Source organism: Sturnira hondurensis, unplaced genomic scaffold (assembly GCF_014824575.4).
Source record: "Sturnira hondurensis isolate 20B ecotype Veracruz unplaced genomic scaffold, ASM1482457v3 Scaffold0000648, whole genome shotgun sequence".
Lineage (NCBI taxonomy): Eukaryota > Metazoa > Chordata > Mammalia > Chiroptera > Phyllostomidae > Sturnira > Sturnira hondurensis.
Window position 1 is genome coordinate 5,857,857 of NW_028073279.1, and position 72,089 is coordinate 5,929,945.

A 72,089-nucleotide genomic window follows, 5' to 3' on the forward strand; every position below is an offset into this window, starting at 1 on the left:
ATGTGAGCACACGGGACAGATGCTTTCACTCCTTATTAGCTGTACAACCTTGGGAAATGAATCTCACTACACCTCAGTTTTCTCATCCATGAAGTTGCATAGTCTTGTGGTATTGCTGTGAAGACAAAATGAGATTTTACATGTAAAGTACTTAGGATAATTCCTTGAATATAGTAAGCAACCAATAAATATTGTTATCAATAGCATGTTTAAGTTTCACAGTGCTATTTATTACTCTATTTGTGCCATGGTACAAAGGAGGAAATGTATCTCAAAGAGAAGTTAACTAACTCGTCAGTGGCACAAACTCAGCTTATTGATTCCTGATCTTATGCAGCAGAAAAAGGGTGCCTTGCTTCCACTCAGCACAACTTCAATCTCATCATGATATGTAAGGAACTGTGGATAAGGCGAATGCCATCATTTAAGGTGTAGCCATTAATAGCTTCAATGGAAGGGCTTCCTGAGCCAAACAAGAATCTTTCTCCTTATCTAATTCATTGCACTGTTTCTTAGAATCCTTTTACAGCATTGCTATCTTCCCTGACATTTAATTTGCAGTCCCAAGAAACCAGAAACTTTCACATATGCAGTTGCCTAGGCTTCCAAAGAAGAAACACTCCCTTAACTAGGCAACCGATATTCCTGGCAGAAACCTCCGTCAGTTAATGCGGCAACGTGCAGTGTAGTGGGTGTTCAGCTATGCTTGCCATGTGTCAGCCAGATTTCTCTGCCCAGAGCTTCTGGGGGTTGAGAGTGCCATGAAAACAGGAAAATTAAGATTGACCCTAATTATGATAAACACGAGGTCTTATGCCCCATTAAGACTATTGCTAGTCCAGTAGTATTGTCTATATGATAACAATCATAACAATGAAGTTGCTCTTTACCGGTTGACTACTTCCTGTGTCATACAAGTAAATCTCAGAGAGGTTTGGTAATCTTCCCAAAGTAACAGAGCTAGTGTATTATTTTTCTATGGCTGCTACAACACATGAACACATACTCAGTAGCAGCTACTAATTATGTGTTCATGTTTTATAGCAATGTGGTAAAAGCAACAGTAATGATTTTAAAGATTCTATTTATTTATTTTTTAGAGAGAAGGGAAGAGAGTGAGAGAAACATCAATGTGCAGTTGTCTCTCATGCGCCCCCTGTGGGGGGGGGGCTTGGCCCACAACCCAGGCATGTGCCCTTACTGCGAATGGAACCAGAGACCCTTTGGTTCACAGGCCATCACTCAATCCACTGAGCCACATCAGCCAGGGCAGAAACATTAATTTATTCTCTTAAAGTGCTGGAGATAAGAATTCCAAAAGTCGCATAATTAAAATCAAGAAGTCAGCCCTGGCAGGTGTAGCTCAGTGGATTGAGCACAGGACTGTGAACCACACAATCATGGTTCAATTCCCAGGCAGGGAACATGCCTGTTCCCAGTTCCCAGCAGGGGACCCACGAGAGGCAACCATACATTGATATTTCTCTCCCTCTCTCCTTCCCTTCCCCTCTAAAGATAAATAAATAAAATCTTTTTAAAAAGAACTCAACAGGGTTGATGCATATCTTTCTAGGAGCTCTAGGATCCCATTTCCTCATCTTTTCTACCTTTCTGAGGCTGCCCATGTAACTTGGTCTCCTTCCTCAGTCTCCAAAGGCAACGGCTTCACCATTCTGACCTCTGCTTTCATCACATCTTTTTCTTCGACTCTGGCTCTCTACCTCCTTCTCCTACTTATAAGGACACTTATGATTACATTGGTCCTAAAAAGAAAATCCAGGATAATCTCCCCATTGTAAAGTCAGTGGACGGGCAACCAAAATTTCATCGGCAACCTTAAATCCTTTTGCCAGGTAACCTAACCTGTTCCAGGTTCTGGGGGTTAGTGTATGACTCTTCTTAAAAGGCCTCTATTTTGCCTATCACAGCAAGGATTGTAACCCAAATATATCTGATTCTGAAAGCTGTATTCTTAACCAGCACTCTATACCAAACTACTTCAAAAACATTAGGTCTTTATTTCCAAAAGGCAAAGATTGAGAATGCTTCTCGTGATTCTCACAAGGTCTGTTCTCCCCCCAAACTAAATGATTAATATTTACACTGTTAATCTAACACTATATGATCTTATTTAAGCACAACAAGAGCAAAACAAACAGCAAGAAAGTTGTTATTATTAAATGTCCTATGAGGTGAATCTACAAATCTATGTGTTAAAGGTGATATCAAAAGTCAAATGCTGTCCTGGCTGGTGTGGCTCAGTGCACTGAGTGCTGGCCTGTGAACCAAAGGGTTGCCGGTTCCATTCCCAGTCAGGGCCCATGCCTGGGTTGTGGGCCAGGCCACCAGCAGTGGGAGTGTGCTAGAGGGAACCACACATTGTTGTTTCCCCTTTTTCTCCCTCCCTTCCTCTCTTTAAAAATCAGTAAATAAAATCTTTTTTTAAAAAACCCTCAAATGCTGTCTGCTAGGAGCATGATTTCCATTCAATGTTCAATCAAGGAGTACCCACTGAGCACTAACTCAGCACCTACCTGGTCCTGTGACAGATGAGAGAGCATTCTCTGTACTCAGAGAACATGAACTGCGAAGGAGGAGACAATGAGTTAAGGACACAGAGGGCCAGGAGAGCACACGGGAGAGGTACACACTGGACTGAGAGATCTCTTAGGGGAAACTTGTTTTGGTACCTGACCTATTAAATGAAGGGGTTGGAATAAATCCAAGGATGCTAACTACCTGGACATGAACATATCTAGCCCACAGATGTGAGATCCACCTAGTGTATTGGCATGCATGGTGTTTTTTTTCCAAGTGTTGGCAAAACAGGCCCCATGTTCCCCTTTGGCAGTGATTGGCTGAGCTGACATGTGGATGTCGCCTGCATCTGCATGTGCTTGCCAGGCAGTCACGGTTCCTTCACTTGCCATGATCACTATTGAATGGAAACCAAATATCAAGAGCCCTTTTTCATTAGCAGTAGGTCATGCCCCTCATTGAACTTTAAGATTAGCTGATATCTACCGTACCTCCTAATTTGAATAATCTGGCTCTCTGCTTACTTAAATTCATAAAAAGTTATTATACCAATATCAATATTAGTAACTAAAAATATGGAGTTAAATAAGAAATACTTCTTGGCCTCTGAGGACAGAACTAAGGAGAGACCAATTGTAATAAACCATTGGAAGAATGTGATATGTGCTAACAAGAAGGGGCATAAAATAACAGAGAAAGTACAAAGTCTTCTGAGGAGCAGAGCAAACAACAAAAGAAGAAGTTTTGCCAGTATACTGCATATATTCAGGTGCACTGTAGGTTTGAAGTAGGTGGTTACTGAATAGGCTGGAATTAGCTGAATTCTGCAATGAGGAAGCTGCACATACAAAGACAAAGAGGTAAGTGATGAAGACTTTCTATTCTAGGAGTCAAAATTATTTCAGTGGGGTTGTGCATAGAATCCACTCTGGGAAGAAATGAGATATGAGACTGGGACAGCAGGGAAAAAATCCAATAACATGGGACTTTCTGTGTCATGCCGATGGGGTTTATTTTATCCTGTAGATACTAGGCTACCATGGTAGGGGATTAAGTAGGAAGCACGTGAATAGATCTGTGAGACGTTTTGAAAGACCATCCTGCCAGCACAGTGGGTGGGCAACTGGAGGGGGATATACCAGAGACAGAGAGATGAGCTGCCAGACTATTATCATAAAGCTGGCAAGAGAAGGCATACCAGTTAGGACATTGGTGTCGTGTAAATGCTAGACAGTCCTATTATTACATGAGCCAGTAAGTTTACATACTGATTTTGTTAATCAATATGTAAACTTCCTCGTTCATGTAAAGAAAGTAATGAAGAAAGGTGAGCTCCAAGTATGACTTAATGGGCTTTCTCTGTATCTATTTTTTCCCCTTGGCTGTGTTTCACTCTCTGTCTGGCTTCCCTTATGGCGGTAAATGGATCCAGATTTTATATCATCACTACAATATTCCAGAAATCATCCCCATGCATCTCATTAGCAAAATGGATCATGTGCTCTTGATCCAAACTTTTGTCTACGGAATATGGAAACCAAGGTTCTTGAACCCATTACTGGGGTAAGGAATATAGAATTACCATCGGATTTATCAGACCTACCCCAGAAACTGGGAAGTGGATCAGCTTTCCCTGAATCAGCCAGGCCCTACAGAGGTGGGGTATACACATGAATCAGATTCACATTAGTACCAGGAAGGGGAGAGGGGCATTCAGAGGCAGTCCTAAAGACCCACATTGGAAGATGATGGCCTGAATAGAAGTGGCATCAATGAAGTAAAGAGGAGGACAGAGAAACGTTAAAGAGAAGAAAGGTCACAGCTTAGCCATTGATTGACCGTGGAAGGTGAAGAAAGGAATTGAGAAAAGATTGTCAACTTTCTGACAAGGATACCCGAGATCCCTGGAGAACAAGCATACTTTGAAGTAGAAATAATGAGATGGCTTTTGAACATGTTAAGTGGCCCTGACTCTTAATTATCCAAGTGATGCACAGCATAATTGCATGGATGGTTGAGTCTGGATTACAAGAGGTGGGACTGGAAATAAGGATTAGGAACATGATGGAATCATAGGTGGCATTCACTAGGAACAGGGCTATGTGAGAAAAGCAACTTCTGGGTGTGTTATAAAAACATTGTCCTTGAGACACAAAATACCTACAAAAGGGCAGCTCTCAGCTCAGAGATAAAAGAGGTCTTACTAACCTCTGAGAATAGCCTCTTCACCCTCAGAACCACAGGAGTTCCAGCTGAGTGACTGAGAGAGCTGATGAGCAGCTTTATCACCTCCCCTTAGCATTCCCTCAAGTGAGCTAAAATGCATTGTAGCTGCCACTGTTATCTGCCCTCTGGGAGTTTACAATGTTAGACAAGTGTTCGGTCTATTTAGGACATGAACTGTGTCTGAAAATATGCCCTCATCATACAAGAAAAGCAACAGATGCCTGGTGTCCAGAAATATCAGAGGGCTGAATGAAATTTGACTCCTTCTCGACGATATGGGGCTTGTCTTGTCAGAATATTAAATATTAGAGAGGTAGCTCATCACAGAAGATTAATGAAGTCACCAGAATAATTTAGAAAGCAATTGAGTGACTAATTTTAATTAAAAGTTTGATTGCAACTATTGAAATGAAACCACAGAAACCATACTCCTCACCCCTTGAATGGTTTTCCCATTGGAACAACAATTACTATGTCAATCTTTCGTTCATTACTGGGCCTTTTCTAAGATTAAACATTAGATAGTTTCCCAGGAATAGAGATTTTTAAACAGATAATACAGGGAAACAGGGCTCCAATTAGGAAAACTCCTAGAATCAAGAGAAAGGATAGAATAATGTCATTTTCTGAATATAATGTGAGAATAAGTAGATATCATTAATCCTCAGAAATAATATAAGAAATAAGATATGATTATCCTATTTGACAGGTTAACATGTTTTCTTCAGTTGACAACAAGACAAGTGAATGCCCCTGAAAAGAGAGAAATCCATTTTAAAAGGAACAAATGTAAAAACCAGAAAATGCCTATCATAAAGAAATTCTGTGACCAGATAGAAGATGTTGATTGGCATGTGTTTTCAGAAATAAGAAACCAGAGACTAGAAAGCAACATTTGTCAGAACTTATATTCACATGGAGAGTGGAAGGGGAAGGGAGGGAGGGAGAGAGAGAGGGGATAAGAGAGAGACGTGACATTATATGAAAAATTTGCATTTTGCCCATCGAACTGTGTGCTCTGGAATAATGACCATTCTCTGGGCACCACATGGCCTATACCATCCATATCCAACTGTTTTATTTTGTTCTGATATTCCACTTGTAAAAAATCTTATTTTTAACTTGACTTCCCAGACATAATAGGACTTGGTAAGCAGAAGGTATACTCTTCTAACCAGTCTCTTTTCTCTTGCCCATGCCCTATTTGGGGGTGGGGGGGCAGTCTGCCCACAGAGCAACACCCTCCCTCATCTGCTATGGACAAGAACAAGTCTACCAAGACCTGACCTGCCTGGGGAGGAAAGGTTGCCAATCTCTCAAAGGAGAAGGGCCTTGAAGTTGTTCCTCAATGACTGGGCTTTTATTGGGTTTAGTCTGCATGAGAATATAGGGCATATACTTAAAGCTCATTAGTTACTGTTAGGCAGTAATGATCAAACAATAGATAACATTCAATGAACTCTGGGGGCTTATTCTGAGTCAGGGTCAGATAGTCAAAGGGCCATAAAACTTTGGGAAACAAACTCATTTTATGTTTGTACCCTTATCATTTAGATTGAGTGCATTCTTAGCAAAGCAGGTTTCACAGGATTTTATGAATTCTTTCTTAGGCCTGATCTCCCAGATGCATCCCTCCCCCTCTCCTCCCCCCACCCCCCTGGAATCTGCCCTTTCCAGCACAGGGTCACACCTACCTCCAGCATTGTTTCAAGCTTAAATAAGGTGGGGTATTTGGGCAACCAAGAGAGTAGGAGACTTTTTACAGAAAGAGGAGGACTCAGGTTATGTCAAGGCCAAGGGGTGAGGTTTCATCAACCCCTTTTTCTATAGTCTCCCAAGTCCTTCTCTGATGGCCCCATCTCGACTGTGCACAGCTCTCTTAGGTCTTCCCTTCCTTGAGGTATCTTACCCATCATTGGCTAACCAGTCATCCACCCAGGGACAAGCAGGGCAAAATAAACGGGATAAAGGCTGCAGCCCTGCCAAGAAGATAAGCTTTGTGTCCTTAGTGGCCTATGGTCCTGAGGTCTTTCACTCAGCCTTAGCCATGGGTCGGGGGGGGGGGGGAGGGGGGTGCCGGGGCAGTTACAGTTTCTGAAACCAGACCGGGCAGTTCCCAACACCCTATTTCATTCTATTATCAAATAGCAACTAAGGTGCCATATTAAAATATAAATTAAATTACATAATTTCTCCTCTCAAAACATTTGAAGGATTTTGCATTTCATTCCTACTAAAAGCCAAAATCCTGAAAGTGGCCTCCAAGGTCCTGTAGATCTGGTGCTACCCCTTGGTCTGCACCACCCATTCTTCTCAATTACCTCTCTGAATCATCTCCTTTTCTATCCTTCTCATGCTCACGATGGCTTTCTTGTCATTCCATAAAATCCCCAGGTATAGTCCTGTACTAGGATATTTGCTCTTTCTGCTTCCTCTGTTGGGATGATCTGTCTCCAAGAATCTAAGTGCTTGCTTCCTCATTTTCTTAGGGTCTTTACCTATATTTCATGTTCTCATTGAGGTCTTCCATTATCATCTGATTAAAAACCTGACACCGCATGCTACCTATTTTTCTATAACACTTATCATCATCTAATGTACTATCCATTCTACTCATATGTTTGCTTTCTATTGTTTGACTCTTCACAATATAATCTCCTTGCTGCATCCCCAGAGGTACAACACTGTCTGACACAAAAAAAGTCACCTGCCCTGGCTGGTGTGATTGAGCACAGGCCTGAGAACCAAAGGATTGCTGGTTTGATTCTCAATCAGGGCACAAGTCTAGGTTGTAGGCCGGGTCCCTAGTTGGGGGTGTGTGGGAGACAATCACATTTGATGTTTCTCTCCCTCTCTTTCTCCTTCCCTTCTCTCTAAAAATAAATAAGGAAAATCTTTTTTAAAAAACGGTCAACAAATATTTGTTGAATTGAATTTCACGTTACCAGAGGCCAGCCCTGTGGATCAGAGAGTATATGCAATTGGAGGAATAGAATATCATCAAAGAAACTAATAAGTGTTGGGACATTGAAACAGTCCATTTTTGGTCCATGGATTATTTGGTCCATGCTATTATTATTATCATTGTCATTCTCTTCCCACGGTTCTGACAATTTTCATAAAATTCAGCAAGATCACAGTACTTGGGGTATCCAAGCCATGATCTTTTTCAATTCAATATATAGACAGATTTCCAAAACACCCCCACCCTTGCAATATACCATTTGTTTTCTTTGACACCCTTGGTTCAAATTTTCTACATTGGCCACACCAAGCATGTTCAGTTGACCCAGCTTTGCCACTCCCCAAGTGCTAGGAAGAATCTTGTGAAAGGACTAATCTGGAGTCAAATCTGCCAGTATTGCTCTGCTTCCAATCCTGGGAATGATCCCTATCACTGGTCAAGTCTCTCAGTTAGGATTTAAAAATGGTTCCCTCTGTTGGCCTCTTTCTTATCTCTAGTCACGAGGAAGATTACCTGACAATAAACACTGATGGTCTAAAAATTAAAATCAGAACATTTTGCCACACTTATATTCTAGTTTTTATCCTAAAGCCATAAGATTACATTAGCCTACACTTCACTTTCCTCCCCCCTCATTACCAACTCCATCGCAGACCTCACCTCTTTGCTCATATGCATCTTTACAGAAAGCTCTAACTAATACTCTATGAAGAACCCTGCCACCACCATTATCCTGTATAAATACCTTCCTTCTATACATGCACACACATATACACATATATTTACTTGTTTATTTGCTTTACAAGTGATGGAATGGAATTTCATTCCACAACACATGGACTGTATCTTCCATGATGACCAAAGCACTTATAATGTTGTGTGATATAGTTCTTCTCTCCCTCCATTTGCATCCAGCTTTATGGACAATAATTATTCTTATTGATCTTTGGGTCCTTCCCACCTTACTCTTATCCCTGGAATCTGTGGAAGGAGATAAGGCTTTAATAAATTTTTAGTATGTATCATATACTAAATATTGCAGTAGGCAACTTCATATCCAAACTCATATTATATTCCAAGGTACCCTATAATTTACCATTATCCTTTTCATCATAAATTTAAAAATGGACATTTATACTTCATAGATGCAAAACTATAAATTACAAAGAAAATTATTATCTAAGATAGTGATGAGCCCACATTTTATATTCATATCTTAATTTTCACATAATGGTTATATCTATGATAATGATGAAAATGGTATAATACATTTATTACATTTCTTGAGTAATGTGTCAGACTCTGTGCTAAACTCATTGTAAACATAATCTTATTTAATACTAATAATAATACTTTCCAGTTCCATCCATGATGTCACAAAGTGTAGGAGCTCCTTCTTTCTCTCTGCTGCATAGAATTCCATTTTGTAAATGTACCATAGCTTTTTGACCCATTCATTTACTGATGGGCACCTAGGCTGCTTCCAACTTGTGGCTATTGTAAATTGTGTTGTTATGAACATTGGGGTGCATAGGTTCTTTTGGATTGGTGTTTCAGGGTTCTTAGGATATAATCCTAGCAGTGGAATTGCCAGGTCAAAAGGCAGATCCCTCTTTAGTTTTCTGAGAAAATTCCATACTGTTTTCCATAATGGTTGTACCAGTCTGCATTCCCACCAACAGTGAACTAGGGTTCCCTTTTCTCCACACCCTCTCCAACACTTGTTGTCTGTTGCTTTGTATAAGCAATGTGGTGAAAGACAAATACTATATTATCTCACTCTTAACAGGAACCTAATCAACAAAACAAATAAACAAGCAAAATATAACCAAAGACACTAAAATTGAGAACAGACTGACAGTGACCAGAGGGGCGAGGGGAAGGAATTTCAGGGGAAAAGAATGAAGGGTTTGCAGGAACAATTATAAAGGACAAATGGACAATAATGGTGGGGTGGAAACAAGAGGGAAGTAGGGAAGGCTGGGGGCCTAGGCTGGGGTTGGGGGAAAAGGCAGAAAACTGTACTTGAACAAATAAAAAAAATTAAACTAAAGAAATACTAACAGTAACAGTAATACTTATACTACCATAATGCTAGTTATGTGCTAGGCACTATTCTAAATAGGCTAGATTATTAACTAATTTAATCCTCATGATCCTTATGAAGCTGGGACAGAAATTGTTAACTGAGCACCAAAATCATTCTCTTTTCCTTTTTAACACTTACCAAGACTATGTAGCCCACTCTTCCTAGCTACTAGTTGAGGAAGTGTAATTGAGTTAGTCAGTGAGTTGTGAGTGGATGTGATATAAACCACTTCCAGGCTCAGCCCATGAGAACCATCCATATGATTCTTTCATTTTCTGGCTAGTCTAATGGACATAATCTCCAAGGCAACCTTGGAAGCCACGTGTTGAAGACACCAAAGCTGTCATCAGTGCTGGGGTCTGAATGGCAGTGAACTAAACCTGACCCCACCTACACATCTTAATCCTATGTTCCTAGATCTATTTTGGACTGCTCATTTGCTAGCATACACGGCTGAATTTTGATATTTTATTTCTTAGAACACTCGGGTTACTTATTCCCCTGGGTAAGTAGTGTTCTTATCCACATTCCCACTTGATGAAACAGAGGCACCGAGTGTTTAATAACTTGCAAGTAGTTATTTTCATCCTTATTTTATAAATAAGAAAATTGAGTCTCAGCAAAGTTAAGTGTTTGGTCATACTATGTCAGTTGGGTTCATTTAGCACAACAGAACCCCACATTAAGTTGTTCAATAGAGATATTTAACATGCAGAACTATTCATCGAGGGTTTGGAGGAGCTGAAAGTGCAAATAGAAAACAATGAAGAAACCCAAGCTCAGGAGTAGCACGATGCTACCATCAGTCCTAGGATTAGCAGGACAAGGAGTAGATGGAGTTACCAGAACCCAATACTGGGGTGATCCAGTGTAAGCTAAAACCACTATCCTACAGGAACTGGGAACTATGAAGGAGATGAAACCACCAGTAGGGTGCGGCTTACAGTAGAGAGAGTGGTAGGGAAAGAACCTGGCTTCCTCTCAGTTCCAGTCTTCTCCCAAGGCCCTCCATTAGCTGAACCTAGCTAGAGTCCAAATGCCAAAAGAGCATGTGAAATGCATCCAGTTTGCTGGAGTCAGTGTGCTGAAATACAGAACACAGCAAGGGAAGGGCAAAGAATAAATCTGAGGTCAAATCAATGAGTGACCAAACTGTCAAAGGTTCTCAGCCAGGAAGTGGCAAACTCACGATTGGAACTCAGGTCTGTGTACCTTCAGGATACACCTAGATTTGCTATTTCTAATGCACTGGGCGTCTCTCAAGTGAACACAGATCTTCCTTGGTATGTGTTATATCTTACATAAATATTGGCTTTCATTGTTCCTACCTTTTTACAAAACGATTTACCTTAGAGGATATGGAGACTTTGTTAAAAAAGAAATAGGGCAGTAAGCAGGTACCTTTCTAACACCTTTTCGGACCGTTCCAGGTAAACATTGAATAATGGTATCAATGTCAGAAAATGTCACCTCTCGAACAACAAGCAGCCAGCACAGTGACAGTAAGCATGGGCTTTATTGTTAGGCAAGTCTGCTTTGGATTATTTGCTAATCACACTTACTGACTGTATAACGTTTGGAATAAAATTCTTTAAATTCACTGAGCCTTAGTTCCCTCACCTGTATCATGGAAATACTGATACCCACTGTTCATAGTTGCATCTACAGAATTTACAAGGAATATGTCAATTTATATATAAACATATATATGTGTGTGTATACCCTTCATATGATATATATATATATCACCTCATTATGATATATATATATATATTTATATATCACCTCATTATGTTCCTCGCTCTTACTAGCCATCAATCTAGGGGCAGCGATTGCTGTAGCCCTTGCTATTGGTGTTGGGCCATTCAGTGAACAAAGACAGCTAGAACTGCGATGGAAGGGAACATTCAGCTAAAATTCAAAAGATGCAGAAGTCAGGGTTTTTCTGCCAGATAGACTTCCTCAGGAGTCATGCTACAAACCTGTGGCATTTTGACATATTTGAAAAAAAATATTCTAGACACTGAAGCTTAAAAAATCCATTTTATAATTTAGTCTAGTCTAGTGATAGAATTTAAGCATAATTTCATCATTTGTAATGTAACCCTCAACAGAAAATAAATTTCAAGTGATTTTATTCTCATGGAATAGTACAGAGGTTTATATAAGCACATTGAAGAGGTTATCAAGAACTTGGGTCAATTTAAATTATTTTGTAATTTTTTTCACTTGAGACTGCAATGCAAATTTGGCTAAAAACTCTCACTTCAGTTCTCACTATTGTGCCATGGCAAGGGTTCTCTCATTCTTTATGTGACTTGCCATATGTCACATAGGAGTTTCAGGTGATAAATTCTATAAGACAGAGAGTAGACATGTGATAATTTGTAGGAATAAGTTGGCAGATACACTTTTCTATGCTGATATGAATTCAATTTGAATGTTGATGTGAAGTAGCTCCTAGAATCCCCAGTAAACGCTGAATTCAAGTCTGATTTTAAGAGTAGAGATGCATCATTATTAACTCCCTTTTCTCTGAGACATTTATAGTATCACCATCACAATAAATCATTTTGTCTTTAGGCATGCTGTCGGACATAAAAATAATTTCCTTTTTCCCGTTCTGCATTGTATCTGCTGCTGAGCTGAGTTAAATCCACACGGCATCTTTGGCATGCTCATATGCTGACCAAACTATAAATTCCTATTTATCCACCCTAAACCTTGACCCACTGTATCTATCACTCTGTGAGCAAGGCTATTCTAATTCAAAGAAGATAAAAACACAAGAAAAGAAGAAACAAAAGAATTTCACAACACCCAGAGTGCAGCAAGTCTGAGCTGTCCAGCCAAGGCTTTCAAAGGGGTGAGCCCACAGCAATAGTAGGTATATCCTCTGCACCTACATTCCTTCACCAATTGAAATACTTTGGAATATCCTTAGAAACAAGCATTTTCTTACTTTTTAGTTTTTCTTTTATTTAGACAAATGGTTTAAAGCTAGGTACATAGTTAATCAGGAATTGCTGATACCCACTCTCAAGGGAGGATATAAAGGAATAGTCAGGACATGGCCAACACCCTCATAAAGGGGCTTCCCCACAGTGTCATTCTAGTGTTTATGAAAGCTCTGAGATTTAACCAAGCCAGTCTCATGGTGTGTGCAGTTATTTTAAATATTAAGTCTGAGCCCTGGCTGGTGTGGCTCAGTTGTTTGGGCATTGTCCCACAGAATGAAAGGTCGCTGGTTCGATTCCTGGTCAAGGCACATCTCTGAGTTGTGGGTTTTGTTGCCAGTCTGGCCTTGTGAAGGAGGCAACTGATCAATGTTTCTTTCTCACATCAATGATTCACTTTTCTTTCTCCCTCTCTTCCCCTCTCTCTAGAACCAATAAAAGAAAAAAATGAAATAAAAATAAAATATTAAGTCTCAAAATACTCGCAGAAAAATAACCTTATCCATTTGAATATTAGAAGATTAACAGTAATTTATGAATATTGCCAGGACAGTATACTAGCTCATTTTATGATAGAACTCTCATTTCATAATAAACCTTCTCTTAGAACATGACTAGAAAATGTTCGTGGTCAGTGCCCTGGCCAGCTCTGGCCAGTTTTTCTTAGTACTCTATTCCAACATGACTCCTGGACTCTTGCACGACACTCTTCAGAATGACCCTATTCCTGGTTGGACCTGTCCAATTATATAATTTGAACAGAACCCAGCTTCTAATGATAGTGCTGTTAGAGTTGCTTAATGACTCGTGGTTAGGAGCTCTGCCTTTATCAGTGCCCAGTAGATTGGCTTAAGCAGTTTATTAAATGGCATGCAATTCACTGCTACAGAGGGCTTGATCTTGCTTCAGAAAACTAGAGGTCTATGCTCTGAATTTTTTTTCTGCATTTTGCCATAAACTCCACATAGCATCATTTTTTTCCATCACAGATATCTGTCACACTATAGAAATTATCCCATAAACAGCCCAGATGCCAGGGCTGCCTACATTGTAACCTGTATTGGACACAGAGGGCTTTACTGCTTTGGGCTCATTTATAGCTAGTACATCTTTCTAATCACTTGGCAAATAGGTTAGAGCTGTATGTGTGGAATGCATTCTTCCAGAATGGAGAGTTATCTACCAAGTGTTATGCTTCCTTCTTAATTGAGGCAAGTCCAAAATGAAATAATTTGTCCTTCATGGAGAGGTGATAGTCTGGTATGCCCCACAATAATAAACCTCTAAAAACTTCATTGATTTGGCAGGACATTAAACCTTCATTATCTTCATTATCTTCATAATCTTCATTATCTTCCACCCTTTTCTTACATAGAGGAATGCTTCTAAAGTACTTGTCATGGCTTTCTTATCTGGCTCTATAAATATGATGCCACTGGTTCAGCTGAAATTGATACTCTGTGAAATGTTCAGATGATCTAGGTCTCATTGGATTATATTATGGTAGGCCTGATGAGTTAGCATAGTCTTGGGACAAAATCATAAACGTAAAGTGTTGTGCAGTGCATGTGAATGCCAACTGCTTCCATTTCTTCTTTTGGATAGAAGTGGAAAAGAATGGGTTTTCAAGGTGGACATGTACTGTCTTGATGCAGTATTAATTTGTTCTTACAAAGGTACCATGTCGGGTACAGCCAACTGCAACTGGTACTTAAATTTTTCACAGTATACTAGCATCCTCCAGAATCTGTCCACTTTCTTATAGTGAGAATGGTGACCATAATGAGATCACCATACCTGAAAACAGTAAAGACTTTATTTAAGGTAAGCACTACTTCCACCATTCCTCCAAAGGACAAGGTTTTTGTTTTATTATGTTTCCTTGGAGTAAGGGAGTTCCAGAGCCTTCTATTTGGATTTCACTTGAAGAAGAGCTCTTAGTCCATAGACCAAGGAACTAATGTGGGAGTTTTGCCAACATTCAAGCATATTCATTCCAGTTATGCTTTGGTGGTGGCAGAGAATTAACCACTATGTGGATATGTGGAACCAGTGCATCCACTGCAAAGAGGTCTCCGTATTTTATCTGGACACATATGCAAGGGGAGCATGATGACAAGGGTCCCTAGGCATCAGTACCAGCTTGGACTCTATATTCAGCAATTCTTGAAATGGCTAGATATTACCCTTTGCTTGCACACACGGATGCCTAAGTAAATGATGGTAGGTCCCTTTGGAGAAGGACAGAGGAATCATTACTGTGTTTACTTACTGTGGCATTGCAAGTCTTCCTCTTGGAGATACAGTATCTCCTTTGGTCATTGATTTACTAGTTTAAAAGTTCACATCCAGGAACCATACAAAATATTGTGACTCCTCCTGAGGAAGTTGATTTCGCCTGCCTGATTACTCATCTTTGATTTCTTTTTCTTGAATAAATTGAGCAACTCCCTCATTGTCTGTCCATCGATTTGCCCTGAGGAATGCCATGTTCTGTTGATCATGACTAGCTCTGTGTAGGTTGGGCCCCCTTCTATCTTATTCTGACCATCCAAGCATTATGACAATTGCTGACTTATCTGATGATTATGTGCCACTACCTAGTCTCTACTATTTTCAGGTCTTATCATCTCCATTGCTATACAGAAGTCAATTCTGCGATAGCTTCTCCCAGTGTCAGTCTCAGCCTACAAAGAACAGCCACCATTGATTTTTTCATTGATCTTGTTCATCCTCTCACCTGCATAATTCTTTTTGTTTTGGTAATAGACTATGGACTCTCCCATCAACCATGCTTGGTTTATAGTCACTCCAGCATGTGCTCTTCTGAAACATTGGATATCCCTTCCCACCACGGAGCCTTTCTCATCTACTTACCACAGGCCATTGGCTTCTCCAGACTTTAAAAAGCCATCCTAGCAACATGTTAGCAACATGACCCAGGATGATTGAACAGATATTAAATCATATATCATGTGAAAGTGCTCCCGAATTGCTATATACTCTTTATGCAACCTAGAGTCTATAGCACCATTAACTCATGAATCACAATGTCTCCGTGAGTGATGTGTCCATTCCCAACAACTAGAAGTAGAAAATTCATGGAAAAGTCCGAATTGGAGGCTATTAGAACATGGCCTCTGAGTGACACTAATCGCTTCCACTCACATTGCTTTAGCTGGAACTCAGGCATATGACCACAGCTCAGTATAAAAGAAGCTAGGAAGTATAATCTAACTTTGTGCCCAAGAGTAAAAGAGTGCTGGCCTTTGCAAGCAGCTAACACTCTTTACTACAACAGTACAGCCCAATTCTCCCAAGATTCCTATGAACTGTACTGCTCAAAAGACAAGGCTAGATAAATCAATGCTCAATAGAGCTTGGAAGCTTTTGCTTATAATACAAATGTAGTCTCCTTGTCAACCAACATAGATCTCAGAAAGAAATGACTCTTATCAAGTGTAAACTAAATAAGGCTAAGTAGCCTTCCTAGCTCCTTTCTATGTGTGCCTAACTTCAAACTTGACGCTCTGTATGTTCCAACAGCAACTATGAGGAATAGTCACTATGAGGAATGTCAAGGTAGTCATAGAGAAGAAACACGTACCAGAGAAGATATGAGGAGAAAGGTGGAGAGAGGGGGGGATAAAAGAGAAAGGAAAGGGAGAAAGAGAGAGGGAGGAAAGGAAAGATTTGTCCCAGTGGCTAGAGTTGATAGGCAATCCATATAAATCTTTTCAAGATAGAATTCACATCTTCCACCAGCTGTATAAGAGTGATTTAAAGATGAAAGAATAATCAAAACAGACAATGGCTGTCAGGGTCCAGAATCTTAAATTCCTTTAGTCAGTACAGTGAAAACACCACCTCCTAGAAATAGGATTCAGTAAAATATCTTTTACCTTAATATTGACTCATTCTTTGTAATGAAGAGGAAAAGGCATAAGATCCTGCAAAGGGGGGAGCTCAACTGGAAAAGCAGACAGTAACAAAATGACAAACTGATATCAGTGTGTTTGCCTATCACTATGTCCTCTTAGAAAAGAAAGGAAGGACGGAAGGACGGAAGGAAGGAAGGAAGGAAGGAAGGAAGGAAGGAAGGAAGGAAGGAAGGAAGGAAGGAAGGAGTAATAGTAGTTCTGTAGCAATTTTGTGGCCTGTGAAAAACCAGTTTGACTTCATGATTATCTGAAGATCCACTTCCTGCAATATAAGCTCTGTTGTTATAGTTTTTATAATATACCCTTGAAAAAGAAATCGCCAAGAGCGAAAATTTAACTGATTAACAAATATTTAAAATTTTAAAATCTGCTTTTACCAGTACTTTACCAATAATAATAAAAGTGTGGTGAAAATTATACTTCTATGTTAATACCCATGGGAGTGATATGGAGCTATGGGGCAATTTGCAAGATATGCCAAGAGTTGCAAAAATATTCACCTCTTTTGAAATAACCTTCTCACTTTTAGTCATTTATCCTAAGGGAAAAAAATAATAAATGCAAGTAAGGACATACAGGTTTAAGTTTTTAACAAAATTGTATTATTCATATTTTATTGTTTAAAAAGTACAGACTAAGAAGTACATGATTCTAATAGGGAAAAAGTAGGTAGTACAGATTTGGGGAGGCAAGACCCACATAATCACTATTACAACTTTTTTGACTATTCTTCAAGATTTTCTTCCAAGTAATCAGAAACATAAATATAAGCAAAAATACAATACCATACATTTTCTTCAGTATTACTTTTTCCATTTAATAAATAGTAATTGTACTCAACTCTGTAACACTATACATCAATTTATATCCTATTTAGGACTTATAAGGCTTTCTATTGTATGGTCATGCCAAAAAGTTTTAACAACCCTGACATTTGGGTTGTTTTCAATTGTTCATGATTATATAGAATGCTGAGATGAATATCCATGCACACATATATCTAAGTGTGGGGACGGCTTTCCTCGCAAGTCCCCCCAGCCACCATGGATGAGAGTAAACATGACTGGGACATGATGTGATTTGCTTAGGGAGGAGAGGTGTTTTTCAGAGGAAAAAGGCATTGACCCCACTCCTCTAGGGGCTTTTATCGAGTTGTAATACACAGGAATACAGGGTGGCAAGGGTCAAACAGTAGATAACATTTCAAAGAAATCTGAGGGCTTACTATGAGTCGGAGTCTATCAGGAACAGAGTTTTAGGGTTTCCTGCTCAAACCCTTAACATATGAATGAAAGCACTCTTAGCAGAGCAGATTTCACAGGTTTATCAGGAAATCTTTGTGATGCCAGATTTTTCCCCAGGACATGCTCTAGCAAGGCAAAGAGTTGCACCTCTCCCCATCAGGTATTCAGGCTTAAGGGGATTAGAGCCAGGAAGCGCTTCTCCCAGAGAACATGGGGAATCAGGCTTTGTCAAAGCTGAGGGGGCCATAGTCCATTGCTCCCTCTTTGTTGCAGCCCCCCGCCCAGTCCCTCCATGAAGGCCTCCCAAGTGATCGAGTCTGGCTTAGGTTGCCCCCTGCTATGAGGGGTCTTACCATCATTGACTTCTGACCAAGCTTTGGGGACAGGGAGAGGAAACTGAGGCAGCATTTGCTACCAGAGACAAGCTTTGTCTCCTGCAGCTCGCATTCCAAAGGTTGTCCCTTGCCCTTAGCCACAGGGGGTCAAGACACAATTCCTAGAACCAGGCAGAGCAGTCCACAACATCTAAGGACACTTATTTAATTATACCCTTACAAATAAATTCTAAGAATTTCTTCAAAGCATTAAATATTCACAGTCTTTGATATATATTGTCAAAATAACTTCCAGCAGTGTTGTACCAATTCACAATTTCTCTCTGTGTTTGAAAGTATTTTCCCACACTTACGACAACATGGCATGTTCTAATTATTTTAAATTTAATGAGAAAAATGGTACATCATTTATTTTAACTTATATGAATTTTGACTACTATAAATATTTTAAATAAATTTGTCTTTTTTTCTGTTGTGAATAATCTATATATCAAATTTGGACCTTTTGCCTTATTGTCAATTTCCAAGATATTTTTAGGTAATTTTGTTTGCTATTTTTCCTTTAAATCTACCAATTATTTTCCTGTGGTTCCTACTTTATTTTCTTTTTTTAGAAAGACCCTTCTACACCATGATTACTTACATATTCACCCTCATGTTTTCTTACCCTTTTTATGATACCATTTTAAACATGAAATCATTAATACACCTGAAATTTATTTAGAAATAAAGTAAGAAGTGGACTCTAACTTATGGAAGCATGATATTGAGAATAGTCTTTTTATTCCCCACTATAATGAAAAGCTACCTTTATTATATTCTAAATTTGAAATAACTGAAAATGACTTGAATATCCCACAGTAAAATATAATTAAATAATCTACTCAACAGCACATTAAAATGTGATTAAATGTGATATTTATATTTAATTTTCAATATCATTAAAATGTATTTATCTTATGATAAATGTGCAGGGTAAACACAAAATTATATTTCAGAAGCAATATAATTATGACTGTGTTTTTTTCAAATATTCAAAAATTTGTATTTGGAAAGAAAAAGACCCTAAAAATACACACACATAATGATTGTTTCTGTGGGTTAAGAGTGTGAGAGGATGATGATTTCCCAGTTTCTCTGGGCCTCTGCAGTTTTTCTATGAGTATGTTCTCTTCTGGTAATGGAAAAAGACCTTACATTTTCTTTAAAAATATGATCTGCATAACAGGATCTACCTAACAGGATTTTCTACCTTGAGGAGAAAATACCAAGCAAATGTGAGATAAAGGTTCTGGAATTTTCATCGGAAGAAGGAATCCAGGCATTGCGATTACCACTTCCACCTGCATGAGCTTTCCCATACCAACATACTGGAGGGGAAGATGGATTAGTNGTTTCTCTGGGCCTCTGCAGTTTTTCTATGAGTATGTTCTCTTCTGGTAATGGAAAAAGACCTTACATTTTCTTTAAAAATATGATCTGCATAACAGGATCTACCTAACAGGATTTTCTACCTTGAGGAGAAAATACCAAGCAAATGTGAGATAAAGGTTCTGGAATCTTCATCGGAAGAAGGAATCCAGGCATTGTGGTTACCACTTCCACCTGCATGAGCTTTCCCATACCAACATACTGGAGGGGAAGATGGATTAGTCAGCATTTTTTAACTCAGGCCAGCACCACTCTCTGACCCACAACCACTTACCCTAAGGACTCCCATTTCACTTTATAATGGCAAGCTCCGATGCTTCCCCAAGGTTAGAGGGAGTCAGTTTGCTGTAGAAAACGGAGTAGACACCATCCCTACAGAGTACTTAAGTTTCCAAGGAGACTTAAATAAGTTTGTAAAGGGACAAGCATTTTGAGAAATTATCAGATCCAAACCTGGTATTGACCTGTGTCACACTACAGTTCACTGAAATTGCATAAGGTACTTGTACAACTGTGAGTATCATAAAGACAAACAAAAGAGAACTAGAACAGAAAATATCTCTTAAAAGGAATAGAGTGTTCTGCTCTACTCAAAAAAGACTGGGAGGCAAAGCCCAAATCTGTAATGTAGGACATCACATTAACTGATACCTTTTTCTTGGTATTGCTCATTAAAGCCCTTTCAAAGTCTGCATTTTAATGAAAGGACAGAAACATTTGACCATGTTTCTTCCAGGTCAAATTCACCTATTTCTTTACTCCATTTGGAGAAAGAGTGATCACCTTTTGCCCCAACCAAAGGAGATTCTCACTCTCAAGTCTCTGGCTAGGGAGGAAAAGACTCAGTGATCCCTAAATGTTTCCTTTGATATCTACCCACATCAGTCACCCCATCCTAATGAGATAGCAGTGCAGAAGTCTGGCATTTAAAAAAAATCACAACCATGATGGTAGAGGCCAAATGGAATAAGAATAATTTTTTTAAAGTATAAATCTAGCCCTGGCTGGTGTGGCTCATTGAATTGAGCACGAGCTGCAAACCAAAGGGTCACCAGTTCAATTCCCAGCCAGGGAACATGCCTGGGTTACAGGCCAGGTCTCCAGTGGGGACAACGTGAGAGGCAACCATACCTTGATGTTTCTCTCCTTCTCTTTCCCCCTCCCTTCCATTCTCTCTAAAAATAAATAAATAAAATATTTTTTTAAAAAGTATTAATGTAGCCCTGGCTGGTGTAGCTCAGTGGATTGAGCGCAGGCCTGTGAACCAGACAATCACGGTTCAGTTCCCAGTAAGGGCACATTCCTGGGTTGCAGGCCAGTTCCCAGCAGGGGCCAGTTCCCAGCAGGGGATGCACAAGAAGCAACCGTACATTGATGTTTCTCTTCCTCTCTCCTTCCCTTCCCCTCTAAAGATAAATGAATAAAATATTTTTTAAAAAGTATTAATGTATAAGAGCTACCAAGAAGGTTAGTGAAAAGTCATATATCTGTAAGATTTATACAAGGAATTATTTAATTCCTGACACTGGGCCATGCATAAAGGGCAAGAAATAAGAAATATGAAATAACCCCCTTAGTCCTGAAACTCTACTGTCTGGAAATAAAGAAAACAAAACCAGAGAGAACCTAAGTGGTTAATGTCCATGTTATAATATTTATTAAATATTTGAAATATCACTTATTCATTTAATGTTCCAGGAACTCTGCAAGGTGCTTTTTATATCTAAAGAAGGTATCTCATTATTTTTCAGTGTCTTAATATTTCATATTCTTGCTCAAAGACACAGAACTACTAAAGCATAAATACAGAAAATGAATCTAGGGTTTTCAAGTAAAGATAGTGGATTGAATGCACATATTTATTTTCACCTCCTTCCAAAGCTCTACTTAGCAGACAACAAAGGTTTTTTTAAGACCTAAACACAAAGAATGGGGATAAAAGTAGAGAAGACATCAGCAACAAAATTATATCATCTAAAAAGCTGATGAATGAGGCATAAGTAATTTAGGAGATCTGAATATACTGAATCATGACGGGCTGGGTGAAAAGAGTGAAGGGACAAAAAACAAAAAGCCCGCGTAGCTCATAGACAACAGTATGGTCATTACCAGAGGGAAATAGGGGTGTAGGGGTGGGAGGGATAAATGGTGATGGAAAGAGACATGGCCTGGGGTTGTGAACACACAAAGAGATATTCAGATGATGTATATATAATTGTACACCTGAAACCTATATAATTTTATTAACCAATGTAACGCCAGCAAGTTTGATTATAAAAAAGAAAATACTAAATTATAGGATGGCCAGAGTGAAGGTTGAGAACCTAGTCAATTTGGGGCTGCAGAATCTTCAATAGGCTCAGGAACTGGGGACATCAGTGCTCTGAAAGAGGGGTGAATGGGGCTGAGTTAGGAGATTGGTTGAAAGTCTGTCAGAAACCAATTATTTAGATCAGATCCTTATAGAAGCACTCCATCTACCCCTTCCCCTAGCAAAAGACTGAAGTTTATTTTCTGGATACCTAACAACAGAGTTTTTGCAAAGGCTATCCAGATAGAATAGAATAATAGATATATTGCACTGTAAAATAAATAAACATTCATTTCGGTGCTGAAACCCCTGATCATTCCTCTCTGACTCAGCTCCCAGTGCTGACAGGGATGCCAGTGCCTTGACCCTTCAGGCAGGAAATTGGTAGCAACCTCCCTAGTAATCTGTACAGCCTAAAAGAAAAGACTTAATGATATTAACATTGAAGTATCATCAATTAAATGGCCCATCCAGGCCAATTTGGAGAAACTCAGAGTCAACAATGCCTACTTGAGCACTTAGAGCTCTCAATCAAATTTTTAAATACTAGATTATCAAATGTCAAATAGTTCACAAAGTAGAGTTGAGTACTAGTAAATGAATTTCTAATTCCAGGTGGATGAACAGGTGTATTTGCATCTGTGTCTCTATGTGTGTGATTTGTAGCAGGTCTTGATAAAAAGTACTTTTTATTGAGAGTCATAGTCAAATATTTTGAAAATTCAGTACTCAAATTTGAATAATAGAACAAAAAATAATTTAAAGAAACCTACAAGTAAAAGAAAAATAACATTAATTATGAATACAATACCCTTAGTAAATTGAGAGAAATTATAATCGCATTAATGAAGTTACCAAAAAAGAAAAATATTTAAACCAAAAGAGTCTTTGGAAATTAAACAGCTCATCAAGACATAATAGTAATTTAAAACCCCATGAAGTAGTAGTAAGATAATATGAAAGTAATTTCCCATAAAGCAAAGCAAAATACTACCTAAACTTTATCAATCAGTTATTAATGTATATTAACTCCCTTAACCCCCATAATAACCCATGAGGTAGAAACTATTATTACCACCATTTTAGAGGTGAGAAGACATAAAGAGATTAAATTGCATAGATGTTCACATAACTTTATTCAAGTTATTGCAATTCCCCTTTACAGACTAAAATTATATTATTCTTTTTGGTCCGGTTCTGTTTTTTCATTCTATTAATGCACTTATGTAGCATTTTATAAATGCTTCAAATCCTTTTCATATATAGATGGACTATAAGTGCATTCAGTAAATAAATAAACTAAACATCTTGCTCAAATATAAAAACAAAAGGTGAATAAACTGTTATTTCAGCCAAGTTACATACAAATAGTAGTGCATCTAATTATTTTCTTTAACTTTGTTGACACATAACTGATACATAACATTATATAAGCTTAAGGTGTACAATGCAGTGATTTAATACACATATATTGCAAAATTTTTGCTACATAAGGTTAATAGGTGGTAAATATGTCTTTCACTTCACATATTCATAATTTTGTTGTTAGGGTGAGAACATCAAAGCTCTGCTCTCACAGCAACTTTCAAGTACACAATGTACTGTATTGCCATGTACAGTCCCCGTGCTGTACCTCAGAGCCCCAGAACCTCTCATAACTGAGTGTTTGTACCCTTTGACCAATATTTCCACATTTTTTAACCACTCAGCTCTTGGCAAACACCATTCTACTTTCTGTTTCTAAGGGTTCAACGTTTTTAGAGTCCACATATAAGTGAAAGCATGTAATGTTTGTCATTGTCTGACATACTTAACATAACCCTTCAAGATCCATCCGTTTTGTCACAAATGGCCGAATCCCTACTTTTAATGGTTGGATAACATCCCATGGTGTACATGTATGCTGACATGCATGTCTTGACTTCTGTGAGTAATGCTGCAAAAACACAGGAGGGCAAAAATCTCAAGATAGTTATTTCCTTTCATTTGGATATATGATTCTTGAGGGCAGTAACTTATTTTGATCATCCACACTACCTTTTGGACATAACAGAATTTCAGAAAAATGTTGTGAAAATTATTTTAAATTGGGTGAATATTCTACTGGGGTAAAGTCTAAGATTTTAACTAAAAAAAAAGTACTGGATACATTTTTCTCCTCCTAAAACTAGCAAACACCCTCCCCAATGCCCCCAAATTGTTTTTGATACCCTCTTGGCCACTAAAGAGCTGGACTCTCCTCCCATACGCACATACACAATCCTACATCGTCTTCAAACAGCACCGCAGGGCCTCCTAATCGGAGCACCAGAGATGAACATGTGCTCCTTACATCCTGGCTCCCAGACAGGAATTTCAGTCCCACTGGGGTTCCACGCTGCATCTCCACATGGGAGACTTCTGTTTCTTGGCTGCCCTCAAGGAATCTGCTCATTCAGCTTCATGCCCCTGGCCAGCTACCACTCCTACTTCATCAAATTTGGCAGGCTAGTCAGTCTCCCGAAAGAAAAGCTTTATATAATTGCTCATGAGGCTGTCAGCCTTCTGGTACTCTGCCTGGATATGGAGGGGTGGGAGTGACATTCTGACTATTTTCTTATTTTTATGGAACACTGGATGCCCAAATAAAATAAGATGGTGATATGCATAATATGCAGGTATAAAAAAGCCCCTCCAACAAAAGATCTGGAAGAAAAGTCAAGAAATCCTGCCACTTCACTGCCAGGACTTAGAGCAAGCTACCGAACCTAACCACATGACTCAGTTTCCCCCTCATTAAATGAGGTAGTTGGACTAAAACTATGGTTATAAACTGATCTACAGAGCCCTAGAGTTTCATGGAGTACCTCAGGGATCAGCTAAAATAAGACGTGAGGAGGGACTGAGAAATAAGGGCCTCCCACTTGTACATCAATCTGAGAAACTTTGCTAACTTTCTTAGCAAATAACCTTTACTGGTATACAATTTCATTTGCAGAAGGAAGACTCTGTTGTAAAACAAAATAAAATGAAAGTATCATATTCAATGATCTCTCACATCCTTATCAGTTCCTTAATAATTGTAAGATATGTCTATGGACAGAATATTTTTTAAATTTTCTTTATTTTGAAAGTAGAAATTATTTAGCTTATCTTAACATTGCCCCTCTCTCTCTCTCTCTCTCTCTCTTCCCCCTCTCTCTCCACCTCTCTCTCTCTCCTCTCTTCATCTTTTCAGTTATTCTCTGCATGTAGGTGACCCATCTTAGAAAGAACAGCTGTTCAACTGATGCTAATCAAGTGAGTGTTGCTTACCTGCATATCAGGATAGTTATTTTAAACTATGGTTACATCTCACAAGATATCCCTTATCAGCACAGTATACAATTGAATCTTTGTATTTCAATTGGGGTTTTTTAAAGCCAAAGAAGGGTTGATTTCAAATTATTGAACTCACAACAGGAACAGAAGGGAGAGAGGGAAGAGAGTAGAGAAGGATGAGAGAGTTGGACATAGGAGAGCTGCTGTTACTAACACCTACTCTGTGCAAAGTCCCAGATGTGTAACTGGCAGGGCCAGGATTTGAATCTGGCTCTGGAACACTCTATATTTTTTTACTCTCACCTAAGGACATTTTTTTCATTGTGTTTTTTAGAGAGAGGGGAAGAGAAAGAAACATCCACGTGAGAGAGAAACATCAATCAGTTGTCTCCAGTATATGCCTCAACCGTGGGTCAAACCCGCAACCCAGTTATGTGCCCTAACTGGGAATGGAACCCATAACCTTTTAGTTTATGGGACAATGTGCCAAGCAATTGGGGCACATGGACCAAGGCTGGAACACTCTTAAGCCCATGTCTTTTTCTTCTACTCACACCCAGTTTATATCCTATAAACATCACACATCCCAAGCCAAATGCTTAGTGTGAACTTGGTGCTTCACTGTGACTTTGCTGCTTTACCTTCTGTGAATGTATTTAGTACAATTTTTACTTAGAACTATTTACTGGCTCCATTTCTGTCAACATCTGTCAGTTTTCTGTCTAAGCACTTTTCTCACATACTCATGTGCACTTTCTATGGGATCTCCAGTCTCTCTCATGGTTTGACCTAAGAACCTATGCTTTTTCCATTCTCAAATATAACTCCTGCTCAAAACTCCTTCCTATCTTGTACATCCATTCAGGGCATCACCACTGAGTGTCTTAAGGCATGTAACATTCAACAGATTTTAAGCAAAACTCATTACCTCCCCTCAAATTTCCTCAAGTTAGCTTCTCTGCCATTCCTCGTCTTAGTTAACAGCAGCGCCACTCGTGAAGACAGAAACCTCAAAATCAGGTGTGATTCTTGCTCCCTACTCGTCATATCATGCCACGCTACCATCAGTTTTTGCCCAAGTGACTTTGTTCTCTTTTTATCTAAACTTCCATTGCTTGGTGGAGGTTATCTCCCTTTCTCTCAGAATATTATGATAGCTTCCAGCTGGCTTTCCTGCCTCAAGTTTTTCTTCCATTTAGTTTAAGCTCTAAAAGCAAAATTGGTTATATTGTATTCCTGTTTGGAACTCTTCAAGTTCGCCATCCTGTAATTTTTGAAATTATCTTCTCCTTTAGACTTCAGGTTACACAATTGTCCTGTTCCGAGCCCTGTGGCAGCTCTCCCTTATTTATATTCATTGGCTTTATTTACTTTTCCACTTTAACTGTACAAAAATTCCCTTATTTTTTCTTTACTTTTCTTGTATGTCTTCTTTTCCATGGCTGTAACTACTACACACATATTAACAACATCCAGCTCCTCATTTGCAGCCCTGACACCTCACCCGAGCTTTAGATCCATATTTCTACCTACCTACTGAGCTCATTATCTTTCCCATTAAACCCACTTTTTTGGATTATCATACTCTCCAAACAATACTAAAAGTTTCTCCAAAACTAGAAGTCCAGAAGAAAACCTAAGTCTCTTTGAATTCTTCAGTCCCAAAATTAAACTTATCATCTCTACTTTCAATATCTGTTACAAAGGTCTTTGAAATTCAAACTTTTTTGCATTGGCTCTGCCATTGCCTCTGCTCAGACTTTTCCATCTTTTTGACTGAAGTGTGGCAGGTATGTCTCTGAATAGTCCCTCTCATTTAAAGTACATCCACTCTTTCCAAGGTTGTTTTCCTCAATCATAAATCCATGCCATTGAGTTCTATCTTTTAGTTTGCAGGCTGGCATCCAATCCATTGAGCCACATCAACCAGGGCTGAGTTCTATCTTTCAAAAACCTAGTTACTCTCAACTGTAAGTAGCACAAAAATGAGGTTTATCATGCAAGACCCTTCATAATTCCTTAACTAAAAAAGTACCATCTACCTTCATTCAGCACCACTGGCCAAGGTAAGAAGAGTAGCTAACAATTTAGATTACTCAGAATTGGAAACAGTGACTGGGCTACATTCACTAGTGTGTGAATTCATTAGATGTAACAGTCATTCTCTTGCCACTCAGCCGTCAGACGCAGGCAGGTCTTGCGAGTCACTTTCTCTGCATCTACAGTTGAGTGGGTAAGTTAAACAGTACCCTGGTTTGTAGATCCAACAATATCAAACTCAAGGGAAAAATGAGCAAGAAGCCTTACCCACCACCAAAACAGATTTTGCAAGAAAGTACTAATGAAGTAATTTTCAACCAATGTGCCAAAATACCTAACTATTTAGTCAAGGGCACTGACTGCTTTTCCCTTAGGTTGTCAAATAAAAAGACGACAACAGCCAACACACTAGCTATCTGGTGTGAATGTATTGAAATTATACCCATTTTTTGTCAGATTGGTAAAAAATATATTTTTGGTGTGTTGCAGAATTTTAATAATCAGTTTATGTGTGCCATGAGATGGGAAAGGTTGAAAATTGCTGTATTAAAGTACTATACTGGAAGGTATCAGTTTTTGTCCAGATATTAATAACTTGTGTGTGTGTGTGAATATGATCATAAATTCATACATACACTTGGTTTTCCTTCATATAGCTCTCCTGGTTAGAAATTACATAGAAAAAGGGGGAGAGTTACAATTAAAATATTTCATCCCATTTTTATCACCATTAATCAGAACAAAATCTAGATTCTGTGAGACCAGATACTAATGGAAATTTGGAAATCTTTGGTAAGAATAAAATTCCAAAATTATAAATAGAAAATCATAACAAAGTATACATTTTAGAAAGTTGACAAATACCACATATATACATATATATATACACATTATATGTGTGTATATATATATGTGTACATATATCCATAAAATTAACAGTTCTACCAACTAATGTCCTAATTTACTTCTTTAATATCTAGCTTTTGAAATTTGGGGGGTTGCCAATTCTTTGCTTTCCTCTTCATGTGCAATGATTTTTAATATTTTTTGTAGAATACTAAGGTTATTCCAAATTTCTTCTAACATGATTGATCTAGATCTGTTTTCTTTATTGAGAATTCAGAAATGTTTCTTTCCATTTTATCTATGACTTTCTTTGTGGTTCTTCCCAGGTGCCATTTCTGGTCCTACAGCAACTTCAGTGAGAACTCCACTCCTTTGCTCTCTTTAGGCCCAGAAAACCCCAGGCAGCTTCTCACTTACGTCTGCATCTCTGCCCCACTCTCACGGTGACCTGGGAATTGGGAGGGGAGGGCAGTTTGCCATTATGTGGACCACAGAGGCCCCAGGCAAGACGCAGAGTAGCATCTTATTCAGATCCTTCTTCTTGGGATCTAAGATAGCCCTGAATGATCAAAAAGGTAAAATGGGGGCACGGTGTTGATGGCAGAAGTTGAAGGAATGGTGTCAGCCTGCTGGTCCCATTCAGTCTCAGGACCATCACGAGGGCCAGGGCTCCTTGCCTGCAATATCCTATTTGTTTCTGTTGATTCCAACCACCTCAGAGAACACTTGGAGAAATAGGAGAGGCACACTCAAGCAAGAGGTCCTGAAACTTTATTTCATATGCTTCATTGTGTGTTTACCCCTGTACGAATCTTTTCTCCATGATTCTTTTTCAGGAATGGTTCTGCCTGAAAGAGTCTCCTCTCTTTTTCATATTTTCCATATTCTTGCTCATTGTTCCATATGCAACTCACATAGTTCCTCATCTCTGGACATGACTACCATCATGAGACACGACATAACACCCCGTGGTATTTTACCCATACTTTTATCAAACCATGCACTGTGAAATATTCTAATATTGTCACTCTATGTCTATATGAAAGGTTCTTAAGAACAGGTACTATGTTTATTAATTTTATATTTCTTGACTTTATCAGAAGCTCTGTCACACGGTAGACTTTAAACAAATAATTGTTATATAAATGGCTGAATGTCTTATCTCCAAGTATCACCACCTCTAGGTTTCCCTGACTCCTTCACACAGAATTAATCCATTCTATACAGTATCTTGTACATACTGAGTTCTCAACAAATTGCATAGCAAGACTTCTTTATCAATTACTATATCCACTAGAGTACCAGAATATCCAAGAAAAATTGAGCTCTTGCTCTTTTTCTTTTCTCAGCATCAAGTGCAGCACTTGGCATGGTAGTGAAATCTGAATATATCTTGCTTAGATAAAGGAATGAGCTCCTTTGCTGAGATAGAAAAAGTTAATATTTATTGACTGTGCATTGGATACTAAGCACTCTTATAGGTGATTTATGTGAAATATTTTACTTAATCCTTATAACAACCTTATAAACTAGTATGTTATCCCTCTTTTAAAAATAAAGGCACCAAGGCTTGGTGGGTTATGTGCACATGCAAGACAAATGGTCAGCAAGTAGGAAAATAAACAGAACTCAGACACTAGCAGGCTGAGTCTAGAAGCCCTGCTTTTAACCACTTCACTAAATTGTCTTCTAAGAAATCAATATTCAGTGGCCTGGGTCACTGCATGACTTATTTTTACTGCTGCCCATGACTGTTGAGTGTGTTCTCTAACTTTATTTAAGCCATACAGCATAAAATACCAGTCAACTGGAAAGCTCTGAGCATTTAGCTAATTGAATTTTTTGATTAACATTTTAGTAGTCATCCCTCTTTATAAGTAAGTACAGAATACAGAATACAATGTAATCCTTACTTTCAAATTTAGAATCTCCTAAATTCTCAAGGACATAGCTTTCAATCTTAACGAATGTCCCACACATGGCTGTAGGAAATCTGGAGAACGTGTCAGGATAATAGACAAACTGAAGACAATGAAATGATTCAGAAGAGATGACCCAGGATACTGTGGGTTCTGAAAATTGTGACAGGTGAGGAACTGTTCAAAGAGCCCTACTTATGTTGGGAACGAGAAGACATTGAAGGCAAATACGACTTGTTAGCATCATTGGCCTACTCAGTGCTGCTCTTTTAGGTCTCACTTACTCACTTACTCACTCGTTCAATGATTCATTACAATGCCTTTTTCTCATCCTCCATTCTCATTCCCCTCCCCTTGTGGTAGTATTCCAATGTATGCAAATATATATCTTTGTCTTTTTATGTGCTCTTGCAAAGAATATATTGGTATTTTGTGCACATATGTTTTAAAGTTACATAAAAGTAGGTATTTTATTAAATAGTCTTTTTAATTCAGCACTATGCTATTGAGATACATTTATATTGCTCTGTGTATTAATCTACTGTGTATAACTGTGGCACAGTTCTTCACAGTGTTCACCCACCATATTTTACCTATCCACTTGCCATGTTGGGGCCTCTGTATTTCCTCCAAATCTAAGCTATAACAAATAACCTGGAGTGAATATTCTTTTCTTATGGACCTATGTAGGCATTGCTCTGAGTCATAAATGATGACCTTCAAAGAGTGTACCTAAAAGGCCATTATGCAATCCAATGTAGTCCAATGTTTCCACAACATCTAGAGAAGTGTATGTGTGTGTATAATGCGTGTATATATATATATATAATAAAGTGCTCAACAGTGTACTCTATCTGACTCCAGGTTGTCCAATATATGTGCTGAATGGATGAATACACACAGAATGAATGAATATCCTAACTCCTATAGCTGTGATTCTAGGGTGAGTGATAAGCAATAAATAAATAAATACAAATGCAAATAAAAGTGATAAAAGCTGTAAAGAAAATAGGGCAGAGTATGAAATGAGTCACAAAGATTCCAGGTGAACTATGAGGTCATGGAAGGCATGTCTGTTGAGATGAGTTTTGAGCAGAGACCTAAATAAAGTGGAAAAAAAGGCATGTGGCTCATCAGGGGAAAATCAATCTTTTTAGACACAGGAAAGAAAAACAAGAACAATGAAAGGCCCTGACATGNATATGTGCTGAATGGATGAATACACACAGAATGAATGAATATCCTAACTCCTATAGCTGTGATTCTAGGGTGAGTGATAAGCAATAAATAAATAAATACAAATGCAAATAAAAGTGATAAAAGCTGTAAAGAAAATAGGGCAGAGTATGAAATGAGTCACGAAGATTCCAGGTGAACTATGAGGTCATGGAAGGCATGTCTGTTGAGATGAGTTTTGAGCAGAGACCTAAATAAAGTGGAAAGAAAGGCATGTGGCTCATCAGGGGAAAATCAATCTTTTTAGACACAGGAAAGAAAAACAAGAACAATGAAAGGCCCTGACATGGCAGTATTCTTGACATGTTTAAGAAATAGCTCAGAAGCTCATAGATTAAGAAACAGAACAACAGCCCAGTGAAGCTGGATTAGGAAATGTAAGAGGGAGAGTAATTAGGCAACTGTCCACCATGGTAGCAACTTTAGATTTTTACTCTGCATGAGAGGAAGACAGTGAGAGGTTTGAAAAGAGAGGTCACATTATCCAATGTTTTCAAAAAGAATTTTTATGGCTTCCATGTGGGAGACCATAAGGAAAGCTTATAGTGGGAGTGAGGTGATGAAGTAGGAGGCTAGAGCTACTTTATATATGAAAGATATTTGCCTAAGGAGTCACAGTAGAGATGCTGAGAAGAAAACACATTCTGGATATAGCTTAAAAGTGAAGCCAACAGAATTCATTGTTGGAACAACAATGGGGCATGAAAGAAAAAATTGAGTCGAGTATAACCCCTAACTGTTGGACTTAAGCCACTAGGTGAACAAACATGTTATTTACCAGGATGGAGAAGATGCAACAAAGAGTAGACTTGAGGGACTTACATAGGAATTGGATTTCGAATGAATTGAGTAGGCACTTATATGACTTGGATGTATGTCAGGTGACATGTCTCAGCTTAGAGTAATATACTTGATAGCCATTAGTCTATAAAAATTGTTTTTAATCTCTGAGACAGGATGAGAGGAGGTGTCCAACCTGTGGCCCATGGGCTGCATGCAGCCCAGGATGGCTGTGAATGAGGTCCAACACAAAATCGTAAATTTACTTAAAACACTATGATTTTTTTGTGTGTGATTACATGTTGCAATATGTTTACTGTGTGGCCCAAGACAACTTTTCTTCTTTTAGTGTGGCCCAGAGATACCAAAAGGTTGAATACCCCTAATTGAGGTATGAATGTAGACAGAGGTGATTAAAATGTCCTGGGGCACTCAGGTTTGGAAATTACAAGATAAAGAATTCAGGCAAGGAGAACAAAAAAGAGCAACCAAAAAAATCTAAGGAATGCTTGACAGCATAATTAGTTTTAAAAAAAGTCAAATAAAGTGAGATTTGAAAAAATTAGTGGCATAGGCTAAACTGTGCCTCCCACTTAACAATTCATATGTTGATAAATCCTAACCCCAGTACCTCTGAATGAGACTATACTTGGAGGTAAGGTCTTTTAAGGGGCAAGTTAAAATGAAGTTATTAGGGTAGGCCCTAATCCAATATGACTGATGGTCTTATTAGAAGAGGAAATTTGGCCCTGGCTGGTGTGGCTCAGTGGATTGAGTGCCAGCCTATAAGTCAAAGTGTCACAGGTTCAATTCCCAGTCAGGGCACATGCCTGGGTTGTGAGCCAGGTCCCCAATTGGGGGCACACAAGAAGCAATCACACATTCATGTTTTTCTCCCTCTCCTTCTCTCTCCTTTCCCCTATCTCTAAAATTAAATAAAATCTTTTAAAAATTTTTAAAGAGGAAATAGGCACATGGGCATGCACAGAGGGAAGACTAAGGGAAAACGCAGGGAGAGAGAAGACAGTTCTCTACAAGCCAAGGTGAGAGATCTCAGGAGTTATCAGCCTTGCCAATACTTTGATCTCTAACTTCTAGCTTCCAGACCATGAGAAAATAAACTTTTATTATTTAAAATTCCAGCCTGCGGTACCCCGTGACAGCCCTATCCAACTAACACAATTGACACAATTGGTCATTGTACTTGGTGAGATAGAGGTCACCGGTGACACTGAACTGAGCAGTGTCAATAGGCAAGAGGGCACCAGAGCCTCACAAGGTATATGACAAAGGCAGAATTATGTCCACTGCGGAGAAGCTTCCAGGAGATAGATTCTATTTCAGCATTTGATGGCATTTCTAACAGCCCAACTGCTGAGGGCACTACCTACAGAGCAGAGTTTAATTTATTATGTCATTAATTCATTTTTTATTTTGAAATGTTTATTGTATTGTTAGGAAAATGATGCAAAATTAAAAATAACCAGGTAATATTCTTGTTAGCTCTTTATTAAATAAAAATGGATACCGTGAGGAAACGAGATATTCTGTTTACTCAAATGTTCTGATTGCATAAGTTCTGATTACTGTTTTTCAGCTTTATTGGGATATAACTAACAAATAAAATTATAGGGTTTAAAGTATACAGCATGATGAGTTCATTGACATATCCATTTCCTCACATACTCACCCTCTCTTTTTAAAATTTTTTTGGCAAAAGCATTTAAGTTCTATTCTCTTAGCAAATTTCAACCATAAACTACAGTGTTGTATAGAGTGTTATCAACTATGGTGACCACATAATGCATTAGATCCTCAGAACTTATTCATCCCATAACTGAAAGTTTGTGCTCTTTTACCAACCTCTCCCTTTTTTCCCCACCCCACAAGCACTGGTAACCAAAGATAGATAAACACTGCATGGTATCATTTGCATGTGGAATCTTAAAAAAAAAAAAAAAAGTGAAACTCACTGATTAGTTATTTAACCTTTACATAAGAAACAGGAGAAATATCAAAGACCTCTTATGAATCATTGAAGTAACTGCATGCTGGCTCATTTCAGGTTTGATAAAGTTAATTCATAATGTAGTTTAGGGTCTCCAGATGCAAAGGGCTCATTCTATCAACAGCTTGCCTGCTGCTGCATGACTTTTTAAACACAAGCTCAAGAACACAATCCATGCTTGTGTATCAATAATAATTTAAAGTTAGAACTTTCAACTCATTTGTTCATTCTAATAAGCCACATTTGTTGGCACCAAATTCCTTAGAAGCAGGAGAGGTTTGCGTTCTTCTCCTGTTTTTGCCCCCCAGAGTTCACGTATACAGGAATGCCTGGGGAGGGCGTGGAATAATGACACCGTGTCCTACCACGAGCAACCTCTTTCAGAGGGCGGTTTTGAGTAAATTGGAGAGTGATGCTCTCTTTCTCTCAGTGGGATTCAACTCTAATACCATATCACTGTGTTCCTGGCTAAAAATTTAATAATGTCAATAATAACAATCTCCCAGTGTTATGTAGCACTTCACATTTGAAGAGCACTTTCATAGATACTATGTAGGAAATACTTTAAAAAGGTAAAATAAAGGTGGGCTGCACTTGCTGCCCAGAATAAGAAAAAATTAGGAGTTATTTCAAACTTGCCAAGGCCTGAATTTTCTTCCTTTGAAGCTTGGGAGAGTACTTTTATAGCTCTCTAATATGCTCTGCTTCTGTACCTATAGATAGTGCCATTTGGTGCCATCTTACATTCTCTTTTATGTTAGAACATTTTATAGCCCTTTTATGATTAGGATACTGCTGTGCTGAATGTTTATGCCCCACCAAAGCTCCTATGTTGAGACCTAACCCCTAAGGTGATGGAGTTAGGAAGGAGGGCCTTCAAGAGATGATTAGGGTATGAGGTTGAAGTCCTCATAAATCAGGTTAGTGTCCTTATAAATGTCACCCTTGGAAACTGCCTTGCCCATTTTGCCATGTGAGTTACAATGAAAAAACAGTTATGTAGGAAATGGCCACTCACAGGCACAGAATGTGCCAGCCCCTCAATCTTGGACGTCCCTGGCTCCAAAACTGTAAGAAACAAATGCTTGTTATTTACTAGCCTCCCAGTTTATGGTATTTTTGGTACAGCAGCCTGAACAGACTAAGACACGTATAAAAAATCTGACTTGGACTCTCTAGATTCATGTACTTTTGGTGGTAGCAGTTTGTTGGGGAGAGCATCTACAGATCTAAGCAATACACTTGGTAGGTGGGTGCTATGGACTAAACATTTGAATGCCCCCAAATTCATCTGATAAAGCCTAAACTATAATGTGATGGTATTTGGATATGGGGCCTTTGGGAAGTGATGAGGGTGGAGCCCTGATGAACTAGATTAGTAACCCTATAAGAAGAGACATGAGAGAGATAATATCTCTCTTTCTCATTCTTTTCCCATCATATGAGGACGCAACAATGTGGGAGCCCGCCAGGCTGCAGGGGACCAAGGACAGAGCCCCCACTGTGAAAATGGTGGAGGGACTTGGTTTCTGGTCCCTGGAGCCGGCGGGTATCTTGACATCTTCCGGACCTTCTCCTTCTCAGCCTTGAAGGAAAGAACAAGATCTTGGCATATGCGTCATGTTCCAAGAAAGTGATAGTCATGAGGACACTGTTATCTGTGGGCTCATGTTCTCAGGATATGAGAACATCTTGCCCTCTTGATAGCTTTTGGGAGTGTACAAACTTTTGTAAAACAACATTGTTCTCAGGCCACTGCAGTTCTGCATATAAGCCAGCAGTTCCTTGAATAAATTTGCCATTTGCCAGCAGAGCACTTGGACCTCTCCATTCTTTTAATTAAGTTAAGTCCCTCACCTCACCTCGCGACCACCCTTGCTGCCGCGGGCGGCGGCACAACAAGAAGACAGCCACCTGCAAACCAGGAAAAGGACCCTTTACTGGAATCTACCACACTGGCACCTAGATCTCAGACTTCCCAGATTTCCTAAGTGTGAGAAAGTGAGGTTTGTCATTTATGTCACCCAGACTATGGTATTTTGTTACAGCAGCCCACACTGACTGAGACGGTGGGTGTCAGTTGTAACCAGTACCTTGTGAGAATATTTGACTTGCTGATTAGCCCATAATCCAAACTCCTACCCTGCCATCCAAAGAGACGTTGCACCTCTGCGCTGGGAATGCATGCTCAACATGCAGGAAAGTTCCTCCTTTGCTACTAAACCCGTTACCCCAAACCGACCCATTCTAGAATATGGATGATTATGGCACAGGTAGGAGATGGAATCGAGAGAGTGTAATGACTATGATTGTAGTTTGGAAGGTCCCAGAAGACCCATAACTTGTGTCAGCGTTATCATAGTTAACTTCTTGAGGCTGGACTTGAGATATTACACCATCTCTTTGAAAGATTTAAAGCTTCCATAAAATATTCTTAAGAATGTTTAAGCCTCATTGGTCTCTGGAATTCCACAGAGGTCAGAGCTGTAAGGATGGGAGTAGGAATGTGCCATTAAAACCTTATCTCATTCTGGCTCTAGTCAGTGTGGCTCCATTGGTTGGAGCATTGTCCTATAACTGGTGAGGGCACACACCTAGGTTGTGAGTTCAATTCTTGGTCCAGACATGCATGATCCCTTGTCTGGGTGCATTTGGTAGGCAACCAATTAATGCTTCTCTCTTGCATTGATATTTTCTTCTCTCCTTTCCTTTCTTCCTTGCTCTTTCTCTAAAAGCCATGAAAAACAATGTCCTCAAGTGAGGATAAAAAAAATAAGCAAAAAACCACTTTATCTCTTTCTGTAGAAGAGTTTATTGCTCAAAAGAAGAACTGTTGTCACCACCTTTGACAATCCTTCTGGGAGCAACTCTTTTTTCTTTACAGAGTGGCAGGGGTTACATTACGCAAAGGGTAATGAAATAAAAGTGCACGTTACTCAACATTGCTTTATGGTAGAAGTAGAAAGATGTTCAAGTTTTGGAAGTCATAAATCTATGTTTTGATCCAACTCTACTAATCACCAGTTGAATAATTCATTTATCTATTTATAAAATATTTATTTACAACAAAGCTGTTTTTCTAGCTACAGTGAAGACAAAGATAAGACAAAATATTTATAGAACATTTAGCACAATGATTACCACTGATACTTAATACTAATTGTTCTCTTTATTCTTTCTTTGTTTGAATAACTTTTTATGGAAATCAAACATTCAGAAGAATAACAACAGATTCTAAGAGGGGCAAAAGAAAATTGGTTATAACAAAATTTTGTACTCAGAAAGCCTGTGAATAAGATTACTTCCCACCAAAGGCTTGGACTTGCTGAGTAGGAAGTTTTGTTATAACCATCTCTTTTGCCCCTCTGAGGGCTACTGGAATCCGTAGGTATTCTTCCTCTTACTAGATTTCCACAAAAAGTTATCTAAATCTAACCATGACCATGACAAGGATGCCAATTTTTTCCAAGTCCCCACAGTTGAAAGGATGCTGTCAACCAGAGCCAGACCCAAAACACACAGAGAAAGATGGAAATGGACCTGGCCCTGTGAACATGAGGTGTATACTAGAAGAACTCTGCTCTGCATGCACCCTTCACACTGCCTACCTGTACATGTCTGGCAGGAGATGACAAAATAATGGCAAAGATTAGCTTTATAGGCTATAAAATGGTTTATAAAGCTCTTTTTACTTGTGTCTGTTCACAAAATACTCTTGAGAAGTCTCTGAAGTAATCAAGGAAAATGTTACTACTTCTCCCCATTTTAGAAGAATGAACCCAATCTCAGAGAGTCAAAGGACCTAGCCAAGTGTAAATGGTGACCAGCATCCAAATTTAGGTCTAGCTGATATTCGAGTTTAATCTTTTCCTTTTTGCTGAGTTGCCTTAGAGTTAGTTAAATCCCTTAAGGCTTTTTTTCTCACATGAATCATTCTTAAATTAGGTTTTTCTCATTCAGAATTTGTGTAGAAAATGTTGTACCTAAGTATAAAATTTAATGTATATCCCTTCTAAATTATATCTTGAAAACTTAGAACAGTATTGCAGTCTAGGAATCACTATGTCCAAAGTGTTTTTTTAATCCCTCCCAGCTTTTTGTCATCTAGACTTGACAAACTTGTCTGCTATGCCTTTTCTCAGTCATTGAAAGTGTTATGCAACGGAACAGATGTATGAACAAAATCCTATAGCACATCATTTTAGAAATGTTTTAAGTTTGTCACCATCTATTCATGAACATGGAGTATAGATGAGATAAACAAACAAAATAGAAACAGACTCATAGATACAGAGAACAGACTAACAAAGGGGAAGGGTTTTGGGGAGTGGCTGAAAAAGATGAAGGGATTAATTTTTAAAAAAGTATAGACACCGACACCAATATGGTGATTACCAAAGGAAAAGCGGGGTTGGGGGAAGGGAGAAAAGGATAATAGGGAGAGTAAAATGCTGATGAACGGAGACTTAACTTTGGGTTGTGAACACACAATACAGTGTACAGGTGATGTATTATAAAGTTGTACACCTGAAACCTACAAAATTTTATTAACCAATGTTATCCCAATAAATTCAATGGTTTTTAAAAAATATTAAGTATTATTATCCTAGTTGGCAATATTTTCACATATAGTCTAGTTTTGAATTTAGGTAACCATGCAATCTCATAACAGATTTTTTACTCTGTAACAGAGAAGGTTTGGTAAACCAGAAGGGTCACCTGATCCTCTTCAGAAAAGGATGTTCTTCTCAGCTGCAGGAAGAGCAGTCAGCAGACTGCCTCTCCTACAGAGACACCTTGCTCTGGGTCATGTCCTTCCAGGAGAGCCTGCACATAGTACTGCCTGTGGAGGGTTATTAAGACGCAACCATTTCAGTCCAATGAGGGACAACTTCAACAACGCTTTTTCCACAGCTCTGGACAAGGGCTCACATCACAGTTTTACTTCTCACTTTGCCCAGTCCTGTTTCCTCCCACTTTCTTTTGCCTGTGTTATTCCTTGAACTTTATATCTCAATCTTTGTTTCAGCATCTGCTTCTGAAGAACTAGACCTATGACAGATGGTACCGTTGAATGTGCAGCTGAAATCGAGTTACAGTGCCTATGCTCCATCAGGTCTGTACCCCCACCAAACAAATGAAAAACAAAAATATACATATATACATAAGCAAAAACAAATAGTTTTGTTTAACTTGATTGTTATTTAAGAATCCCTTTTTGTTTGCTGAGAGTTACCAATTTCTTTTCTAAGAACTAACATTGTGCTTGTGAGCCAAAGCATGGTGCTTCTTGTAGCCTTCCCTTCCTTTCCATCTTCTCCTTCTCTACCCAGGTTTGGACCTGCATTCTTGTACTATTGTCCCAAGGCTGCCATAATGAAGTACCACAGACTGGGTGGCTTAAACAACAGAAATTTGTCTTCTTCTACTTTGGGAGGCTGCAAATCCAAAATCAAGTTTGTGTTCTTGTGTAACCCCTTCCTCTTGAATATGGGCTGGACCAGGTGACTTGTTTCTAATGAACAAAATATAGCAGGACCGCTAAGATGTCACTGGTAAGTTTATGTTACAAAAAGACCGTGGCTTCATCTTGGACACCCTCTCTTGCTTGTTTACTCTGAAGGAAGTTAGCAGTCGTGAGGAAGTTTCTCTATGAAAGAAAGCTTATGTGTCAAGGAACTAACGTTTCCAGTCGATAGCCACCAAGGACCTGAGCCTTTAATGGGTCCTTTACAGAGCCTTTATAGGCAAGTAGATGACCTTGGAAGTGGACTGCCACCTAGTCAGGCCTTGAGATGACTACAGCTGGGGCCAACAACCTGCTTAGAGGCACCTGGTGAAGCCACGCTGGGATTCCTGACTCATAGAAAGGTTGAGATAATAAATGTTTGCTGTTTTAAGCCATAGATTTAGGTGCGGTCTGTTATAGGGCAATAGGCAACTAATACATCGTCTCTGCTCTCTCACCCCCACTACCGCTGTAGTCTTCTAACACATCTCTCTGCCCACAGGCTCTTCCTCATACATCCTCTGTATCATGTCAGAATGATTTTGGCACAGGTCAAATCATGTTATTTTCTAATAATTCCTAATTATCCATTTATGAAAGTCCAGACTTTTAACATGGCCTCTCAGAATCTGATCTCAATCCAGTTTTTCAGTATTATCTTCTAATATCCTTCAAGAAACCTACTATGTTCAGCCAGAAAAAACTTTTCATATCTTTTATTTCATGCTATATTCTCAGTTGGGGATGTAAATATCCATGTTCTCCCATCGATTTCTTACCTTTTAAGAAGAATTTCAAATGCCGCCTTTTGACACATAGATCCTAATTAATTCTGATGAAAATGAACTTCCTTTGTTCTGTTTCTCTACCTATTAAATTGTATATTAACTACAGCATCTATTCTAATTCACTTGTATTATATGAACTAGAATATCTTTTTGTGTTTGCCTATATAAAACATTCGGTAAAGGAACAAACTTTTCATTAATCATCTTTTTCCTCCCACATTTTCAAGAAGCTATTTGGCTTGTGATAGGTTCTCAATAGTAAGTTAATCCAATTAATTATAAAATTATCTTGGGAATCGATTTTTCTACCCATGACCTACTTACTCTTTCTAAAGTAAAATACTTTCTAAAATAAAATACTATAACATCCCATAGCTCACTCAGTTTATACATAAATTTGAGCTCCTGTCACCCTACTAATCATAAGATTTACTTTTGCATATCACTTAAACTAGGGGTTAAGGAAGGTCAACTGGAAAGAAGAGAGGAATGTTGATAGAAAAGATAACAGGAAAATCATAGGAAAAAATAAATTTTTTTTCATTCAATTTCCTTTCAGCGAGGTGTTAGGGGTAAAATAAGAGATTTAATGTAAAATGTACCTAGATACAAATACTAGGGCCAAAGCCTTTTGACTTAAGGTGCTTTGGCTTTAATTTCTCCAAGAAGAAAAATGAAAGCAATAAGAGTACCTGTCATGCAGGCTGTGAAGGGGAATGAGATGGCCTGGTTAAGACATTCCACAGAGATGGCTGTTTTTCACTTCTCTTCCCTGCATGGTCCTGGAACCCCATTTCATTTCCAAATTTTGTTCACTAATAATCAAAGAGTTTAACAAGTAGGTAAGAAGTAAATGAGAGAGAAAGAAAGATTGTGAGGGAACATGGAAGGGAGGAGGCGAGGGTCAGAGAAAGAGAAAAGAGATAAAAAAGAAAAAATAATGTATTCACAGATGTACAGGGTTACTTACTCATTTTACATTCTCCAGCACAGCATGGGGACTTCAGTAACATGGACAATCATCCCAGATACAACTGCATGTAGCTAAGTTGTGCTGGCAGAGCAGATAAACCGCAGGAAACCTTTGTTCATCATCTGTTGGAAGAGCACAAAACGTACTATCACTACTTTAAAAAAATCTGGTATGGTGGGTTTAATCTGCCAGCAAATTTCCTTGATCATATGGATACTTTAAACCAGCACAAAAACAGGTTACAACACACAGATTCTGTACTGAATTTTTTTTAAAATCCCAAGCTTTATATTTTAAAAGGCTCCCAGAGAAATATTGCAAATCGCCTTAACCCTACCTACAAAGACTGACCTAGCTCAGTACCCTAAGGCTATGCAGTTCTAAAAATAGTAAATCAGCAGTGTTTTGGTGCCAGGTTTGAGTCACGTGAAGTAAAACCTGACTACAGGTATAACTTGAGGTCCTTCAAACTGTCCTATTCTATAGTCTCTGATACATGTCACTCTAATATCACAATTTTTTCACCATAAAATAGACTATTCTGTTTAAATGCCACTTTCTACTCCACCTAAAAATGGAAATTCAGAGAAATATGCTATTTAAAGAATCATAAAATTGACTTAAAAAAAACTAATTTCTCCTGCCACCAGCTCAAAATCTTCAAGATGATGAGATAGAAAAAATACTCTATCCCTTAAATGCAATAGCATACTTACTTGACTTCTTTGGATTAGATTAAACATTTTATAAACCAGAATGAGTAGGTCATGGAGACCTCCTGAAAGGAGCTAAAACTGCCAATGTTAACCCATTATATTTCACTGAGAGATGCCATAAACTGGGGCTGCCTTCTCTCTAAAAGATCAAACCCTGTCAGGCAGTTTCGCAAGCAACTGACGCAAAAGGAGCTAGGCTGAGACAGACTCCACATGAAGTCTGACCCCCGAGAAGCTCACCTAATGCATGCCTAAAGGACTGTCCTGAGACAGCTACCATAAGAGCATTGATATAATACGACCAACAGCTCTTCCCAATGGTGCAATTATTCCTTTTGATCTTCTATATTCTAGTCCTACTCCCAAGTAACTTGGTCAAATTTTATGAACTTAGGTTCTCAATAATTCCTATTCCCAATCTATACTCTTGCCTAGGTTAGAAATACAAATTTTATAATAGGACAGGTATTCAGAGCTGTGTACAATAGGGGCATGCCTGTTATCAAAATACTACAATATTTTTTAGTGTTTGATAAGGAGCCACTACTCTAAGCCCTCAGGGTGCTCCCACCACCACTATGGCCACCCTGGAACCATCCCCAGAAGGCCCCGGATCTTCTCACAGGCCAGCACCCACAGGGTCACCTTAACATCACAATGGAATGTGGCCGAGGACCCTGTTTCAGCACTCTGTGGCTAGTGATCTTCCTGGGATTTATTGGTTCTTGGCTTTAGTAGCTAAACATATTGAATATTAGCACTGTTTGTAAGATCCCAGAAGATAATAGAAGTGAATGAAGTGTGTGGGTGTAATACAATAAGAAGTGATAAAAAATGTGGGCAACTGGAGAGCATGTGCCCCTTAAAGAATTAGTTATATAGCTGTGGAAGATTGCTGTCACGTGGGAATGGAGGCTGTGGGTACTAAATATACTTATGTGTAGCATAAATTTTGACTTTTAGTAGAAACTTCTTTATTTCTTAACACTAGCAATGACTACAGATGTTTGCAAAATACTGTGAGTGCCAAACCAAATCATGAGGCCCATGGGCTGTGAGTTTGTGACTTATACTTTGGCATCATGACGTTTTTGTGACTTTGTCAGAATTCCTTCATCTGTCACACTTGAACCAAGCCTGAGGAAGAAGTTGGCACTCTCAATTATATAATGACAAGTTATTCCCAACTGGAGTTCAAGTAAGTAAGTGAAATCAATAATTACATTAAACTCCTTTTTTATTTTATTTTGCCTATTTTGTCAAATGTTATCAAGGACATCGTATCAGATTTTCCTCACAAGCATTATTATATTTTTTAATAGCAGAGGAAAACTGATCCATAATGATTAAGAAAATTCTCTTAATGTCACCCAAATACATGGCAGAACTGGGTCTGGGCTGGAGCACCAATGGAGTTGTTCCTCTAACACCTTTAACTTGTCTACCCTCCTCTCAAGTTCACTGATAATCTTAGGCAGTTACCCCAGAAAAATCACCTTCTGGACTATTTTTGACATTCATTTGAAGTTATCTTTTTATATACATCCAAATCACTTCTTAAGGTCAAAACGTGTTTGCAATAGATGGGAGTATCGTTTCCAACGCTTTAAAGAAATTGTACATCAGGCCCTTCACCATGTCATTTTGTAAGACCTCCATTGTTGTTGGAGTATATTCCCTGACAAACCTATATTAGACCTAGACAAAGGCATTTCTTTGTCAAATGGATGGGGGCAGAAGTGACACTGTGCCAGTTTCTAGCTGAGGGCTCTAAGGGGCAGCCCGTGTTTCCACTTCCCCACTTGACCTCCTGGGATCTGCCCTAAGAGGGGCATGTCCCCACTCTCCCCTGCTGCTTATCCATCCACAGAGGGAGGCATGGAACGCAGACCCAGACCTGACCTGCAGCCTAGGGCAAAGTCCAGACTAACTCAGCCAAGATCTATAGAGAATGGCAGGTAACTTGCAGGTCCATGAATAAGAAAAACAAGTTTTTGTTGACAGAAGCTACTAAGATTTTATGAGGTTGCTTGTCCTATAGAAATATTCATCGACTCCTGACTACTACACTGTTATAATCATCTTTGTGAAAAACAATCCTTTGCAAATTAATCGAAGCAATAGAGAAAACTCCAGAAACAACTCAATAATAATCTCAGAAGAATATGTGACTTCGGAGAATAGTACTATGATACCTTCTAAGCAAGTACTCCTAAAGATAACAAAATAAGGCTCTAAGAAAACAAAAAAGAAAAAAATAGGAATATAATAAAATTGAGACATCCGGTGACTTGATGTCCAAAAACCAAAGTAATTGAGCATTGTTGCTGATCCTTGATTAGGCTGACCGTCGTTAAAAAACATATTTGTAGATTCTTATACTTAACAAAGAAAATAACAAAAAAGCAACAACAACAAAAGCCCTTTGTTTTCTGGTTGAATTATTCCTACCTCCAGTTGATTGAAGTAATTTTTCCTCTCTTTGACTTTTTTGTGAGATACTTTGAACTAGGGTGAAAATGGCATGTGCGAGAGAAAAGCACCATAGTTGTGTTTAATTTGGACCAAGCTTTAGAATCACCCAGGAAGCTTTTTAAAAAAGACATGCCTGGGAATCCCTTCCAGAAATTCTGATTTAATTGGTCTGAGAAAGGCTGGGGCAGAGCACCTGGTCACACATGTCTCCCAGTGATTCTAATATGCAGCCAGGGCTGAAAACCAACATCCTTAGAGGAGATAGAAGATGGGCAATGAAAAAAAGCGCTATGATTATTTTTTTAAATGTTTAAAATAATCTTAAAATAGAAGATAACATTTTTTAAATGCTTTAAAGTAAAATAACAGCAACCAAAAAGACCCAGGGAAGCATCTTGGTTAATAAAATGAAAAGTTGAGTACGTCACCTTTTCAATTAACACCTTCTTTGAAGTAAACTACCAACTGAGTCATTACGGCATCTCACCCATTCCAGCTAGGAGTGGCCTGACCCTGGCAGCCGGAAGGGCAACACTTTTCATATTTCTCATTCTAAATCTTTGACTCATGACATAAAATACATTTTCTTTATTTGAAATGTTTTGGTAATTGAGTAATTATCAGTGAATCACATGAAACCATGGGATTTCCACTGTTGCTTTGTATACGCAGTACATTTTCTAGCTTTGGGAATATGACACTGATACTTTGAATACCAATTGCCCTTGGTGTTCAAAATATTTATTACCTATTATTAGCTCAGAGTCATAATGGTGCTCATGACCCACCATTTTACAAAGGTTCCAATATGCTCAGTTACATGTTCAGAGCATATGGAGTTCTTGATAAATAAGATCTGCTATATAATCTAAGCACTTGTAATCAATTTTTCAAAACTTTGAAAAAAAGGAAAAAATATATAATGCTATATATGCATTTACTGATTACAATTGAGGAGGTCTGGAGATGAAAGGTATAACTCATAGGCTAAAAATTTTGCTAAGCTTACTTCTGAAACCAGTTTTTTTCATATTCCTTTCATTCTACCTCATTTACCAAACTCTACCTCAAATCCTAAGGATTCTCTCTCTCAGAACTGTCACCCATATACACCTTTGCATCTCTACCTCACAGTCTTTCTGCTACTGGCATCATACAGTCCTTCCAACATCTTTGCCACCACTCTAATCCATTTTCCATACTGCCTCCAGAGTTAGCTTGTAAAACCTGAATAGGATATAGTACTACCAGGCATCACAGAGTTTTGGTTCCTTATGCAAAACAGTATCAATTCCAAAATGCATAGCTTTGCATATATGGCCATTCACCTCTGTGCCCATCAAAATCTCTTCTGTTCTCTGTACCCTTTAGTCATCACACCATGCATGGTCAGTTTTGTGGCTGTTCAACCTATGCAGTCGCCCAGGGTCCTGTGCTCAGAAGAGCCTTCTATTTGGTTAATGCTCTGCTATTACCTTCTGGAATTTTTAATAATTTTATCTTTGAACTTGTGTTTTGCAAGTGGAGTAGAATGTAACCATGGAACACATGCATGAGCAGATGATATGCACACCCAATGCATGTCTGCAGTTCTTTGCTGCTCACTCCACAAATAGCTTTGTGATGCCCTAGTGAGCACAGAATTCCAATGAACCCACAATACGTGGGAGTTTAGTGGGACTCCAACCAAGTGCAAGGTATGAGTATTACATCTAAAACTATGTAAATAAGTTCACTGATAGCTTTGAGAATCCACACTTTCTGTTTGAACAGGAACTCACTTTAATGCAAAAGCAATGACATTCTAAAAAGCACAAATGACCAAAGAATCCTATTTGTGTTTCTTCCCTGTATCAGTCAGCTACTTATTGAACATGATGATGTGGAAGGAAGAAACAAAAAAGCCTACAGTTCATTTCAGTCCTTTTTACTCATCAATAAGCTGAAAGTTGAGAACAGTGGTAGAATGTGCATACATCAAGATGTGAAACAGAAACAACTGAGTTAGTTGTGTGGCATTTCCATTGTTACTGTAAGAGCAAAATATATATGCATGTATTAAATATGAAATAATTTAATTTTGATGATTCTGCATATAAGTTAGATACTCATACTTGCTTTCGAAACTGGCCTTGTATAATATAAAGATGAATGGCAACATTTATAACAATGTGAAAATGTAATATTTTTTTGCATAAGGCAGCATTAAGTGGCAAATTAAAAAATACCATAACAATTCTAGAGAGAGATTGGACGAAAACTATAATAGCATTTTCCTACTTAATAAAAGAGGCCCCCACATTATCATTTTGTCATTAAGCCCTAAAAATTATGTAGCCAGCCCTGCATCACCCAACGTCCTTCTTTTTTAAATACTAAGTCCCTTTCACAGCAAATATATTCTTCTACCTATATTGCTCTTCTCCTTCTAAACCTAAGAACCCCTACTCATTCTCTAAAGCCCAATGTAAATGTCACCTTCTCTGTGAAAATCTTCTCAAAGCCTCTAGGACAAAGTTGAGTACTGCTCTCCCATGATAAACCATGAGGCCTTTGAAGACAGAGCCTTGGAATTATTATAATACCTACCGCAGAAGTAGGCATTCAGTTAAAAAATGTATGGAATAAAATGGTGGTCAAGAAAGCTAAGTAGAAAAGAAATTTATAGTCCAAGATTTGCCCTAAAATCCAACACTAATGTAGAGATGACACTGCTTATGTCACTTGGACTCATACCGGTTGTCTAATGAAAGCGCTTGTAATTTAAGTTTCCTGCTTACTGAATCAAGACCCCTTTATCTGTTCCTCTCAAGATGAGAGTATGACTGGTACAGCCAAAGGTGATCTTATTTCCAGCCATTAAACAATATTAATTTCATGGGCTACAGAGAGAAGAAGCTTATGCAAATGAATATGATTTTGCTGGCACACAGTTTATTAATATGAATAGGTTAGCAATTCATGATCCATAGCTTTCTGCAATAGGTGTGATACATAAGGTCAAGGTTATTTTTCTTTCTTGAAAAGAAATTCATATTAATATGCAGATAACTTCTCAGAGGTAGACTCAGGACCACTCACGTGCCAAATAGCTTCTTCTACTACATGAAAGCCAATGAACTGCAGAGCAAGTGTGAAAAGAAAATCTAAGTGTCTCTGTGTAATCCCACAGAGTTCAGAGTGGGCACAAGGACACTGCCTGCTGAACTTGATCTAACACTCTAACCCATATAAGAATACGCCAGACATACCAGCTCTAATGTATAACATTCTGAGAATGGAAATGCAATTTTTCACAGTGAGGAATGCAGGTGGTATTTCTTGTGCTCATGAGAAACATTAACTGTTTCCATGTATCCATATACATATAGGTCATGGGTCTTTGATGTTAATATCTGGACAGCATATAATATAAAGAATATTCATGAAGAACAAGTATAAGATCACTTAGCTAAATCAGGTATTTGTCATGTCTGATATGTACTCATCCTTCTTTGCTTCAGTCATTATTCCTAGAAAGAGTACTGTTAACTGGTGTTTGGTGTTTTGGTCCTGTTTCTGCAACAGCGGGTAGAGCTGTATTCCTTGAAATTAAACAGTAAGTGTGTGACATACTTGTTAAGGTGAATGTTTAAATCACAAAGTGGATTTTCTTAATTGAGAAATGTCTTATATATATGCAGATCTATCTTTTGACCTCAGCTTAGCAGGATGATATTCTGAAATACCAAATTATTAAACTAGACCTCATAAAGGAAAGTAGGAATTCTTAACATTGGAAGGATAAAAAGTATAGAGAATTTATTTCATCTTTTTAGCCATTCTGGAAATGTCTCTCTAATCAGCATAAACGGTATGACAGCAGGTAAGGAAATATTAATGAACAAAACACAGTGAAGGAATACACCTATAGTCAATAACAGTCTTGCCAATTCTGCTTTCAAGATATCTCTTTAAAAATCTGTTTAACTTCTTTCTATCTCCATTTGCAAAAATATAATAAAGGTCAACATTGACATATGATTTCTTAAAAAATCTCCTTAACAACCATGATTCCAGGAAACATCCTTTCAGTTTTCCACACTACAAAGCATCATTTTTAATGCAATTTTGATCAATTGTCCCCATAGCTTACACTTCTGCCAAGATTTTTTCATTGCCCTTCAAGTCCCAAACCCTAAATGTGGATTAGATAGACCTCCTGGCTCCTGGTACTGCTTCTATCTCAAACCTGTTTCCTTTACTTTTTCTCAATCTCACCTTTGTTCTCTAAAATTTAGTCATTCAGAACTCTTACCCCCTGCCATCATTTTCTCCAGTTTGGCATGACTGTCAAAGTTGACAGTCCAGATCACTTTGACAGTTGACAGTCCAGTTGACAGTCAGATCACTTTTGCTCTCCAGATTAGATCCTCAGGATACGTATGCTTTCTCACCTTATATTTTCACTTTCATAACATTTATCACAATTATGATTATTTGTTCAATGTCTGTATTTCCTACTTTATGACCTTTGAAGGTATGGATATAACTGATTTATGCAGCTCTGTGTAACTAGTGTCTAACAGTATTTGAGGAATAATAGCTGCTTAATGTTTACCAAGTTCATTGAAAACAAGGTTCAAGTGCTTACTAGGGACCTGTGAAAGCCAAGCTAGAGATTTTCGATTTGATTCTGTAGGGAGTGGAAAACAAGTGAATGTGTTTGAGCAAGAAAATGGCAGAATAACAACCACTGTTTAGAAACACTAGTCTAATGGCTTTCTGGAGAATGTTAGCAGATAAAAGGCTACTATAATAATCCAGCTGTGACTAAGTAAGTTATAACCTAAGCATATTGTGTAGAAGATAGGCAGTGAGAATGAAAAGAAATAAAAATATGTCACAATTTTATTTATGTGACCTGGGTGTGATCTTTTCATTTCCCTGGCCATTTCTTCTTTTTTTAAAAAAATATTTATTTATTTATCTTTAGAGGGGAACGGAAGGAGAGAGGAAGAGAAACATCAATGTATGGTTGCTTCTCGTGCATCCCCTGCCAGGAACTGGCCTGCAACCCAGGCATGTGCCCTGACTGGGAATCAAACCGCGGTCGTCTGGTTCACAGGCCCTTGCCCAATCCACTGAGCTACACCAGCCAGGGCCATTTCTTCTTATTTTGTAACAATAACATGGACATCACCAGAGTTCAACTGTTAGTGAATAAATGATGGCCAAAATGATGGGTTTTAATGACATCAGCCCAGAAATATACACAGCAGAGGCTTAAAAACCCAGTATTTTACCATCTTCTTTGATTGACCCTCTCTTATTTTTCCTTTATTTGTTATGTCCATATATAGACATATGTCTATGTATCTCTATAGCTATATCTATAGTTATATCTATATCCACTTATTATTCTTATAATCATATTCATCCTTATGTTCTATATTCCCAGTCAGTCATCAGAGCAGCCATCAACATAAATAGCTTCAACTCCTCAAAAACCAATGATTCTCAAATATTTTCCTGTAATCTCCAGAGTGTCAGACATAAATATTTACCTGCTTACTAAACATCTCTGTTCAGGTAGGTGTTCTACAATTGACCCTGACCAATAAGGTCCTGAGCTATACTTGCTACTTTTATTGGATGTGAGGAAAGTAGAAATGGGGAAATGTTAACGTTTGTGGTTAATATTTTTTTAAGATTTTATTTATTTATTTATTTATCTTTAGAGGGGAAGGAGAGGGAGAGAAACATCAATGTATGGTTGCCTTTCGTGCATCCTCTGCTGGGCGTTGGCCTGCAGGGAACCAGCCTGCAACCCAGGCATGTGCCCTGACTGGGAATCGAACCGTGATCCTCTGCTTCGCAGGCCCGTGCTCAATCCACTGAGCTACATCAGCCAGGGCTGTGGTTAATATTTTGTATGAAATTGATTCTGTCTATATCACTTAGTTGCATGTATTATTGTGATGATATACTGACAAAACTTAAGATGGCAGAGGAGCAGGATAACACCCTTCTAACCAGACTCTGCCCAGACTCCCCTGCAACTGCTTTGCTCTAAGGTACAGAAGTAGGTAAAAAGTCAAAACATGATATTTATTCTAAAATACTAATTGAAAAAATACAACATTCCTGAACTAAATTTAGAAAAGTCTACAGTTAAAAAGCTTAAAAGCACTTTCTATAATGAATTCATTTTTAATGTAATTTTAAAAGCCTCTGATATTCTTAAAGTGTGCAAATGGAAGGCTCAAATTTCTTTACTTATTCATGAATTCAAAATATTTGAAGCGGTTGTTCTTGCTATTGAAAAGGTGCTAAGTGGCTAGATGCTGATCCATGGTTATTTTAATTAAAAAAGAAAAGAAAAAAAACTGGTAGCTTTATTTAAAAAAAAAAAAAAAAGAGTATGGATCTCCAAGAAAGCAGCATTGTCCTTCAATCATTCCATCTTCTCAAGTAGTTGTATTTCTCTGAGTTACTCAATTAAACGGTGCACATGTCTGGAGATGCGTTTGCTCATTTTATTTCCCTACTTTAAAAGTCCAATATGTAACACCTGTATCTTTGTCATGCTACATAACTTAACACAGAGACCATTCAGTGTGGTTAATACGTATGACCAGTGTGATCCGACTTCTGCCTGGTGCAAATCACTCAGTAACACTTGTCAGGTGAGAATAGCACTGTATTTTTGATGCCTCCCCCTAAGTGACTGGCTCCTTACAGGACAATCTATAGATCTCTTTTTAGTCCTTGATATTTATCTTTATTTCTACCTGCCGTAGCCCTAGCCAACTGGCTGCAGTTTTATCAGGACAGAGAGATCCCATACACGGTCAACATATCCGGGTTTGTTGGTAATGTTCCTGCTGTTTGGATGCCTACTGAGCCACCTGCCTGTCACTCTGCCTGGTGGAACACAAACCCATCATCGAGTGTCACTCCAAAAAAACACTGTCACCGACTGATGCCCACCCCAACTGCTGTTCACTGCAGTTGATGCTACTTTCTTCCTGCTCCAAACACACATTTTTCATTTTTACCTCTCAAATGGTAATTTCTCTTTCTAGCTTGTATTCTAATTTTTCACAATTTATAGTTCTTCCTGGAATACAAACTCCTTAAAGAAAGGCTATACATCTGAGTTGCTTTTATTTTATGAACACCTCGTGCAGTACTTTTTACATTTACATATATATTTTTAAAAGAATGCTTCCACCTATAAGAGAATTCTCAGATTATCATTTAGGTCTCTCAACTTCTAGTTTATAAACAATTTTAGGAAATTTGATATGAAAGTGTAAGTCAGAAAACACAAAAAGCAAACACAGACGTTCCCTAAACTATACCTCATTAGTACCATCTATATGGGAGCAAATAATTCTTATGTACCTGAGGGTTTTAGTATGATGCAAGTCAGAGGAATAACTGATATGCATAAAATATATTTTGAATCCTAAATAAATACTTTAATGTGCTATTTATAACTTATTAATAACATTTTATTTAGTATGCAGTAATCTGATAAATTTATAGGAAGAATTAATCTTTAATAAATTATTAATAACTATTATCAAAATGTATAGTTCATTATTTAATTATAATAATCCAAGAAAATTTCAGAGAGAGGTAACATTCAAGAAGCATTTTCACATCTATTATGATATTTAATCTTCACATTAAGACTAAAATATAGACAGATCGATATTAAATCTACCAGATTTTACAGAAGACAAATCTGGAAGTCAATGGGTCAAGTAAGACTTTCCAAGGTGACACAGCTAAAAAGTTGGAAAGTCAGAGTCCAATTTTTAGTGTCCTAACTCCAGTGATTAAAGCAGACTTAGCCCCTAGTGACTGCCTGATGAGGCATGGAAAAGCTGTAAACAAAACTAAGTGAACAACTAGTGTATTTTTTTTATGGAGAATAATGGTGAGCAGAAGGCAGAACTTTGGGGATAAAGTGATCATAGAAAAGGCTATTTTTATTCTCAGAGCTGAAGGATGAGAAAGAGCCAGACATTAAAAGAAACAAACAAAAACAGGGAAAGAGCATTCGGGTGTAGAAAGAGGCTTCCACAAAGGCATTAAAATAGGAAGCTTCAGCCTTCTTATCATGCCATGAAATATTCTTCGTGAAGCGGCTTCCAAGTACTGGTTACCTGCCAAAGGCTCTTCATCCCTCCACCCTTCCCACTCAAAGAAAACGTGCCGAACACTTCCTGAACTGCATATTCCTTTCTACTTCCACATGTTTTATTTCCTCTACCGGAAACACTCTTTCTGGCATCTCTACACAGAAGAAAAATATATTTAGGCTGCAAAACTTTCTCAGGGGGCATTCATTCTCTCAAGTTTCTCTAGCTTTCCCCACTCCACTCTATCTAAACAAGCCCTCCCCCCATATACTTTGAAATCACTATCATTAACAGCTTTAATGAGAACTGATTTACATAACGTAGCATCACCTGTTGTAAGTGTACAATTCAGTGATTTTGGTATACTTACAGAATTAGGCAAGCATCATCACACGGCACTTTTAGAACATTCCCATCACTGAAAAATAAAATTGCATGCCCATTTACAGTCCTTCCCGTTCCCACATTCAGCCCTGGGCAACCACTATTTTCTATCTCCCTAAGATTGACAATTTCTGGACATTTCATGTAAATGTTCTTTTGTATCTGTCTTCTTTCACTGAGCATAATATCTTCTTTTCAGATTTATCTGAGTTTAGCACATTTCAATACTTTATTCTTTTTATTAATTGCTTTCCATTGCATTCATACACCAAATTTTCATTACTCCTTTCCCAGTTGACAGACATTTAGCTCATCCCAGCTTTCGTTTGTGATGAATGATGCTGCTATGAATATTCACGTGCACTTCTTTACAAGAACATGTGTTTTCATTTTCCCTAGGCAGATACCTAGGAATGCTATTGCTGAGTCAGGTAGCATCCCATCTTTCTTTTACATCTGTGCCTTCCACTCATCCTGTCAGTGTCTTTGGTTTTCCTTTCTTTCTTTTTTTATTGCTATGATTTGTTCTTCTTTGTTTTTACATATCTAACTCCCCCTATTGGGCTATGAGGATCATTACAGCAAACAGCATGGCTCAACAATTTCTTTAGCCTCAAGAACAGCCATTACAGGCACAGTTAGGGACTCATAAATTCGCTAAAATCTGATCCTAGATTCTTCTTTCCAGAGGCAAGCACTCATGCCTACAGCTACAGAGAGTGCCGCTGCTGAGGCTCCCAAAGACGGCCTTCCCAGGAAATGCCCTTGGCCAGGAAGCTGGTTTACACAAAGGGCAGCTCAGATCCAATGACTGATGGATCTATGATATGGGAGGATACAAAAACCTGGTTTCTCACCTCCATGTTTAAAACACCTCTAAAGGGCCTTCAAACTCCACAGCATCCTCTGGGGTCAGCTAGGCTACTGTTGCAACTGTACCCCAGTTCACATCCCCTCTCTGCCTAACCCACCTCTCCCCGTTCTCTCCCTAACTTGTGTGATTACTGAGATCACTCCCCAGTAAACTTTCTGACAGTAAACCTCAATCTCAGAATCTGTTTCCCATGGAAACTGACTGCCCACCTAATGCGGTAAATTCAAACAAGGAAGTTGAATGTCAAGGAGATAACAATATTCAATAGCCATTCTTTACTCACATGCAGTTAGTCAGTTGTGATTGAGCTGACTGACTAATCCTCAAGATTATGCCTAGGTTCAGCTAAATCACAGCTAAGAATGAGATAAGATTATTTTCAGCCCCTGTGCATTTCATGCCACTTAAAAATCAAAAGCCCTATCTGATATTTCTATTGTATAAATTATTGAGGAATAGGACTAATGTTCTCAGGCTTCCACTGTCCATTTGATTTGTTTACACATCTGATTGCCCTGCCTGGTGCCTTTCTTTTGAACTGTATCACTCTAAACAAAAACTTTCTTCAATTTTTATAAAAATCTCACTCATTCTTGAGTGCAATATACTTCGGTGAATAACTGAGGGCATCAAGAAAACACTGACATTTCAATAAGGCAATATTTTCAGCCAAGTATTGGATTTTCCTGGTCTTAAATTTTCCTTTGACCATCCCACTGGCATGTTTTTTTCAATGGGCACTTTATCCCAGCCAGTGTGTCAGCCTGGTGCCCTTTGGCTGCCATTTGTCTTCTCCCTCTGTTTCCTGCCACCCGTCCTCTCCTCTCCTACCAAGCTCTCAAGAGCATAGTCCTCCAATGTGTGTACAGACAGTAAGAGTCTCTGTTATCTTCTTTACTCTTATACTCAGAGTCTCTTTTGTACCCAAAACACCTTTCAAGACTTTCTCGTAAACAAAGAGAGCTATCTCTAAAAGGAATTCTAGTGCCAGCCATTGGGATAATATATGTTCCATCTTTACTACATAGACATGTATAAGCTCATTTGGGGGGGGGAAAACTAATGCATCTATTATTTAATATTTCTTATTAAGAAATTATATAATCTTCCTGATTTCTATACTTTTGACTATAGAGAACCAGGTCAGACAATCTAAAAAAGTAAGAGTATTATCATATTTTAGATAAGAGTACTATGCCAGGGGCCTGCAAGGCATAGTAATTCCCTAAGGGGGGTCACAGGACTCAGGAGTTGGTTCACAATTTGTCATGGTTTCTTATAGAAAAACAATGCAGATAAAAATCAGCAAAAACAAAAGGCACATGGGACAAAGTCTGGGAGAAGCCAAACACAAACTTACAAATGTTACCCTCCATTAGTCACACAAGGATGCACTTATTTCTGCCAGAAATCATTCATGGCAACATAAATGAAGTGTTGCCCACCTAGGGAAGCTCCACCTAACCTTGAGCCCAGGGACTTCATTGAGGGTTAGTCAGTCACTTAGGCAGATGTCACTTGCAAGACTAGCTCAACCATTCAAATTCCAGACCCCCCAAAGCAATAATAGGTGTTAACAAAAAATCTCATTGTTAACATAAATTCTCTGGTCAAACTGGTACACAGCCTCAAGCATATAAAAACATTTACCAGACAGACATTCCAAGGGTTCAGCACTCCATTTCCATATGGTGACTGAGGCCCAATACTAAAAATAGCCATATCTTAGGAATAAGCAGGATTTGAACCACCTACACCAGCTGAGTTACCCCTTTCCTGCACAGGCACTTAATGACTCTAGTATCTAATTTTAAGTTTCAATATACTAGAATCCTATTCATTCATTCATTCATTCATTCATTTATTCATTCAGGCTTTATTATAGTAAAACAAGTATATCAGAAATACGTCTAATGCCAGCCTCATAGTATATGTCAGTATCAACCAAAGTCCTCAAAGGAGACACCAAACCCAGAAACTTAGCATCCTCACATCTGCTCCACAGCTGGGGACAATCAGACATTCTTCAGCTTTTCTGATGGAGGTGCAGAACTAGACTTTTCCCCTCCCAGTGAGGCTTGAGCCTTAGTGTGGCTAAGTGAGGCTCAAGCTTAGTGAGGCTTGAGCCACTTAGTGTGGCTTGAGCCACCGAGTTTCTCCCAGTGAGGGGAGAAACTAGATGGGATCTCAGATGACCTTCTTGTGTAGCTACCAGGATCTTCTCCAACTGGCTTCAGCCATTGTTTTGTCCTTTTGTGTTCATCATGGCTAACACTGTCAGCATCAGTGAAAACATTAAAGCTTTAGAAGCTGGGGAAGAGTGAGGAGTAAATCTGCATTCTATTCAGAACACTAAGAAATAAGGTCAGTATCCCCTTCACAGGCCAAAGAACTCGCTAGGAAGTTTGGAAGTTTGTCTACATTCACTACTCTTTGTAAAAAGCAGATTAATAAAACTAAGTCTTTGGTACACCGGGCAGAGAAAAAAACAAGCAGCAAGTGCTTTCTGTGGATGTAACTAAGAGACCTACTAATTTTTCAGGGCTTTATGTGGTAGAATCTGCCCTTGCCCCATTCCTTCCTTGCTTACCTTGCTCCTTCTCTTTCTTTCCTCTCCCAGTGTCCCGTCCCTCACTCCTTTTCTTTTTCCTTCCATCTTTTCTTTCCACTCTTTATTAATGTTAACTGAACTCTACTCTGTTTCAAGAATGCACTATACAGTAAGAATTCAATGATAAATGAGACCAAAATGGTCAATGCCTTCATGTAACTTACAGTGTACCAGGAATGAGCCTTCTAAAGCATAAAGGCTTCATTGGAGAGCTGCTTTTTATATCCAAACACCTGCTTTACCCTTCAGATTTATCGATCATCACTACTTCCTCATTAGTGCTCGGTGTCTCAAGCCACACTAAGCATGAGTACTACTATTTGCAGGGCCTCACACATGCACTTTCTGTCTCTGAGCTTTGCATGTTCTATATCCTCTGTTGTAATGCTCTTTTAACCTGGACCCTTGCATTTGACCTACTTTCTTCTATTAATCTTTCAAGTTTCCTCTTAGCACTAACTCAGGAAGCTTTCTCTGACAGTCTTCTAAGACCAATGCATTTGTGTTGCAATATTGAAGCCTCAGGCGCTGCAGCTATCATTTTGGGCTCCCTGCTCAAGCTGCACAGAGAAACCTTTCCTCTGACACACAGATACACCCACAGGAAACCATTCCTTTGAATTTTTCCAATTCTAGAACGCACTTGAATGATTCCTGAAGCAAACAACTACCGTTCTCTCAGGAATTAGAATGAGAATGTAAAACAAACAAAGAAGCAACACATTATTTCTCTTACTCTAGAGGAAACAAGCACAGACATTTCTCTTTTTGTTAGTCCTTTCCCTCCATTCCTTCTTCACACAACACTCGATAATTGTTAAACTCTATAGGGTCCCCAAATATAAACATTCTGTTTCCAGGGAGTCCACGCAGTCTTCTTGTTGGCCACTGTATATTTCCTAGTTTGCTCTAGTAACAAATTGCCATAAGCTTAGTGGTTAAAACAACAAAAGTTTATTTCCTTACATGTATGGAGGTCAAAAGTCTAAAATGGGTCTCAGTGGGCTAAGACCAAGGTGTGAATGGGGCTGTGCGCCTTCTGGAGGCCCTAGAGGAAAGAAAGTTCATTTCCACACAGTTACCACTCATTCTCTCTCATTCTCATCTTCTCTCTCCCTCTCTCGCTTTCTCTCCCCCTTCCTCCCTCCCTTCCTCCTTGCCTTTCCCTCTCTCTCTCTCTCTCCTTTTTTTCATCATCACATTACCTTCCCTCTTATATGGACCTTTGTGATTACACTGGACCCACTCAGATAATTCAAAATAATTTCCCTAACTCAATATTTTTAACATAGTCACATCTGCCCAATCTCTTTTACTATGTAAGACATAGACATCTTTGGAGGACTATTCGTCTACCACACCCATAACTGATTTCTTCTGTAGCCATTAGAGACATTCTTTCTACTTTGTACCATGAAGCACTCTATTCTGCTCCCTCACTGTACTGAGCAATGATGTGAATTGCTTTTGGCATGACCTTAGTGTATTGATTTATTTTTTCTTTCTTGTCATTATTGTTGTTTTTCCCCCCGTATCTCATTGGCCTTGTTATTAACATCATCCCACACAACCTACTTGCTATCCCCACTAGGAGGTCTGGCACCAGGTTGCCATACACGTTGCCCAAGTTAACATGAGGATGAGGGGAGCTTCTCCACCAGTGCTGATCTATCGTATTAGGCTGCTAAGCAGGGCTGCCTTAGTCTATCAGTCTCTTAGAACACTAATAGTATTAAAATACTTTTATCCTCCACTTGTGATCTAGGGAGTCAGGTTTTGTTTTTAATCTTGGCCATTCCATGGATAGGTTGTGTGATTTTTAGCAAGTGAATTATCCTTTCTATGCCTTGATTCTCCTAATTTGTAAATAGATTATAATATCTACCTTGAAAATATCTTATAGAAATCAATTGGAAAAATACTTGGAATGCCCCTTGCAGGCTATATAATAGGAATTGGAGAAACTTTATATATTATTGTTATATTCATATGCATGATATACACATTAAAGAAAACACGAGGGCTTAGGCTAGGAAAGAGAGATGAGATTAGGTCACAGAAGGCCTTAAATGATTGGATAAAAAAGTAGTATGGTACCTGGAATCAAATTTTAAGTTTATCTTGGGCAGCCCTCATCCCTGGATCTAAAGAGCCATGTTCTTAGAGTGTCTCCCTTTATTCACCTCCAACTGTGTCTCAGACCTCACTTTGAACCAGGAGTTTTCATGAAGAGTTGGAAGATGGGCAGTTGTCTCAACAAACTCTATCTGAAACCGGGATCCATAGGTATCTGCTTTCTCTCGGTACAATCTGCAGGATGCCCTGCTATTTCTCATTCCTGAGTCACTCCAGCCAGTTTGACCTACACATACTCTTAGATTTTTAGATAACTTAAAACTCCTACCTCTCTAATAGCCTCCTATCCTAGAGAATGAGTTGATTAAATGTACACTAAAGAACACGTCAATTAATTACACCATTTGTTTATGTATGTATATATGTGGAGTCAAATGTTAAACTACTAAGACTACTCCCCAGTCCCTTATCCCTTCCCAACATAAACCCCATTTCCAAAGGTTTTAAAGCTAGAACAATAAATGTAGGTCTTTCACAGAACACTGGTGTCTCATGTTTGTGCCCTTCTCATAGCTTTAAACTCAAATACAATCAGTTTTCAAGTCAAAACAAGACTTTAGCAAATGCCAACTCATCTTGGCATCTGAAAAAAGCAAGCTGCGTTCTGATGTTTGCTCCATAAATGAGAACCAACAATAAAGATTCTGGAATCAGGGCTTAAGTGGCAATTTTGTTGATGATGCATGACGCAGAACAGAATGCATTTTGTTCGGCCACGGAGTGCTATCTTTGCAAGGCTGGCAGCAGTGAGAAATTTTCTGTGTAGGATGTTAGCTAAGGTTTGCAAAGGCCACCAATTATATACCTTCTGAGCCAAGGAGATGTTTTTCATAACTATTTATACACTTTAATCCAAAAAGGCCAGAATTCCAGGGGTTATCGAGGACAACATAATCTTCAGCAAAAATAATAATCCTTCTCCCCTTCCAAATTACACAGATAACTTGCATGGGATCAAATCAGCAGCAATTACCCTGATAAGCTTTTGGGAAAGAAGTTAATTTATCACTGTCAGATGAGCAATCTGAGCCACACAGAGACCTAACAAACTGCCCCAGGTCATGCAGGTAACCACAGAACTGAGACTAGGGTTCATGATCCCTGATTCACTCCTTCTCTTCCAAATACTTGGCCCCTGCCCTCAAATGGAATTATTTATTTCTCATTTTAAAGGGATTTAACCTGAGCCAGCTCACCTGATCAACCCCATTTTGCATCTCTGCAATGCCAGACTTCCCTGAAGATAATCACACGTACATGGTTATTTCTTCATTCCATTGTTGAGTCCTATTATAATCTAATTTTCAGTTTCCCACATTTACTAAAATTACTCTCCAAATAGATTCTTTTTGACAATTCAATGAATATGCAACATCTCTGTAATTCAAAACTACCAACCAGAAAAATAGAATTTATGGTGGTTTTTCCCACTCAAACAATATGCATGGTTCCCTAGAGATAAGACATCTCTGTTTATTATGATATTTAGTGACTCAAATCTCTGCTCTTCCTCTTCCTAAAAAACACCAGGGAAAGCCACAGACAAAACTAGAACTGAATCTAGAGTAAAAGCTGGTATTAGAACAAATGGGAGACTTACGTAGGCACCTCACCTTGGCTGAACACTATCACAGCTAAACACAGAAAATTTTCCAGTGGTGGAGAGCAGCTTTTTGACACCATTTCAACTTAGAACCCAAATCAAAGGGCTCTGCTGCTATCTTGTGCTATATCAGCTACATAAAGCTTCTTTCAACAGCGTACCTCTTGCCCACCTGACACTGAAATAGACTCTTATCCAGAACTTGCTTTCCCGTGCCATCATGCTTGTGAGAGCACTATTGGCCACGAAGGTGTTAAATGCTTTAAAGACACAGCAATGTTTCTAACCAAGGGCACCATGTCACAATGAAAGTAGGGAGTCAATGGATGATACCTTTAGAATATCTGAGATTATTAGGTATCTCATTATGTGAATAAAAGAAAAGAAACACTTAGCTTGCTTTACTAAATAGTGGAAAGTTGTATTCAAAACTTCCCTTCAGTAACAGCTATAAAATACCAATCTATGGGTAGCTCTGTAATATTAAAGGCACGTGTTTGAACCAGTGACCTATAAATGGTGTTCTTTCTTCCGTACCCAAATTATAGAGGTCTGAGAATGTAATCACTTTGATATTTTGTCTCCCATTTCAATAATTCTGAACTCTGATGGCTTGTAGTTTTTAGTCCCAAAAGAATGACATAGTCAATTAGGTGCACAATAATTCTTAGACTAAATTGCAGTTGAGATTGCCACATGAACATTTCTAGCTTCTCAGGCCACTGATGAATCCATTGAGAAATGGTCCCAGTATTGACCAAACTATTGACACTTGTCCAAAGAGGTAACTCGCCTCTCCTATATTCCATGCCCGCAAGGAGTTATGGGTAAATCTCTGGAACTTTAATTTATACATAGTTTCCTGGGAAACTCTTTCCCAGCATATCCAATGAATCAGGTTAATGGAAAATGACCTCAATGTCATATTGGCAAGACTACCAAGGACTGAGAGCCCATTGGAATGAAGACTGCATCTCCTGAAGTAAAATCCCTGTGCAGTTGAGGTGTTGTCTGAAGGTTCAAATGAATGCAGAATGCGTCACAATGAAAGATATTGGTCTCCCCTCTCCTTGGTTTTAAACACAAAAATAATTAAGGAAGTCATCACTAGCCTAAAATTCTCTCTTTTTCTGCTGCTATATTTTGGCTGTATAACTGGTACTGATAGCCACCATTCAGTTCAGAGTGAAAATAGTGAGCAGTAATAGTGAGGAGTAATAGTTAGATGGGAGTATGATATGTCACAGGGGTGTCCAAACTTTTGGTGCCTGTGGGCCACACTGGAAGAAGAAGAGTTGTTTTGGGCCACACATTAAATACATAAACATTAATGAAAACAATGAAGAGAAAAGATTTAAGTAAATTTACGATTTTGTGTTGGGCGGCATTCATAGCCATCCTGGGCTCCAAGCAGTCAGCGGGCTACAGGTTGGACACCCCTAGAAGGAAGAATTAGCATCACCTGGAGTTTGTGGATAATGAGGATGAAAGTTTTTAAAGGGCCTTCATGATGTTGCAATCATTTGATGCAGTGGTTTTATATGAGTTTGAGTTTCTTACTCTGGACAAGGCAGATGCATTAACGTTGTGTGCGTGATTGTTGGATCCTGTGAGATGACAGCATCTATAAAACTATTAGGAAGAAGGGCAATTTGGAATAAGTTTTAACCACCTTAATTTGCACATAGTTTTATTTCAGCTCTCCCTAGACAACCTACATGGTTCAACCAAATTAAACACCGTTTTGAAAAAAGGCATTAAGTGCATATTTATTGGGTATAGTGAGCCAAAAGGGAAAAAAATTTAAAAGTCACCAGTTGCACTTAATCCAAAACTTTTTATTCTAAGACAGATTTTGCTGTTCTGGTTATTCTTACTCAGGATGCACCTGCAACAGATTTGTGCCAATTACCCTTCTAGAACCAAGACTTGACTATTGCTTGGATTCCATTGCATTTCCTATTGTTATGAAGGAGATGGAGTGGGATCTATTGGGTCTTGAAGCATCATCTCAAGGTGTGCCCTGCAGCAACCATACCTGGCTGAGCCTCAGTCTTTCCTAAACATGCCCCTTCCCCTTCCCTCAGTCCTAACCATTAAAACAAAGCAAACTTCTCATTCTGCTTGTCCCTTTCCCCTTCTTCTTTGACTGACTCAATTATTTCATCTTACCTAAATTTGGCAGCTTTATAAATCAAAAAATTTATCTTGCCAGTTCAAGCAGAGCAGTTCATAATCATCTTCTATCCATTGTATGTTTTAAATAAGAATATTAGCACAGACCATGCATCTCTCTTCTAGGAGGTATAGATAAGAAATATAACATTATTCCTTAAATAAATCCCATGATAGAGAGGCTAATACTGCATTTACCATTCCTTCCTCTGGCCCAGGTTAGATAATCACCAACAAACTTAAAGAATTGAGGGGTATGAGTGGATGGAAGTCAAAGGGTGTTAGTATACTGAACAGGCCCATCTTTCCTCTTCCAGCTGCAACTGCACTGCCCAGGCTTCCTTCTGTGGGAGGCAGGTGTGGCTTCTGTAGACAAGTGGTCATATGACCAAAAGACAGATAAGCCATAGGCTGATTAGAGAAGTATTTCATAGCTTGCTCCCAAACATAAGTTGAGACACCTCACTGTACATTTATCAGGAATGGAAGTGGAAAAAAAGAAGTTTGCTGGCTTAGAACAAAGAGAAAGATCAAGAAGCATTTGGAGCAGAGCTGAGTCCAACAATGTCTGAGCACTAGCACAGATTCTCAAGATTCCCAGATTTCTGCTGCCAATGACCTGTGATTTATACACTGAACAACCTCTGATTTAGGCACAAGACAATATGATGAGTTCTTTGATCATGAGAATTATGGATCCTAATTAGCCTATTTCTCATGTTTCTCATCTATATATACCTCTATTTGAGAAATCTTGAATTAAATGACTATACAGTCTATGTACTAAGTAAGCTTAACTAAATGGATGTTGTAAGAATTCAGTTCAACACATATTTATTAAGAACTTCCTAGGTTCCAAGCTGTGTCCTAGATACTAGAGATAAAACGATGAATAGTTCAATGAGAGTTTCTGCTTCTAAGTTTCTCACTGTCCAGTATGCAAAAAAGAAAATTTCTGTTTTGTATTATCTTTTATGTTACAGGCACTGTGCTAGGCCTATACTGTAGATACTTAATTTTATCATCACATAAATTCCAGGAAAAAAAGTTTTATTCTAACTTAACACATTGGGGGAAAAGAAGTCTGAGAAGTCAGTCAGCTTGCCCGAGAACACAAAATCTGTTAAGAAGCAAAGTATACAAGTAGTTGTTCTCATTTCAAATTCAAGCCACTCACAATACTTCCTGTTGCCTAACTCATAGGAACAATGATTTAATATATATTCTATGTACTGGATGTTCTACATGTGTGACCTAATTTTATCCTCACAGAACTCTTACAAAGTTAGTACTACATTACTATTGCCATTTTACAGATCAGGAAACCAAATAGTACTACAGAAGCTCTAATATAAATGGCAAAGTGATATGTTTGCTGCATTTTCGGCCCAAACTGAAGCCTGCATCTGTCTGAAGAGAACTGGAAGGAAATCAGAGGTGGGATGGAGGACATCATGACTATCTAGTTTCTCTTCTTAAAATGTTTCAACTGTATTTATTTGTGTCTAGTTTAATTGCAAATCCTTTTAAGTTAGGTCCTGTCTTAATATTCTTAGGTATTCTATAATCTAAGCAAGCTGTCATTAAATTGAATTGCAACTCAGAATAGACAGAAGCCTTATCTTAGTAAGGATATTCTAGGATTCTTATTCTAGTCAGAAGCCTATTATACTTGTGAGTTCTTATTGAGTTTATTATAATTGTTCTAGGAGATGGCAATCTAGACATTTTCATAGGTTTGCTTAGTATCTATTTCTTGCTTAATGTATTTCAAATGGGAGAAGTAAATGGAAGTTGGATTTAAAAGGTAATATATTTAATTACTTGGAGTTGAAATCCATGTCTTTAATTATATGTGCCTCTATTCATCCTAGAGTTGAGAGAATTTTGTCTAACAAATTCTTAAGTAACAATATTTGTTCTCCATTATTACAAACTAATGCCATATATAATTTTCGAATAGTACTTCTAATTGACATGGCATAGCCAGAAAGACCACAGACACACTCACAGATGAGCATGCATGTATGCACACTACTCCATGTAATAATTAAACAGTCCTTAGAGAATTGTAACCCATGGGTTTAGAGGTACAAGTTTAGTTAAAAGATCACTAAACTGAAAGCAGAGAAATTTGGCTTCTGGTTGTCCATATGTCTTTGACCAGGAACTTGACCTCTCTGAGTCTCACAGATCTTTCACCTGCAAGAGAGGCATTGGACTGAAGACCTCTACGTCTGGCTTTGCACTGCAAAACTGCACAAGCCCATGAGTGACATTCACATAGATTACAATGCAAACACTGCTGTTAGGAGCTACACAATGCAAGAGATCTGCTTAGAAAATTTCATCCCCAGTAGGCTGACTACAGATAAGCCCTCTTCTAAATGACAATGGGAGATTTCCATCATGTGTTCCTAAAAGTGTCAGCCATTCTCATTATTCTCTCTTAGTCTTTCAGAGCCAACCTGACAATTCTGGAATCATTAGCAAGGCCTCCAGTTCTGATCTGAGACTGATACCTTTTATAAGAACCACCCTGACACTTCACTTATACTTTCCCATTCCTACTTCCAAAACATTCTTTCTGGGCAAAATGGTACCAAACAAATCTGGTAGAGTCTCCTGGGGGTCTCCCTAACATTAATCAAATATTCTTAAAGGTTTGTTAAAAGCTCTGAGGCCTTTTTCCAAAGTCAAATGAACACTTTCTCTCTGAGCCGTATCTGGCCCTGTGTCAAATCCAGAAGCAATGATCCTAGAGATTAGAGGCGATAATGACACATTAGCTCATCTCTGCCACCCCCCTAGCACTGCTCTGGAGAACCGATGACACTGGAAAGGAACTCCTGTCCTCTTACTCCTCCTTGTGGCTCTCATCATTAAACCCTTGGGAATGTGTCTCTCATTCCCCTTTGTTTTTTTGAAGATTTTATTTATTTATTTATTTATTAGAGAAAGGGGGAGGGAGAGAGAAAGAAAGGGAGAGAAACATCAATGTGTTGCCTCTCACACACCCACTACTAGGGACCTGGCCTGCAACCGGCGACCCTTTGTTTCAAGTCCGGCACTCAATCCACTGAGCCACACTAGCCAGGGCTCATTCCCCTTGAAAAATAATTTCCTGAAGCATGAGCCTTGCATATTCACAAAAAGCACCCTTGGAAAGAAGCAGTATGAGAAGAAGGCAAAGGAGAAAAGACAACAGTGCGAAGAGAAAACCAAGGGAGGAATGCAGTGTTTCATGTGTTTCAATATAGTTATATTCGGATTAATTTATTCGATCCTTTCAATTATCTTGTAACTTATATATGGCTATTTTTCATTTGAAAATGTGATATCCAGTGCTCAGAAAGATTGAAATATATGCAAACTCCCCACAGTTTTGACATCATATTTCACATGGTATCCATGTCCTAGTTGCTAGAAGACCTAGTACAGAGAGACAGGGTGTGCCAAGCACTTACTATAAAAATGTTCATTGATTTTTTAACTGTATGCACACAGAGTGGAGCAAAAGTAGGTTTACAGTTGTTCATATGGAAAAGCACATGCAGGTTATGATTATTACAATAGCATCCCTGCTTTTGCTACACTTCGTATTCGTTCTTTATGTTGCTTTGAGCAAGTCTTGTCATTTCACAAAGGATAAAGGGGCACAATAAAAGTTCTGTTCTGTTTAAGTACTAACAATGTGATTTGTGATTTTGCAGAGTATGAAATAATTCTTGGAGTAAGGGTGTCTTGGGCCTAAATTCTAGCTCCAGCATTTACCAACTGTTTAATTTTAAACAAGTTTCTTGGCTTCTCTGAATGCTTTTTAGTTCATTAGAAACAATAAAAAATTTCACCATAACACTTACTGAATTTGGAGGAGTTTATGAAGACTAGACACTTATATGTAATGTCCAGCACATGCATGGGACATGTTCCAGTTGAAAATTTTTCACTGTCATAAACAGACACTGGCTCATATTCATGGATTGTGAAGCTGTCATTGATACTCCCATGAGCACTAGAAGGCATGAAAACCAAGTATAATGCCCTCATGGACATGGGACTAAAGAGACAGCTACCAAGTCTCTTCTCTCCATCCCTCAGAAGGCTCCTCTCTGCTCCCATCTAGGCAAACTACCCTATTCTTCATTCTCTATTAAAAAGATTCTTCCATTTGTTCATTTTATATATGTCCCATCCTGGCCACCCATGGTCATTTATCATAGCTTCAGTCCCACTGCCAACCATTAACCACCACAGTATCTGATCTTCCCTTGGTGAAATTCAGAAGATAAACAATCTGACTGGGTCCTGCACAGTCAATCAATCGGTGGTCTTAGATCACAATTCCATCTCGTGTCCAACTAAAGGTTGGGGAGATATAAGACCCATTGTGCATCACTGGGAAAGCTCAAGTTTTGAGGTCTCACCTGGGTTTGAACCTAGACTCCCCTGCTTATTTATACACTATGTGACCTTGAGAAAACAATTTACCTTCCATGAGATTCTACCATGAAAATGGGAACCAAATAATATTTTCTTTATAAGGTTGTTACAAGAAATAAAGGAAATATATGCAAATCGTGGACTTATTACATATGAATAACTATTGGCCTAAGTGCCAATAACTATTGGCACTTTCAGGGCTGTGAGAGGGAAGTTTCTCCCTTTCTTCACCTATTTAATTGTATTTATCTATTTTTCTTTATCTATCTAATTCCTATTCAACTTTTAGTTCTCAGCTCAGGTCTCTTCCATAATGCATTATCTAATTTGCTTTAGGCTAATTTAAGTTTTCCTTCATTCCACTCATGTTTAACTTTAGGGAATGCATATCTCACTGTACAAAAATCACCTTTTTTTCTAATTGCATTTAATTTTATTTTTATGGAGGTGTAATTGACAAATAAAATTGTTAATATATTTAGAATGTTCAACATGATAATTTTATATACATAAAATCATATGCATTGCATTGTGAAAGGACCTCCCCTATTGAATTAACATAACCATCACCTCACATATTTGCCTATTTTCCTGTATGCAAGAAGATTTAAGCTACACTATGTTAGAAAATATTAATCATACAGTGCAGTTAAAATCCCCTTTTATGGTCTAAATTCACAACCAGTGTAAGAGATAACTTGGGGAAGGGAATGTATCCTAGTCATCACCAGAAAACAGGACAATGCTATGTGCAGTCATGTCCAATGAACAGTTGTTAGACAAATAAGTTACTGAACAAATATCACAAACCAGTGCCCCACCTCAGACGTGAGGTACATTCAGAAATGCAGTTTTGTAAGGAAGGTAGAAGCAAGCTCCATCTAAATGTCACTAATTAAAATATTCAAGTTGACATTAAATGTACTCTTTTCTATTCAAGGGTGTTTCTGATTAACTAGGTGACTCTGGCTGAAAGTCACCAAGCAAAGAAGCAAAATCTAATAGTAGATTTTGAAACTATACCAAGTGGATGGCCAGATCATTTGCCTCTGCTCTGCCTTCCTTTCCGAGAGTGGCCAAGATTCCCATGGAGGAAGAGAACTCAGAGGTTTATACTCATCGTTATCAGCAACCTCCAACCCACGCTACTCCTTCAAGGTTCAGTAGTGTCCTTGTCATTGTCCCTTTCCTCATGCAGACAAGCTGCTCACCCGTCACTCCTTCCACCCTTGTAAGGTTGAAGTTCAAATCCCCACTTATAGGCCCTGTGCTGAGCACTTAAGATACCAGAAAAAGCAATAGACCTTCTCTCTTCCAAAGCATTCTTTCATTCATGAAAACCTTCTCTGTGAAGACCAGAAAAAGAAGGCATTACTTTGGAGTGGCATTCCTCTTATAAGTATTCAATACCATATTTGTTCAATGAGAAGGCTGAGTGTGAAAGATCTTCTGGAGATAAATGAGAGATCTTAGAGAAAGTATCATTGGCTTCTACTTAAACTTATCATACTTTACCCTAACCGTTTTGTCTCTGGCAGTAACAACGTGGCAAAGTAGAGGGACAGAGTAGTAACCCAACAGAATGAATAAGTAACATATTTTCTAAGTAGCAGAGCAGTAGAAACATGACGTGCTATGTACCTGGTCCATACACTGCTTTACTAAATGCACCCCCACTGATTCCCACTGCAGAGCAACCCATGCTTCCACTCGCAGGATTAGTGGCAAGCTGCAGCCCCACCACAAGGTCAGCCTTTCTTAAACATGTGCAGTGCTCAGTGTGAACTGCTCTGACTGGTATTTTAATCTTTTCTCAAAAGGATTTAATAGAGCAGTTATGCAATTACCTAAACACTGGATTAAAATACATGAAAAGAGCTTTTCAGTCTTTTCTATAATAAACATTTATTGTTGGTGCTTTAGAAGTCTTGTCTCTGCAGAATTCAGGTCGTATGGTAGGTATCACCTAATTCAACCTGCCAGAGCTCAGGGAGTAAATACCATTCCTCTCTCCCTGACCTCTCAGAAAACGGAGGCATAAAACCTTGCTTGGAATATATCTGAGTCAGTAATACAGCAAATAAGAAATCATGAAAACCCTGGAACCCTAACCAGAGAATTCAACCAGAAAGCCTCAAGTAAAATTGCTACCAGCGTTTTGACTGTGGCAACATTACAACACAGAGGCCACACTATCCTCACACCATGCAAGTGCAGCAGCCTTATTTAGGAAATATATAGGAAGAGTTTCAGAAGTTCTTCTGAGTAGGCTGAGAATCAGCTCTAGGGCTAAGTATCAAAACGGGCAGAATGCAACAACGGTGAAATGCAGTGATGTCCAGAGTGTGTTCTGCCACACACACACACACACACACACACACACACAAATCCCAACTGAAGCTCCATGAGAAAACTCAAACAAATATAAGAATCACTACATGTATATATGTATGTTGCACTCTCCCTTTGTAAACTGACATTAGCAAAAACAAGACTGAGAAATCTTGCAGTATAAAAACAGATAAAAAAGATACTTAATGAATGTTTGGGAGTTCTTTGATTGGAAGTGACAGAAATGGGTTCTGGTTAACTGAACCAAAGGAATTTTCTGGAAGGATACCAGATGGAGAGCTCCCGGATTCTAGCAAGGAATAAGGGAGTCCTCTAGTAAGAAAGGAGACAGTCAAGGCAGATTTGGGCATCTTCACAGGAATTCATGGGTTTTCTTTAAGCCACGTATATCAGATACCTTGGCTCCAGCTTTCATCTCTTCCATCCCTGTATCTCTCTTCATTTTACTGGAGTAGAAAGCATGGCTGGCTAAGTTGGGACCCAAAGACAAAAGGGATGGCATTAAATCAGAGTTTGACCTTGAGCATGGTGATTACTATGCATGATGAACAAAATCGCTTCGGTGATTGTTTATAGCTCTGATATTAAACACAACTGTATTTCATTGCAACTAAAAATTTAATCTAAATGCAGTTTTAGATTTCATGATGGTCTTCAGAAACTTCCTGAATATTCTGTCATTTTCTGCGAATCTCTTTCTAAGCTGTGCTGCACTGTGATGTTCAAGACAGTTTAGGTTTATTTTCCTCTGTATGTTCTTCCTCATGAAATCTTAAACATGGTCAAAATAAAGCAAAGAGAGACTTGATCTCTGAGACAGAAACTCTACTGGAAAATTCCTCTGATTATAAAATCCAATAATAAAACATAGATGGGAAAAGAAGGTGGAATCCTATTTAAATTTGGATTCCAACTACCCAAACTATATTCCTCCATCAGTAGGCCATGCCCCAACATCCGCTTCCCGTGACACATAGGGAAAGGATCAGTTGCTCTTTCGGCCACTTTAGGCTTAACCTTCCCATGAAGGTTAAAGAAAAAGAGCCCAGCAGGCAGAAAGCAGGAAGAGCTCTGTCTACCCTCTCTCTCCTCTTCTACCCAAAGAAAAGGGACACTAGTCAGATTCCAAGTTACCAGTTATCAAAACTTCAGTCCCCTTCAAAGTACTCTCCACCTGCAATACACCTAACAAGATATTTTTTCCACTACTCAAGACAGTTTTTGAACTCATTGATTTTTGATGCCTTTTAGTGCTTCTGCCATTTTTGGTTTCATCTCTTCCACATTGGCAAAGTGTTTTCCTTTGAGGACTTCTTTTATCCCAAGAAACAAAGTCGATCGGGGCAAGATCAGGCAAATAAGGAGGGTAGGGTGCAGGGGTCATGCTGTTTGTGGTCAAAAACTGCTGAACACTCAGCACAGTGTGGGCAGGTGTGTTTGTAAATCACCCATCATGAAATGGGCAAACACATTAAAAGAGTCTTCAAAAGAAATTCACTGAAGCTAAATGCAGCCTCTCACAATAACGCCAGCTGGTACACTGCTACAGATGGGTTCTTAGAACACACCTATTTGGGGAAGCTTATTCTACAAGGGGCCCACCTTCCAGAAGATAACTGCATATTGTTGGGGGGTCCCCACTCATATTGCTTCCAACTTATTAATAGTGAAGTATGAGTTTATTTCCCTTTGCTAAAATTTGCATTTGTTTATTTCTTCAATAATATATATTAATAGAGAACTTTATTAAGGGCTAGATGATACAATGGTATATAAAAACCTGAGGTTTAATCTTAGAGACTTTACAATTTAGAAAAATAAACAAGTGCTTCTCGAAATTCTCCTTATTGCCCTGAGAAAGTGTGAAGCACCTCAGAAAAAAAGAATTCAATTGAATTTCTGAATGGATATTTAAAAATCTCACTGCAGAGACAATTGTCTTAAAAGACAATGAGATAAAATGTGAAATAAAAGCTTGGCTCTGAATATCAAAAGAAGGCAAAGTCTTAAGGAAGTGGATACAAAGTGTATCCATAACTTTATACTAGAAAAGAAGTCAAGGAACAGCCAGTTTTCATCTCGGACAGGAACTTCAGAACTAGGAGAGAGAGCAAGCGAGCACGCCTGCGGTTGGTTGGATTTCTGAGAAAGGACCCTCGGCTCTCCTTCCTCCTGAGAAAATCAGAGATGAGTTGGGCCACAGCAGGGACTCATTTTCCCCGTTGCATTTTGGGAGGAAGGCAGGGCTCACAGAAAAGCCAAATTGCACCAAAGCCGTACAGTCCTGCCATGGTTACGGTTCAGAGAGGCATCCTACGTACAAGAGCCTGAGGGCAGCCTCATGGAGTAGAGTGAGCAGATCAGCAGGGTACAGGAAACCAACTGAGTTCAAAAGCAACCCCTGCCCCCAGCAACCAAGAGAAAATCAAGTTCTAAAAACAGGTCAGCAGATCTCTGGGCTGGAGATTAGAATTAGACAGAGTGCCCTGACGTGGCAATCAGAAATCACTGCAGGATCAGGAGTTGTGGCCAGAAATGCGAGCACAGAAAGGAACAGAGGAAAATAGGTAGGTCTCAGCACAGGTCACAAAGAATAGAAAACCATTATGTACAAGGTACCCCATTCCCTCTCAGATCCAGGAACTCGTCCCCCTGAGAGAGAGGAAGGACATGAGGGAGAAAAGCATTTGAATAGAAAAAATAGTATTTATTTGAAAGAGACTGAAAAAATCTGGAAGTGACTTGTGTC